We start from the raw sequence: 50,598 nt of genomic DNA on the forward strand, positions 1-50,598 counted from the left end.
CAAAACCTATGACCTTATAACAAGGTCATGTGCAAAACTCATAAACCAATCATAACGCAATAAACAAAGTCATATGACTCGACTGAGTCATATGCACGAAACCCATGACATCATAATGAGGTCATGTGCGAAACATAAATCATATGCGCAAGGCTTGCCCGTAAGGCATACTCGTAAGGCATACTCGTCAGGCGCATGTCCTATGACTCATACTTGAGCCATGTGCGAAAGCATCACAAATCCCACACATAACTAATCATACAACCCGAATAGGTTATATGTGCGAAACAATAACATACCTGTAACTCATAACTATGTGTCACGTGAAAACCCTTTCCTTGTTAAGTCACGTTCGTGACAGACTGCCTCTTGATTTGCAGGAAGCTATTCTATATCAGATTGGCAGATAATCTCTTGGTTGGTAATTCCTAATCGTTCTAGGTAGCAGGACTTTAATTATGATATGGTATTGGTAATGATTTCTGCAATTACAACACATTCCTTAACCTAGTTGTAATATTCTGCAAAGTCCATTGACTTTTTCAGTAGTGTTTTCTCAGAGTTCCAAACACTTCCAAATATTATAAGGTTGATGTAAATGTGTTAGTTCTTTGTAGAGATACTCTAACATTCTATATCATCTCTTGATACAAAAAGGTCTAATTACATACCACCCATATCAAAGATGTTCTCTCTTTGAAGCCTAGTCACTTTCTGAGTAGTGGACACATTCTACTTTGCAGACTTTGCCAAAGGCTCTCTCTTCTATAGTGTAACATGTTCACAAGGTATTAATTATACTTTATGATAAGATATGATAGTTGCCAGGTAGGCTGCTGTACCAGAGAAAGCAAGAGCTGCAAACTAAAGGAGGCTTCAAAGGTGTTCTGGGAATGCTAAAGAGTGACTATTCAATCAAGGATATTGAAATACTGTCTGTCAAAGTCTGCCTTTTCTATTGTGGAATTAGGTAGTCTTAAATACACAAATTTGTTCATGTCTAGCATGAATAAAACTAATCAAAGGTATCAAGCGATACACTTTAGTAAAGCAACTTAAGTATTAAAACGATACTTAAAACAAAACATAATATAAAACCAAGTATCAAACAATACTTAAAACAAACTAAGTATTAAAACGATACTTAAAACAAAAAACAAAATTGTTAACTAAATACCAATACCAGATACACATAGCCTGTTAACAGGATCTAGTCAGATGGACGGTGGTGACATATATGGTGTTATTCTGACACCTTCAATTGTCTAGCATTATAGTTACAGGATATAACTGAGATTAATATGTGTGATGATGTGTAGGCCCCATAAGAGTACTAGAGGGGGGTGTTGGAGACCAGAGATTCTAATTCTGAGTAGAGTTACCCTACTCAGTATACTTTCTAAGTATCAAATCCTGGTATTCCTAACAATTATATTTAGAATATAAACAAGTCTATTAACTACAATTACCCATCAGTTCTTATACTATTAAAGCTAATAATAATTTTGAATAATATTTTAGCCACTTTTAGCTTTCTATTATACTAAAGAATATTTGTCTGATGTGACTTTTCATGGGGTTATGGTATCTTTTGTATCCTGGCATAGTGCTGATTTTAGTATCAGGTTCCTCAGACATTCATTGGGCAAGGCATCTTGTGCTTTGCAGTAATAATCTACTTAACCCCAGCTTTCCAACAGTGTAATAAAAATCTACTCAGCATCAATATTGGCAGAAATATTGCCTATTATAATTACTAGACTCTGTATTACTCCTGTATCCTCACTTAATTTTTGTAACCTAGTATCTATAAAGATAAATCTGAGTACAAAATTAACGCTTATTTTGCAGTATCTTAAGCATAGATTATACTTTGTATTGACTGTATCCAGTGAATTCTGTATTTAAAAGCTAGTATTCTGGTATCAATTACTATATTCAGTAGTATTCTGTTGTACTCTGTTGTATCCTATTATATCCTGATATTAGTTGCTATGTCCACTTACATCCTGACATTAGTAGTTATGTCTACCTGTACCCTGAATTCCAGTTAGTTTTCTAGTATGCTGTATATCAGATGTATAGGATATATAGAACACAGTTGTTTATTTTTACTAATAATCATTACAGAAATAATCATACTACTAGACAAGAGTCTACTAAACAGAGGTACTATTGGTCTAGTACCTTAATCAGATATGTCGCACACAAACAGAAAGTACATAAATACTAGTAAGGATAGACAGTTACCTTACTGGATAAGGTAATCTAAGGAGTTGATTTAGGAGTTACTCTGAATTATTCAGTAGTGCATTGTAGAAGTATTACACTACTCTGTAGGATAACTCAGCCTGTGAGTACTATTATCCTATCATTGGATTAGAGGTAACCTGCCTTAAACTATGCATTACTCTGCTATGAAGATAAGGAACCCTATCTTGGATGTAACTTATTACAAAAGACTTTAGAAAAAGTAATAATACTAGATTGTTTATCACCCAAAACTATGTAGGTGTTAGGCAGAGACAACCTGATAAACTTCAGAGTTATTTGGGCCAATCAAAATTCGTTTCTGTAGACGGATAATGTCTAGGAAGGTTGAAATTTACTTGTTTCGTTTATAACTACTAAAGGTAAAGTAAAGTAGATAATGTAGAATTGAATCGTAAAGATAATATTATATTGTTAAGGTCTCTTCTCCATTGCTTAATGATGTCTAAAGCTTGAGAGATACTTCAATATTTATATTCCGCATCTGAGTGTTTGCTGACTACATCTATTTATTATACAACTATATACCTCTCTGATTATAACTTGCAACATCCAGTATTCTTAAATGGTATGAACACCTGAAGACCCTGAAAATCACCATAACCTCTTCAGCAATTACAACATAACTAACTAGCAATCATGATGTTCCCAATAGTCATTATCCAATTATTAGAGTCTTTAGACTTATAGCCTAGTTCTCAAGTTAAACTGTGGTAGCCCCAATTGTCTCTGTCATTGATGAAATGATCAGTTTCATCTGTGAGTTGCATCTGCGAAGGTAGTGATAATCACAACCTTTCTAGCTCGCCTGACTTCAAACCTTTATAACTTCTTACCCAACTGATAGAAATCTTCTGAAGGACTTCCTATTAATTCACAGAAGGCTATTCTACCGGATTGACCAATATTAACTCTGTCAGCAATCCTGGGCTGCCCTGAGTAACAGGATTTCAATCGCTGTTATGGTATTAGGAGTTATCCCGGCAATTACAACGTGTTCTTAAACCAAGTTGTAATATTCCGTGAAGTTCATTGGCTTCTAGGATAGTGTTCCTCAGAGTTCTAGACACTTCTGGTTATTGTAGGGTGGATGTGAATATATGGGTCTCTCATTGAGATCCTTTACCATTCAATACCGTCTCTTTATACGAAAAAGTCCTGTTACATATGGCTCATGCCAAAGATGTTACATCTTTGAAGACTAGTAGCTCTCTGAGTAGTTGACGGATTTACTCCATTCTACTTCTCAGACCTAGCTGAAGGTCTCTCCTCATATATCCTACGAACAGGATCTGGTCGGACAGACAGCGGCGACATATCAGGTGTTATTCTAACACCTTCAAATCTGTAGTATTATAGTCACAGTATACACCTGAAATTGATATGTATGACGACATGCAAGTCTGGTAAGGTGGCCGGAGGTGGGTGTTAGAGACCAGGGATTCCAATCCTGGGTCAGATTACCCAACTTAGAGTAATTCCTAGGTATCGGATCCTGGTATTCCTAATATTTAGCTACCAGAATCTCAAGTTGTATGAATCATTCTCGCAGAAACAGTTAACCTTCAAATAAGCTAAAGCATAGAGATATGATAGCTAACAACTCCCTTCAAGCCCTATTATAATTTCCTAGCACTATGGGCTGCAGTCTAAATAGTTGTTACAAATCTACTAAAAGTCTACAAATAGAAATGCTACTATAATACTACATATACTTATAGCATCCAGTTAACTAGAAGCTGTTGTAATACTCCTAAGTCCATATTAGTATGTAGCGACAGTTAATGATACTTCTCTTATATCTATCTTCTTATGATAGTGCTTAGGCCCCTTGGCCTACATTACTAATACTCAATTAGATAATGCCTATCGTCATAGACGTATAAGATATCGCCACTAGGTTCATGAGAAATGTAAAGAATAAAGAGTGTGAATATATTTTATTCATATAAAGTAGTAAGTAAGGAAATTAATTAGAATTCAATCTAATTTTATTTAAACTCGTACCGCCAATACAGGCATATGACAAGCCCCAGGGCCAAGCCTCCAGGTTGCCACAACCCGAATACCACTAACTATAAACTAACTACATCTCTAATCCCATACCTCAAAAACACTAAATACAAAAACATTAACAGTAAAGAAGATCCTCCTCAGTACAGCCTACCCGCCAGCCAAGTAATTCATTCAGAAATCAAAAATCCACCACTGCCACCTGAATGTAACCCAGTAATAACATCTTCCACTGTAGAAACTCACATGAGTATTCCCACTCAATGATCTCGGGACACTCCACTAACCGCCTTGACAACCCACCCCTAAATGCCAAAACAAAAAAACACCCAAACTCCAAGTATATAGACCTAAAGGAAAGCTGACTTACAGGTCAAGTGCACTCTAGCTAAGGGGGTATGAATTATTGTAGACTATACAGGGAGTATCGCAGTAGCAACACAGCCTAAACACCTCGATGTAAGATGCCAGGAAGATTGTATCCCTAAGTCGTCAATACCTGGTCAAACATACGCAGACATTATTCTCCACAATCTCCACAAATCTCTCTACCAACAGCCGACTCCATGTGAACTCTGTAGTAGCCAATTAGCAAAAGTGAATGAGCAAAGGAAATAACTACTCAGAGTCAGGAATAAGTGGCATGGGTGAGGATTGATCGTGTTTGACCCAGCACTTCTTGCTCTTCTTCCTCTTCCCACCCCTAAGTACAGGTCCGGAAACAGGAGTGGACAGGCTACTCCTATTACGACCTACTACCACAGAGGAGACACCAATAGAAGCATTACCCTGACTAGCTACAGGCTCAGCTACAATGGACTCAGGTACCTACTCCCCTAAAGGGTGTGATATCACTGCAACAGGCACCACTACTAGGTAATCCACTCATCCATACTAAGGGCAAGTACCTCTTCCAGCCTAAGGAAATCAGGAACCGGACTACCCATACTACTACCCACAACCACAGTGGCAGACAAGGGTGCGATAATAGCTGATACAACATTCCCATGAGGGAACTTCTCCACTGGTTCCTTAGAACTCTCAGGGTCAAGCCCACCTCCCACATTGAGATTACCGTACTTTCAGAAGCAACACAAGAGACTGGTGAAGAGGTGATAACCATAGAAGAGTTAGCTACTAGCATCATAATGAAACTGCAAACCATATTACATTCAGAAACCAGGACAGCTGACAAGGTAGATATTTCCTTCTCAGCGTGATGAAAGTACCAAGAAAGGACAGAGACATAGTACTGAAGGTGAGATGCTTTAGTATCCAGGGTGAAGTTCTTCTCGACAGTACAAGGCAAGACTACCAACAAACATTGAGTAGGCATAGCAGAGGGGGTGGAGCCTTACTTAGCCATTGCAACTATGAGGAGGAGACTGAAGTAAACAACAATAGAGATAAGTAAAAGAAAACTAAGTGTTCTAGCAAATGGAAAGGGAGGAATAACAATGAGGCACAAGAAAGGTCCTTGAGGTTAAAGACTTAAAGCCTACAGTAAGATAGAAATCAAGAGCTCTGATTTGTCATGAGTGAACCTTTACGTTCTGAGGCAGAGCAAAAGTAAGTAGGAGGAAATTACTAAGAACAAAGTATAAAGAGCCAATCCTCCTTGGTTGTACCAGCCTCCTTATATAGTGCTCTCCTTGCAAACCCTAACCCTGATAACTCATAACTATAAGTCATGTGAAATCCTCGTAACAAGTCATATGACTCGAATGAGTCACATGTGCAAAACCCATAACTCATAATCAAGTCATGTACAAAATATAACAAATCATAACATAAATAAGTCATATGACTCGAGTGTGTCATATGTGTGAGACCTATAACTCATAATCAAGGTATGTATGAAACATAACAAATCATGATATAAACAAGTCATATGACTCTAGTAAGTTATATGTATAAGGCCCATGACTCATAATCGAGTCAAGTGTAAAATCCTGTCACATCTACTACAGCTGTCCACATAATATATGAGGAGGAATAAGAGAACCTGGAGAATGGTGATCAGATAGCTTTTGTATAAAATAGACCCAAACTAATAGAGTAATACTACTTCGAAGTTGGAAGTAGTATATAAGGTTACCAGAAGCCTACAAGTACTATAGCTAAAGTCTGTTGTCCTAAATCTGTAAACTTACGAGAGAATTATTAAGGACTTTAATACACTAGTCAAGGTTACAATAAGACCTACCTAGGAGAGTTGACTGTAGGCAGTACCTATTGGTAGTCAACCTCCTAAAAGATCTATTGAGAAAACTATATAGCCATTATTATAAAATAAAATAGAAAAAAGCAAAACTAGATAGATGTTTAGAGACTGTAAAAGCTTGTAGAAGAACTCAGTATATATGGATAGAGTTTCATCGTTGGAGGGAGGGATTCATTTGGTATATTGTACTGATATGTCAATTTTATAAAGTGTTTTTACTCCTGCAATTGGATTAAAGATACGGTGACTAAAATACTTCAATTTCTGTAGATGTCTGAATACTGTGGAGTAGTCTAGTTTACTATAGAAGATCTTTGTCTGACCTGTAAAGGAAGGCTAGACAGCCCATGGAAGTTATATGCTTATATAGTTAAAATAGTGACAAAGAGTACTAGCTAATGATATATGACTACTACTTTAGTATATATGAGCTCTCTTCTATTCTGATAATCAACTACCTCTCAAGATTAGGACTTAATTGAGGCTTAACAATATTAAGCTTTACTATTTTATTTTTTCAACTCTGCTCTTGATTTATCCTTAAGAAAAATTTCTTTAATGTAGTTATAACCTTGGAATTTATCTTCCAACAGGAACCTCCTGTTACAGCAAGTTGTAGGAAAAAATGATGTCTATTCTAAACAGATGGGCATATAAAGTTAGTAATTACTTTTACTTGTACTGGGCTGAGAACTGGAGGATGGCCTGATTACTTGATTAACATTACTAGTAATATGTATATATACTGAATCTAGTATTGGAAAATTTTTATTTTTTCATAAATTTGCTTATACTTCTAACCTATTGAGTGTAGTACTGGTAGTCACATCTTTAATCTCTGGTTAAGTACTTTTGTGGCATATTTGTTAATAATTGAAGTATAATAATACTAAAAAAAAAAAAACATTTATCACCTTCAATCCGTCCATAGTACTACTGGTGTACTATTATAGTTCCTGCTATCATAGTTAAATACTCCATGCTAGCAGAATATTCAAAACTTAGGTACCATATCTTCATACTTCTCCCTAATATCTAACTCCTACGTACTGCTCTGCACTATAATTTATGGTCTACACTTGTTCCAGACTACAGGGCTAGAGAAAAAAATATACTATTATCAGGTCATAAAAAAAATCTCCAAAAGTAGATATAATACCTGATTTCCTTTTTAATTATTTCCAAGAGAAACTTAATACTCACAATAATGTATATATACTAGTAGAAGAGCAATATCACATCTTTTTACATCCTTGCAAATGACCTATGAAGCACTCAGGTTGGTGAAAGTATTGGCTGGTCTCAACTGTTTTTTCTTTTTTCTAATATTGCTTTATATGAAGCCCCCATCCCATACACAATTACCAGTAATAATATTATAGTACATCTTATCCAGGCAGCTTAGTACATGGTCTGGTTTTTTACGGTACCGTATGATATCTTATCAAACTGGCAAAAGACCGGCATTGCGCTTCAACTCCTCACGGAGCCTCATCCTTCCATACCCGCCGGGATTGGCCACAGCCAGTAAGGAGGATAACAGCTCCACCTGTATCATATCACACAAAAAACTACATTATCATGATAATACAAGACACAGCCATTGAAGGAGCAGCTTCAGACCGTTCTATTCTTTTATATATAGGACGGCACTTGACAGTGCGTTGTGCCCCATGTACTGTACTGTAGATTGAAGTCCCGATTGTTTTTGTTTTTGTTTTTTTTTGTCAGTAGCTCACCGGATGAGGAAAGGCGTCAGCCCGAAAACATGGAGTACTGTACCATCCGGAAACAGGTTCAGTAGTCAGGATATTACCATTGCCGCTGCAATCAAACGCATATGAAGGTACAGCGCCTAAGTTTTGGATATTTTGCTAGCAGGGGGTATCCCACTAGCAGGGGTCAGGGTAATAAATTGGGAAAGGTTGCTTAGGGCTGGTGTTCAGTGCAGCAGGATTTTCAGTTCTGTTTTTACACCCTCACTCCTGGACAAATACTCGCTCACACTTACACCTTTACTACAAATAATAAACAACAAATCAAGTATTTATATCCTTCTGTGGGCTACTATACATGTACATGCTTTTGTATCTCCAATTCTGATTGCTTTGACTCTCATGCTAATAAAGGAAAGGACAAACATCACATCTTCACTCCAGGTCTTTTGGCAATTCCTGAGGTCTTTCTGCTTTGTTCCTAGTATACTGCCCTTTGCCAAAGCCCACCGAGGACCCCTGAAATAGGAACTCCCATACAGTTTGGTGAACGAGGTATATTTTCAAATCAAGGACCCATATAAAAAGTCCGCACAAGTTTTTCACCACCTTTTTGAATCCAGCTAGATCCCCAATGTTCTTGCTTTCTTTATACTCCCATCTGATTCAGAACTCGATATTCATTTCTCGCAGTGTAAGAGGCCTCACTGCCACTACCACTACAGTCTTCATGGGAGGCCTCTTTGGAGAGTCTTTGACAGAGTCTTTTAGGGGCTCTGTGGGGTTTTCTAAAAGGTCCTCAGCGGTCTGCAGGGATGGTCTTCATGGGCTCAGCGGGAGTCTTTGGGGAGGCCTTTGGCGGAAGTCTTTGGAGGCTTTTTGGGGAGGTCTTTGGGGGGTCTCTGTGGAGGTACTCAGAGGGTCTTCAGAGGGTCTTCAAGGGCGTCTTCAGCGGGAGTCTTTGGGGAGTCTTGGAGGGGTCTTTGGCAGGGGCTTTGGCGGGAGTCTTCAGGGAGTCTTCAGCTGGGTCTTTAGTGGATGTCTTTAGGATGTCTTCAGCTGGGTCTTTTGTAGGAGTCTTTGAGGGGTCTTTAGAGGAGTCTTTGGCGGGAGTCTTGATAGAGTCTTTGGGGAGGTCTTTGACAGGAGTCTTTAGGGAGGCCCTGTGAGGGTCTTTGAGGAAGCCTTTGGAGGGGTCTTTGGGGAGTCTCTGTGGAGGCATTCAGAGGGTTTCTAGGAGGTCTTTAAAAGGGCCTTCAGCGGGAGTCTTTGGGGGCCCTCTAGGGGTCTTCGGGGGGGCGCCTTTGGGGTCTACAGTGAGAGTCTTCAGGGAGTCTTAGGGAGGTCTTCGGGGATCTCCAAGGGTCTGCTGTATCTAATACTTTGTGAATAGGCCATTTATATCGATCACAGCCTGACACCTCCTCACACCTTGCTTGCATGCTCGCAATAAGCTCCTCAAAATCATGCTCTCCTACATTTTCCCATGCTGCCTTTACTGCAGCTCTCAATTGATCATATGTCATGTTCTTGGAATAGTTATCCTGAAGATAATTCTTCATGATATACCATACCTTTTCAATTGGATTTAAGTCTAGTGAAAAGGCAGGCCAACGAATAACCTCCACTCCTGTTTCCCTTAATTCAGTTATGGTATCACCTGCTACATGTACAGGTGTGCCATCCTGTATTAGCATCAAAAGGATTCCATTTCGGCAATGCAATTTAAGATATCTATGAATAATTGGTACTATATATGCACAGTAGCTTTACGAATTGATTGGCCCCCAGTCCTTTTCCCAGAATATACCTGGACCCTGTATATTACTGTGAAAACACACCCAGAATATCCATCCCTTCTTTCTCTGATGTCTTTCCACTAGGCAAGTAGGATCCCACTCTTCTCCAGTCCTCCATGTCACTCATGTCCTTGTATGCCTTCCACTAGTTATCCAGGTTTTGTTTATCCAGATTTTGTTCATCTACAGTATCAAACCCCATTGTTGCCATGTCTAGTTAATATGCTCCTGTGCCCATTGAAGTCTAATTACTTAATTTTGTTCTGAGATTGGTGGTTTTCTCATGGCCAAACATTGCTGAAATTGTTTCTTAACTAGAGCAGCTCTCATTGCTTTCCTTCCTAATCCGAAATCTAACTCCTCTGTGAGCTATTGAAACAAAAGTCGTCTATTCCTTGCTGACATACATACATATTCAATGAGCTCTTCGATTTGTACTTGGGTAAGGGTAGGAGGACAACTGGATTGCTTGGTTGGTGTGGGTGGTGATGTACATGCATACTGAATTTGGTGTTAAGAGAATCCAGGTTTTTCTTTTATTTATTTATATTTCCATCTGATAGAATGCAGGAGTTAGCAGACATGTCTTTGATCTCGAATTAAGTGTGGCATTTTCATAAAATTGTTGAGACAGGAAAAAAAGGATAATAGCAACTGGATAAAAAGGCTCTGGATTTAGGTCAAATGAGATTCTGATACAATGAAATCACTAGAAATACCAAATCGCAAAGTTACTATAATACATTCTGCTGTGAAAACTTTTTCACTTAGCCTTCCTAACCTCTAACCAACCATGACACTAGTGCTTACTTTACTGCCAGGACCCCTGCTAGTGGAGCACCCCCTACTAGTGGAATATTCAAAACTTAGGTGCTGTACCTTCGTAAAATCAAGGGATAACAGGGTACCGGTACGAGTACAGTACATCGACCAACAGGGTTGAGAAAATACATCTTCGCTCTCCTAACTCAAATATTTCTCTTTTATGACACTATTGCTCAACCACCAAGCCAGTCGGCCAATTTAATCCACAAGGGCTCATTGATGTATTTCATACATATATTTGCATGCATATGTGCTTTAACGCATTCATATCCCTTAAAGACCGATAGGGGAAGAAGAAAAAAGAAAAGAGAGAAAGAAAAAGTAAAAGCTGGAAACCGCTTATCGTACAACGCCTTCGTAACAACCGTGGACAGCACTGCGGTCATTGCACAACATCACTATCTCAACTCACAAATAATCACTCGCAACAACTCAAGCACCTCGGCCACAAGCCACCCACTCAATCCAAAACAATCCGTTTTCAGCAGCTAGAAAGGAAGGGGAAGAAGGGAAGGGAAAGGGGGAAGAAGGGAAAGGCCTCCTCAAATTCGTTAAAACTGGAAAACAAAAAAAAACATGAAACAATGCAACGAGAAACTAGTTAGTCGTGAGCATAGGATAATCGTAAATATAAAAGGAAAAAACTAGCTTTTGAGGGAACCAATGAGGCCCCTTTTACAAATGATGTTTCCACACTCTCTCCCCCGATTCACTTTCACCTCCATTAATCCCCATCCATTCGGATACGTGTGGTTGCCCCATTCCTGTTTTTTCCAATATGGGGGCACTTTTTTAATGTGAATCCAGAGCGTTCTCTTGTTGTGAACTCGCCATCCATACGCCCACGGCTAGGCGGAGAAAAAGCCGGACGCTTACGCATGCAAAACAAATTCACAAACCACCCACAAGACAACCAACAGAGCCGATAGTAACAAATGAAACCAGGAGAGGCGCTACCGAGCCGATCGAATTACCCCCAATGCTGTTGACTGAGAAGCCCATCCTCCAAGTTACCTTCCAAAGTCCTTATCACATTGCGGTTCCTATACTGTCCTCCACGGGCCTGTTGCCGTCCCCTCCCATTACCAGGTTCGTCTGGAATGCCTCCGGGCGGAGGCGGGAAATATGCTGGGCTGGGTTGCAGACGGATAGGTTGTGTAGGATCCATCATTGAGGCAGCTCTTTGGATTTGGGGAGGGACTCCATCCACCATCGTGGCTGAGCGCTGGCGAGCCGCCCGATTGGGGTTCTGGGAATAGAGTGCTTGATGGGAAGCCTGACCATAGCCTGAAGAGACTTGCCCTCCTTGATGCTGGTGTTGGTGCTGCTGCTGCTGTTGCTGCTGTTGCATGATACCAAGTTGACTCCCATATTGGGTACTGCTCGTTGTATAAGCTGGTGGGGCTTGCTGCTGGGGCTGGTTGGGCTGCTGTGTCGAGCTGTAAGCATTATTGTAGACCGTGGGAGGTTGTGGATGTCCTGAGGAGGCTGGGAAATTGCCAAGAGAGACAGCAGAATAATTGGGTTGTGACTGAGCCACATGGGCAGCTTGCTGAGCCTGTTGAGCGCGCTGCTGGGCTTGAATCTGGGCCTGTGCCTGCATCGCTGCTTGTTGCTTTTGCATCATTGCTTGCTCTGCTCTCTGCTGTTCAGCGCCAGACATTGGGGACTTCGGTGGTGGTGATTTAAGATTCATAGGAGGTACGAAAGGTCCCGTGTACTTCTGTTGGGTAATGAAGGGGTGTAGCTTTGCTTGTTGTGGGGACCATCGTTCTACAGGATTGATATTTAGTAAACCCCGAACGAAGTCAATAAAGGCGATTCGATTGTTCATTTCTATATCAACCCATGTTAGAGCGTCCATACCACGGAAGCACTGGACGAAACACACCTCTCTCGATCTCAATTGGTTTCATATTTTTTCGAGGCATCGCATACTGGCGGATTATCTCAGGCAATGTGGTTGCCTGGAAGTATTTCTTGCTAGGTTGCTCCTTCGTCCCGTGTTCTCGGGAGTATTTCTCCATGCTCTTGAGCTGGTAAATCTTCCTCCCAAACTCATCATGTACCTTCTCAAAGAATTCGCCGGCTTGTTTTCCCATCTCGAGCATCCAGACAGGGGGCATTCCAAGCATTTCATTGATTCTCGCTACCTGATTGTACTCAGAGCTACCCGGGAAGAGTGGGAGACCCAAGAATAACTCTACGACAATACACCCAAGCGACCACATATCAATTGACGAGGAGTACCTGCATAGCGTTAACCCACATACTTCAAGGTAAAGAATTCACTTACGGTAATCCTAACAAAACTTCGGGTGATCGATAGAAACGGGATTGGATATAGGTATAAACTGTCTGTCTCTCATCACATGCGGAGCCAAAATCTATGACCTTTATGATCGGACTCTCCAGGCTAGTGCATGACACTAAGGATCAGACCCCACTTCCCAAAATAACGGCAGATAATGATGGGAGACCTACTTTTTCAACAATATATTCTCCGGTTTGAGGTCGCAATGGATGAGCCTCGCTTTATTAAGGAGACATAAAGCGTTCAACAGCTGCTGAGCGAAAACCCGAACAAGGGTTGTGCTCAAGCCTCTAAACTGGTTCTGTTTGATTAGCTCGTATAAGTTGACACTGAGCAGCTCGAAAACAAGGCAAAGATGCTGGCGGTGGATGAAGGTATCCTTTAGGCGGAGGATATGATGGTCGTCATTTTTGTCCAATTTGCTATTGAGCTAGTGTTGCCGTCCAGTCAGTATAGCGGCCTAAAGAGAAGAACTTGTTTAATTTTTCCCTTACCAAATCAAGAACAGAGACTTCCATCATACTCTGGTTAAAGTACGCGGTCCGGTTCTTCACAACTTTTACTGCGACAACCTCCTGTGTTTTAAGGTTCTGACACTTCACAACTTGACCGAACGTTCCTTGTCCAAGGACGTCCAGAATAAGATAACGATTCCTATAACAAAGGTATTAGCCCATCCTCCAGACCCATTGGAAACGGGCATCAGTTTGGCGTACTTTGTTTCTTCTGATCCAAGAATGTCGTTTACATATAATATGTAATCGCTGTCTTCATTATCGTATCCATCATTTTTCACACCCTTGCTTGGCTTGGTTAGGACTCGGCGAGGATTCCTGGAGGATTCGTATTTGAAAGTAGGATTGCATATACGGTACGTAGAAGGGAGATGGGTTGTCAGCGCTTGCAATGGCTGCATCTCGACGTTAGTCGAATTATCAAGGGCGCTGCAATACAAGTCCACATACGCTAATAAATCCACCCTCGGGGTGAGCTCTTCTGAAAGCGGGTTGGGAATTTGTCTGCGGTTTCAAGTCACTCAGTGCAGCGACCCTGGAAAATCTCGGTGGATGTTCCCGGGGAGCGGATTGGTGATGCCCAATGTGCATTTGATCGTACATAGATCCTTGCGGCATCGAAGAACCAGATGAAGAAAAATAACGCCCATTATTGGGATCAGAACCTAGCAGCAGAGGTTTAGTGAAATGGGAACAAAGCTTGGGAGATTACTGCGCAAACCTGAGGAGCCCGAGCCCGACTGTTGCAAATGATGTTGATATGACTGCATGCTCGGGGGTGCACTTGTACGGGGGGAAGCAGCAGGAGGCTGCTGTTGTTGGGCGTAGTAAGACTGAGAACTGCTAGTATAATTCAATCGTGAGGGAGATTGTCGTTGCTGATACGATGAGGAAGACGTAGACGTAGCCATTTGAGGTGGGTAGTTGACCTGAGGTAATGAATGGGTCGATGCAGAAGAACCGTAACCAGCTTGAGGATTAGAGTTTGACCCAATCCCAGTATACCTTTGAGATGCGGGTTCCTCGGGAGACACATAGGGTTGCCGAGAACTTTGAGGCTGTTGGTATTTAGCCCGACCATAGGAATCGGCGTCAGGCATCTGCACATCCATATAATCTGAGGCACTATCTAAGCGTGTAGTAGGGGCCGGCTGCGCAGGTGGAGGTCCCGCTCCCGTGCCATGATAAGCCTGGTAGGGTTGCTGCGTTGTGCCCGGCCCGGATGCTGCAGCCATGCTCGACGGAGGAGGTTGTTGAGGGGGGTTGTGATCTCGGAGGTGCTGCGGGGAAGGATTTTGCTGGAGCACGTTGTTCGCGTATCGTGGCTGTCGGTTCGCCGTAGAATCGGTCGAGTAGGAGGGCCAGGGGTCCATTGCTATCGTATTGGCAAGACCTCACAAGAAACCAAGTATGGAACTTGAGTTGAACGACTACTTACCCAATACTGTTGCGTGGAGCACGAAAACGTTGAAAGACGTTACTGAAACCAGCGACACACCGGACCTCGTCAGCAGCCACCGCAAAGATCGCACCCGGCCAAGCTGCGAGAAAATCGAGAAAATGTTCAAGCCTCCAGATTGCCCGGATATAAAGGTGAGAAAAGGCACACAGAGAGATGACAGAAGAGTGGGGAAACCCTTTTTTCTCCTCTGGCTGCAGAGTGACTCTGAGGATGGGGGGGGGGCTTTCCTGCAGCTAAGTGTGCGGTCGCCGTTGTCGTTGTCAGCAGCGGGGGAGGGAGAGTCCCTGTGTCGCAAGGTGTGGCGGTCGCAACCGCTACTTCCAGAACTGGAGGAAAGAGTGGAGTGCCGGTATCGTAATTCCCCAGCCAGAAGTAGAATAAGGGAGACGGCTCAGAAACCTTACCAAAATAAAACAAGAAGGGGGAAAAAATAAAGGTGTGGACAAACCTTGAAGGAAAAAGAAAGGCGAGCACAAGCAAATCAGAGATCTGGGTTAGGTCTCAACACCTTGCCTGCCATGCCATGTTAAGCTCAATAAAAATTCTATTCACCCAATCAAACAGAACCTTTGATATGGGAGCCGAATTGTGGGCCGGTGAATTGTCTAAGATAACTATACACTACTCGAGTATTTGAGAGAGTAAGATAGTGCCCGTCATGCCGTAGAATCGGGGAAAGGATACAGTAAACTAACTCACCCGCAATCCCTAGATTGGAGACTGACCACTGGAAGTTGCTTTCGATCAAGATATCGGTATTGCTCTGCTGGCTTTTACACCTAAAGCAAGGCACTGAGCGGTGTGTAAGCGCAGTAGGGATACTCTATAAGCGTTACCCGTCGTGCACTACAAACCGCCGGCTCGAAAGCGTCCTGAATATCAGGAAATTGGGTTCCTTGGAATAATCTAAAGGTGCAATTGAAACCCCACTTCTAACTTAAAACATCTCACTACCCGAAATAGCCATTGCACAGGGGGTGGGGGGACTGAGGATACGGCGAGTTTCTACCAAAGTTATCATCTGTCCCCTAGCTGTAGGGTGGCCGAAAGCCTTGCCTATATGCTCGTAACAACGCTTTCATAGAATTAGAGACTTTGTGCTTCAGTAGTACCAGTATCATACCCGAATTATTATGATTGGTAAGCCCCCAATATCAAGGCACAGCACGGATAGGTTAATTTACAAAACAGACATTTTATGAGTCCTAGTGCCATATCCCCAAACTATGGCAGGCTGAAACCATGTAAACCGGCGAGAGCACAGTGCTTGTACACTCGAATCATGGGATGGTTCAGAAAGGGTTTATTACTGTATGCGACACCAATATATACATTAGTTCTCATAGTGATCCACACTACCGTAAGATATTATATATCCCAATCACATATATTGAAATAGGATCTCAACTTGTGTGGGACATGAAGTGCAGCTGGTGTGGAAAATCAAACATCTATCACTATTGCATATGATACCAGTGCATCAAAAAGACAGCTTACTGCACTTATTCAGCGCAAACAATAAAAAAAATATAGGATACAATACATACTCGAGCACATGACCACTTGGGCCCATGTTTTCCAACCTCTTTGAGGATTCCCCGATGCCGAAAGTCTCCCACCAGGCCGATTGGAACAACTCGCTACAGCAAACTAGAAGGGCAGCATAAGCACCATGGGTGTCTCCTCGCTTTTAGGCTGTGCATTTCAATGCTTGCACCTGGAAAAGCACTTGATCAGGTATTATTCGATCCGGGTTATTCCGCCGAGAGTTACAATAGATACCATAGCGGCGCACCGGTGCTCATTCTAACGCTTTGCTATGAATTTGAGCTAATACTACTGCTGGTGGTATCATACTATGCATACATGCAGTTGGACACAAGTACGTGACCGACAAATACTCTCATGTACAGTATGATACAGTACCGGCAATTCTTCAACCGACCGTAATTCCGCTCATAGAGCCACAATTACAAGTACCGGTATCATACTCCCACCTCCCATTCAAAAAATATGTCTCCAACCCCCGTACTGGTACAAGTATGCCTGGATAGGGCTTAGTAGACTTAAGTACAGAAACTATAAGTGCACAGTTATCATATCTAAGCACTCGGAATAGGGTAATAAAGGCTTATTTCTATCCGTAAACCGATATGGAAAGTCTGATGTACGGTACAGTGCGATAGTTGCGGGGGGCGATACATTGATGGGGAATTCTGAAGACCAGTAGTGATTCGTAGGTTTTTCTGGCATAATCAGTACCGGTATGGTACTTGTACCGTGCTCTCGCCTTTCACTCTTGCTATTGGAGCTGCCTGTATGAGTCAACTATTACGGTACTCGAGTATAATAATAGATTATGGCGAAAGCTCTAGAAATCCACCTTCTCCATCAGCCCCGTGATATCCGGATTCAAAGGGAAAGCTCCAGGCCAGGGCCACTGGATGTGTCGAATCTTGTTAACTCAACATCGTAATTCTGGTTAGTTAGTACCGAACATATTATATTAATGTTAACCTGTCAGACCAAACCTATCCTGGGCCGACACACTGGTTCCCGTTATGATCCGATTGGGGCATTTCAAGAGTTTTTACTGTATTGGGAGGGAAGCACGTATCAACAGTAGGTCAACAATGATCAATAACCTCCGTTGCCTGTGCAAAACAACCCATTTTACCAATTTGGGGCTGACCCATGCAAGGGCGCAGGCAGGCCATCCATAAAAAGCACGGTATGGACCAACAAACCGTAAGCTCATCCAGTCCAGTGCGAGCACGAGTACTGTACTCGGGTACCGGTATGATACTCGTACTATGGTAGCCCGGCGCTCAGGCGGAGCACCCCGCCGGTTGAAGGGATCTCTTTACTCCAAGTCTGTCCAAGTTTTTCTCTCACTCAACTTCCGGTTCTGGAAAAGTTGTTAGGTGACTAATTATTGGGTTCGACATTGGATCAAGCACTCGAGTACAGTACAGCCTGTAAATTAGCCGCACCATAAAGTTCTCATACCTCAAGAACTACCGTATACCTATTAATGAGAGGATAGGAAGAGCCTTTTAGGTAACTGCTTTCAGATATGCCTCTGGGGATATTGTAGACTTTTATCGCAATTTGCTTGGCTGAATAGAGGGTTAGCCAAAGCGTTTCCAAGGGTTCGGGGTTCTTTGGAATGGTACGGTACCGGTACGATACGATATGAGAGCTCTACGGATCCGGCTGTGGACGGCAAGCAAAAAAAGGGGGGGGAACTCAGGGAAATCGATTTAATAACACTTGTACCGTAAAAGTACCGTAGTAGATGGTCGCTTGCTCGAGTATACTTGGAAATATTCCCCAAGATCCACAGATGTAGGAGATCCCATAGTGAAGAAATGCGGTGTCCGCTCAGAAAATCTGAGTCGAGTATTGTCAGCTGGGGTCGGGTGGGGGAATTGATTGAGGGGTTGCGTTCACAATACTCCAAATTTAGAAATAGTATCCAGACATCAGCCAACCCCTGGCAGAAAAATTGGCTCAAGCGGATTTCCCTTTCCCACCTCGCCAGCTCCGTTGCTCCCGCAATAGTTCAAAACAACAACCATCAAACGCTCTTCCCATTCGTCTATCGCCCATTTTCTTTTCTTCAGCCAGGCGACCTTTGTGTTTTCCAGCCCTTCGTTCTCAACCCTCGTTTATTTATTTTCCGCTCGTTTACATTAGATTTTGAAGGCATTCTGTTGTTCTTCATTCACCTACCGTTTGTCATCTTCACCGCTCCCCCAATTTTCGAAACGCAGGGGGTAAGTTGATAACTGTTCATTCAAGCCCACCTACCTCCCTTGCCACACCACCCTCGTCGCTTGCCACTCGGAATTTCTTACCACAGCCCACTCTGAATTTCTTACCACTCTCCCTCCACCCAGGCACGACAAACAAACAACCAAGACCCAAAACCCACTGCGAGAACATCTTTGATATGAGGAAAGTACACCTTTTATTCTCCCTTATTCTGTCGGTTGCTGCTTTCTCAGCAAGTGCCAATCCGACAGCAGCCGGTGCGCAGGCGGGTGCCGTTGTACGTCGGGCGGATGGTTGGTATCCTTCATCGTGAATATTTTTGCCCACATCAACAGATGTTGACCTTCTGTCTTCAATAGACCCAACCAAAACTACCAGTGGATCAAATGGTGCGCCAACTTCTGGCGAGGGCGACGCAATAGAAGGTGATGCAACACCAACAGATGAACCAAAGGATCAAAAGACCGGAGAGAGTGGGAGCGCAAAGGCATCTTCGACGAAAAGCAAGAAGATAGCATCTGATGCTCAACCTGGTGGAGTCGTAATGCAGACTCCGGCATTGACCGATGGTTATCAAATCTATAAAATTGGCCAGCCCGTTACATTCAAGTGGAACTACACCAGTATCCAGGCTTCGCCTACTGCCATCAATGTTGAAGCATATTGCACCGACGGTGCTACCTATTTCACTATTGCCGGAAATGTTTCTGCAGATACTACTGAGGTCGTTTGGGATACTGGGGATTACCAGCAAACTGCTACTGCCAAGTTGCCAGGGTCAGTGGTTTGCACTCGATTTGTGCCCGGGGAATTACTGACATGAAATGACAGTGCCACCTACACGCTCTGGATCTATGATGCTTCAAAGGATAGGACAGCAGTTCCATCGCCGGGTTACCTTTATGGCTATAGTTTACTCCAATTTGGGATGTACTCGCCTAGGGCTCCTACTCCTCTCAGCGGTAACACTCTCATTATATTTTAGTATTCTTTAGGGCGAGACTAATATGGGGTCGCGTAGAGTTCAAATGCGCCTCTTGCGATTTTAATAGTGCTGGGCTTAATGACCCCCGTACTGTTCGTGCATTACTTGGTATGGGTTTGGTGACCGCTTTGACATTTGTGTGGTTCATTGCGGGCGTGCTATAGTTATTGCAGGTTGCTCGATTTTCTCTAGCGAGTTTATGAGCCATGATTTCGGCCAATCCAAACGTTGTTTTCACTAGTACAATTCTGTTCATCGTTGTGCCGAGCGATACCAATGGGTTTGTTATCTGTTTTTTCCTTTTGGGTCTTTTTTTTTTTTTTGCATTGCATGGGCATTGGGTACCAATGAACTTCCGTCCTTTCCCGTCCACAAGTGTTACTATTCCTAATTTTTTTAGTAAATTTGTTTCTAGCGGCCCGGCGGGGGGGGTCTTGGAAAATGAAGAAGGGGGAATGTTGTCGAGAACGAGGCGTCTTTATAAACTATACTATCTCTATAATGCTTGTTTGGACGATGGAAATTTTTTGTTTCTCTGTTTACTTTTTCCTGGTGCTCTGTTCAGACCAAGGAGCGTTTAGGTGTCTTTTCTTCTTTCTTTTCTTTTTCCTTTCCTTATTGCTGCCATTTCTATTTCCCTTTTTCATACTTATCTTTTGTTAAATATATTATTGACTTGTTGGGTTTGTTTGTTTTTCTTGGTGGAATGAAATGATCATGGCATTTGCAGCCGCCCCTTTGAACCAACAGTCGGCACTGGGCAGACGATAGCCTGCTAGGCAGATGAGCGATTGAACTCGTTTGGCGGAGACAGAAACTCTGGCGTAGCCTGTGGCCGTCGCTGTACTGCGTACGGTATGATACAGTAGTATGATATGGGTTCTGCGGTGTCATATCATACCGGTATGATATCATAATAGTCTACGGTAAATTTACTGTCAGTGAGCAAACAAACCGTAACATACTGTAATCTTATCGGACAGGTTTTTTTTGAAAATCTTATCAATCTTGGACCCCGATGGATCTAATCTAAACCGGGTGTGAAAGTTCCAAGTCTTGGCAATATTTGGGGAGTCGTGTTTTCGAGCCCCTGAACGCGTCAAAGTGGTCTGAATTCGACGCGAAGTTCGAGGTGTTTCGGCTGATTATCCCCACCCACCACCTCGTCAGAGATTCATACACTTATACGATTTTGGGGAATTGTCATATCGACCACTAATTGCCAAGTGACATACATACAATACCCCAGTACCCATCGAAAATTCCAAAGAATCCTCCCGTAACATTCCTTCACCACAATTATGGAAAGATCACGTCGGGCTGGTGCAAAGAAAACCCCTCACGAGGGATTCAAAGAGCTTCGTGAGCTTAAAGCTTCCGGGAAGACGCGTTTGTCTGGGTACAAGGTCGAGGAAGAGGAGGACTTTTATGATCTAGTGGACGAGGAGGAATACAAGAAGGTTGTGCGTCAGCGTCTTGACCAAGATGATTTTGTGGTAGATGACCAGGGGGAAGGCTACGCAGACAATGGGATGGATGACTGGGATGACGATCATCGCCGGGAGGGAAGTTGGGAGGAGAGTGAAGATGAGAGGTCAAAGAAGGGGGGAAGGTCGGCGAAAGCCAGAAAGGCGGAGGAGCAGAAACGGAAGGGAGAGCAAGAGGGGAATATCCGAAAATTCTTCAATTCGAATACCGCACCCACCGCCAAACCGAAGGTTTGTTGGTTCACTCCATATCCCCCATGGTTGCGCCCCGAATTGATACTAATGCGCCGAAAAATAGCCCAAGGTGAAAGAAGAAAATCTCAACTTTTTGAACGACCTTCTAGGGGAATTCGATAACGACTCTCCGGCGGAGCCGATATCGTTGATGAGTAAAAGGCCTAGAGGCGACCCTGTGGCAAAAGTACGCCGGCTTTCACCTCCCCTGAAGGACTCAAAACCCACCAGGATGGACCAAATTAGTCAAGCCGGAGGGGAGGGCGAGAAACCGAGTTTTGCAGGCTCTTCACTTTCCAATGCCGGAAATGCTGATAATGATGACCAAGACTATGGTTCTTTTGATGAAGATGTAGATATGGGCGACGCCCCGGTAGTACCATCTTCTCCAATCGCGGATGCCGTCAAGAGGAAGCGCTCGAAAGATGAGGACGAAGATGATGAAGATCTTTCTGTTGCGCGGATTCAAGGTAGCAAATCTATCAAGGTGGAAGCTGTCAACATCATTGCTTCGAGGCCGGCACTCAAGAGTCAAACTGTGAAACAAGAGGCAGTTGTACCCAACAAACCAGTCGCAGCGATTGATCCTACAACCTGGGCATCGTTTGCCGGAGGGGACAATGTCACGAGCTCTCCTGCTTTAGATGGTTCTGACCTTGAAAAGCTGGGGCCCGAGGACGTTGAGGAAGATGGGTTCATTAAAATGTTCTGGTTAGACTATACTGAGGTTCATGGGAGCCTTTGTCTTTTTGGGAAAGTTCAAGACAAAAAGTCGGGGAAGTATGTCAGTGCATTCCTAAAAATTGATGGAATACTCAGAAATCTATACTTTTTGCCAAGGGAAACAAGATACAGTGAGTGACCTGTGTGGTTTGGTTGACTGGATGGGAACTGACAGCGCCCTAGAGAATAAATTGGACACTGGTGAGATCGTAGCAATGCAAGATGTCCATGATGAGATCGCAGAAATCATGGAACACCATGGAATCAATTTTTTTAAGGCTAAGCCATCATGGAGAAGGTATGCGTTTGAACTTCCCGGTATTCCTAAAGGAAGCGATTACTTGAAGGTTCTATATCCATATACCAGTATGTATCACCTGCCATAAAATCTAAGAACAGTATCTAATGGTGGGTACAGAGCCACCCTTTTCCCATGAGCTTACAGGGCAGACATTCTCTTGCGTTTTTGGAACAAGCACAGCTCTCTTCGAGCAATTCGTGTTATGTAGAAACATTATGGGCCCTTGTTGGTTGAAAATCGAGGGGGCCAATTTCACTGCAGTGGAGAATGTAGGGCTTCTCCCCTCGCCACTCGGGATTCAATAACTTATGCAAGCATATCACAGTCATCGTGGTGTAAATTAGAGATCCAAGTCGCCGAACCGCAACAGGTTACTACTATCGGTGATGCGGATTCATTGGAACCTCCTCCTTTGACATTGATGAGTATTGCATTACGCACACACATGAATGTCAAGGATAACAAGCAAGAAATTCTTGCTGTGAGTTGCAGGATATACGAGAATATCTCACTAAATGATGCAAATGCGCCGGAGAAGCTCTCATGTCAAATGTTTTCCGTGGTTAGACCGATTGATCCAGTGTACCCAGCTGACTTTGAAAAGCTTGTTCAAAATCACAAAGGCACTATCAGCCCCCAGAGAACTGAGAGCATGCTTTTGACCACATTCCTCTCCAAGCTTCACCAAATAGATCCCGATGTTCTGATCGGACATCAGTTAGAGGGTGTTGACTATGGGATCTTGCTGCATAGAATGAAAGAACGCATGACTACTAATTGGCACCGACTCGGACGGATGAAGCGAAGTGCATGGCCCCAGTACGGCGGCCGAATGGCAGGAAGCTTCTTTGCTGAGAGACACCTTGTCTCTGGCAGACTTATTTGTGATCTTGCCAACGATCTTGGAAAGGTCTATACCCTTTACATATAGCTTAGCTCACGACTGATTTTGCTGACCGTAATATATAGTCCCTTACGACGCAATGCCAATCCTGGAGTCTCACGGAAATGTGTGACTTGATATTGGGGGATAAACGGCAGGACCTCGATAATGCTGAAGCTTTGAGGACGTGGGCAACCACTGGTAGAGGTTTGCTCGATTACGTAAAGCATTGCGAGGCCGATACATATTTCATCGCGGCCATTGCACTCAAGATCCAGATAGTACCTCTTGCCAAACAGCTCACCAATCTTGCTGGTAATTCATGGGCCAGAACTATGAGCGGTACGAGAGCTGAACGCAATGAGTACATTTTGCTTCATGAATTTTACCGCAATAAGTATATTTGTCCTGACAAGGTGTACGGCAAGGGTAATACCACTCAGAAAGCGGACGGAGCTGGGAATGAGGGGGAAAATGAAGGTGGCGGGGTCAAGAAGAAAGAGAAGTATAAGGGTGGCTTAGTCTTTGAACCGGAGAAAGGCCTCTACGACAAATTCATTCTTGTCATGGACTTCAACTCCCTATACCCCAGTATCATCCAGGAGTTTAACATCTGTTTTACGACAGTCAAGCGGGATGATTCGGTAAGCCACCTCGGGGCGTTTTCAGGCCCGAGCCTCTAGTGGCGTCTATCCTAATATTTGGCGTAGTGTACTTCTTACTGACTTAAACCATTCTGAAGGGTGAAGAGAAAGTCCCTGATGTGCCTGAAACACAGGTGTTAGGGATATTGCCTAGACTTATCTCAACACTTGTCCAACGTAGAAGGATCGTCAAGAATCTCATGAAAGACAAGACAGCCACCGATGTTCAAAAATCACAGGTAACCTTTTATTCGAGCCTTCAGAGAAAAGTTGGGCTAACCGTTTCTGAAGTGGGACATCAAACAACAAGCTCTGAAGCTTACAGCGAACTCTATGTACGGATGTCTTGGATACCCCCGTTCCAGGTTCTACGCTCGTCCCCTAGCAATGCTTACAACCCATAAAGGACGTGAGATCTTGAGGAGCACTAAAGAACTTGCGGAGGCTATCGATCTGCAGGTCATATATGGTGACACCGACTCGGTCATGATTAATACTGGCGTGGACAACTATGCCGACGCAATCAAAATTGGGACTGATTTCAAGAGAAAAGTTAATGAGCAATACAAACTCCTTGAGATTGACATCGACAATGTGTTCCAGCGGCTACTGTTGCATGCAAAGAAGAAATACGCGGCAATAAATTATGTCGAGATTAACGGAAAATTAGCTACGAAGTTGGAGGTGAAAGGTTTGGATATGAAACGAAGGGAATATTGTCAGCTATCGAAAGACGCCTCGTCGTAAGTTGGCTCATCGTTGAGAGTATCGTCGTTCTTGGTACTGATTATTTTGCCAGGCACATATTGGCCGAAATTTTCTCGGGGGATGACACCGAGGTTGTTGTAGAGAGGATCCATGAATACCTCCGTGGCCTAGCTGAGAAGGTTCGAGAGAATGCGTTTCCCTTGATGAAATATATTATATATACCGTAAGTCTTTGCTCCTTCCCGGGGTCTCGAAAGACTGAATTAACGACCACTTAGAAACTCGGAAAAAGCCTCGACGAGTATGGTACTAGCTTGCAAACTATGCCCCAGGTCCAAGTGGCTTTGCGGAAGAATGCCCGCGGGGAGCCCGTAAAAAGTGGCGACGTTGTTTCATATGTCATTACGGGTGGTGAAGGGAGTGAAGCACCAGACAAGAATGTTTCCGACCGAGCTTACGCACCCCAAGACATCATGAAGACTGATTCCGGCTTGAAGCCTGGTTTGTTTCAACCCTTGAAAGAAACATCTTGTACATCAATTAACCTTTAGTAGATGCGGAATGGTATCTTATCAAACAGATATTTCCACCTATTGAACGTCTTTGTGGGCCCATCGAAGGAACGGATGCCATGAGGCTGGCAGAGTGCCTTGGGCTTGATACACGCAAATACCAGATTACCAATGCCCCGGATCAAGAAGACCGCACCATACATCCCTTGGAATCCACCCTTCCGGATGAGGAGAGGTTCAAGGATGCTGTTAGACTCCAACTTCAATGCCGGGCTTGTGGAGAATCATTCCAATTTGAAGGACTAATTTTGTCCTATGAGTGCTGCTCTCATGAAGGAATCGTTTGCAGAAACGCGTCTTGCAATAAAGTATTAAGCGTCCCGTCGATTGTGGCACAGGTTGAGTGCCAAATTCGCCAACTGACATCAAAATATTATGAAGCCTGGCTGGTTTGCGATGATGCCGCCTGTGGAAACAGAACACGGCAAATGAACGTCTATGGGAAACGTTGTCTTGGGCCAAACAGACTTGCAGATGAGTGTAGGGGTGTCATGGGATATGAGTACACAGATAAAATGTTGTACACCCAACTCTTATATTTCTCCAGCCTTTTCAACGTTGGGAAGGCAACAGCAAAACCGAAAGATGGTTCAGAGAAGCAAGGTTAGTTTACTCCCCTCTCTCCGTTTCACCTGCATTATGGTATGCGGTTACTGACACATTCCTATGGAGGTTTACAGAGACCATCACGGCATTAGCTCGAACGAACCAACCGAGGTTTGAAGTGATCTCGAATGTCGTCCAGAAATACCTTGATAAGTGCGGGAGACAATGGGTTTCAATGGATAGTATATTCGCTTTCAGTGTTGGGGTCTAGATTCTAGTCACCATCCACTGCCTTCTGGGATTTCCAGAGATCTACTTGCATAATACGATAGACTACTTTGACTAGCCATTTTCACCACAGATAACGACCTGGTTTGGCCTAACCTGTGTGTCCTTGATCTTATGACGGAAGGTGTGCCCGAAACATACCCCATGTATGTTAAACTTTAGTTAGATATTATAATAGATTTGCGATATGCCAATGCAGTGGGGTATTAAAGGGATTGAAGTGATTAATTTTGGTAAGATCGTGGCCCAATGGGATAACTATGAAGCTTTTTCACATAAGAGGGGCTTTTAACACATGCGGCTGTCGCCGCTGCCAAGACCCGGCAAAGGGCTAGGGCAGCGCTAACTTACTCATGGCAGAAAGAGAAGAGAAAATTTTTTGGAGACGATAGGAAATATTCCGGCAAACCTTTACAACACTCTCCCACTCTCTACTTTACACCTCCCAGCTGTGCTGAGAATCCTCTGTTGCCCACAATTCCTCTTATCCACAGTTATTCCAACAAGTATTTTGTCATAGGCAGGCGGCTGAAAATACAGAGGTTCAATTGGGGCTCCAGTTCTATCGCGACATGAGGCGTTTCTCGGTAGGTCTACACCCACGCCCCTACCATCATCTATTACCACCCCCGGTTCTTTCTTGTTTTTTCTTCTCGGTGTCTTGCACTCTACACCTGATACTAAAACTCTCCCTTTATTTTGTCCTTTGGCATATACCCCTACCTTTATATCTTCCTTTATTGCACGCTATTTTGCTTATTCACTTTCAGAAGATTATTAAACCGCTAACACTACCGCCAAACTTGTAGCTTTCACATTTGCGACTGATAATGCAGCATCAATCTCCGGGCAAGGGCTTGGCCACACACTCGTTATCAAGCACATGGCGTCCCTCTTTGAATAGGACTTCAGTGCCCGGTAGCCAGGACCGCTGGGCGTCCGCCCACGCTGCACAGGAGGAAGCATGGACACAGTACGATGGGCTCGGGCCAGTCAACCCAGTTAGAGATTTGTCGCGGGATTGGAGATCTAAAGGTGGAGCAGGACAGCAACCCATGTCACACGGATCGCAGAGGGGAAGGAGCGCAGAGATTAAAAATCCTTTCGGCAAAGGGGCAAACAAAGGCCGGAGTGGCGTTGGGTACCGGGAGACCTCCAGAGACGGTCGATCACCCCCGTCAAAACGCGGACGACAAGCGCAACCCATGCGCGGACCGAGCCTTAAGACCGAAATCGTGGATGACATTTGGTTAACCAAAAACTTTGAGCAACCACAACCTGATGATTACAAGAGTGCCCCTGAAACTCTATTTACAAACCCGAAAACGTTTCTATGGGATTACAAGGGAATTGCGGCTAAGTCCTCTTTCGCCTCGCACAAGGGCGGCATATACCGGTGCACTGTTATCGCCACCCTCCCGGATCGGACAAAGATAGAAGCTTGTGGTGATGCCAAGAATAAGGTATGATGTACCATTCTTTCGCGGTCAGGCAGGGTTCCAATTGTTGACATGAAGTAAAGAAAATAGCTGAGAAGTCGGCGTGTCGACACCTGGTTCTGAAACTCCATCAGAATGGCATGCTTCAGGGGATTGTTAATAATACAGAGAGCGCAGGGGTTCATGACAAAGAGTTGCTGAGTGATGAAGTCGATGCCAAGATGGACATCTACGATTATTGCGCAAGATTTGATGCTGTACCAACGGTCAATGTTCGGGAGACCAAGGGACCGGGCCCTCGAAAGGGGTTGTTTGAGGTCACTGTGGGATTTCCACAGCAAAATATTCTAGCCACAGCTCGTGCGTCCGAGCTCAAAAATGCCGAAATTGTTGCCTGCGTGGAGTTCAAACGACAGGCTGAAGAATTTCACTCCAAACAAGGAGGCTCTACAATCATACTGAAGGATATATCGAGTATCAATAGCCGAAACGCCCGAAAATTTTTCGAATTCTTCAAGGTGTTCGACAGGCAAGCGCGCTATGATGTTGAGCTCAAACAAACCTCTGGAAGGAGGGGCTCAGGGGGAGCATTTAGAGCCCAGATGATGCTTAATGAGGAGCCTCTTGGAGAACCTGTGGAGTTTGTCGGTAAGAAGTACGCCGAGACTGCGGCATTCCTTACGGGCGCAATTGCATTGAAGCAGATACGCCCCGAGTTATTTCCGAAATTTATAGAAGCTCTTAGGCTTGGAAACGGAGAACTCCTAAAACCATTGCTCCCTTCATGGATTAACATCGATGGGGACTGTATAAGTACCATGACGGACACGTTGCACGCTGTGAGGCGTATCGGCATGCCCCCAAGTCAAGATGAAGAGGACTGGATGGAGCAGGAGCAAGCGCGGAATTCTTCGCGTTTCGGACCTCGCAAGGCACTGGACCCGGCCTTTGTCGGGGTAAAGAGCAAGAAACTACTGGAATCATATGAAGAGTATCTGAATGATCCTAAATTGGAGACTTTGAGGAGTAAGCGTGAGGAACTGCCAATGAATCAGTATCGGGCGAAAGTTTTGGATATTGTCAACAATAATGCTGTGAGTATTATTGTAGGTGCAACTGGTAGTGGAAAAACTAGTAAGTTATCGTCCCTAATACGATTTAGATTCAATGCTTTTTACTTACTCCTTTTTAGCCCAGGTGCCTCAAATTTTGTTGGAGGAGGCGATCAAAAATGGGACGGGTGCGAACTGCAATATTATCTGCACCCAGCCTAGACGTATCGCTGCCACCTCCGTAGCTGCGCGAGTAGCTGTAGAGCGAAACGAGCCGCTTCAGAAATCTATTGGTTACCAAGTTCGATTTGATTCCAAATTACCTATTCCAGGTGGCAGTGTCACCTACTGCACTACGGGTATATTGCTGCAACAACTTCGCAACTCTGCAGATGAAGCCTTGGACGGAATCACGCATCTTGTTATCGACGAGGTCCACGAACGCGATATACTTATCGATTTTCTACTAATTATTCTTAAACGAGTCATGCATGACAGAATGAAGAGAGGGTTGCCGGAGGTGAAGGTGGTATTAATGAGTGCTACCATGGACACGGAACTTTTCGCAAGTTACTTCCAGTACAAGACCGCCGATGGCAGGCTTGTCCCATGCCCTAATCTGAGCGTGCCGGGGCGTACATTCCCAGTAAAGGAGGTCTATCTGGAAGAAATCCAGGACGCTTTGCGTAATACATATTCACCCCACCAGCTTTCCCTACTTCGCGATGAAGATACTCGCCTGTATCTTGATGTGGAGCAATCAATATCTAGAGACGTCTCCCGAGTTCCATCAAGAGTTCCGTCAAGGGCTACATCTGCTCGAGGCGAAATGGAAGAAGATGGCGCTATTGACGCCACAATTAATTGGAAACAGGAAATCAAACTTGGTTCTGACGGCCAAGCCGTAGTTTCTAGCGAGAAGGAAGACGCCCTCGTCCCTATTGGACTTATCGCACTTACCGTAGCACATATCACCCAAATCAGCGATCATGGCGCTATCTTGATCTTCTTACCTGGGCTTGAGGAGATACAAGCAGTGGATGAGGTCCTTCGAACGCAAAGGCCTTTAGGGGTCGATTTCAGGGATGAATCAAAATTTAAGCTCAGTATGCTCCACTCTTCCATTCCGAATCAGAATGAAGTATTTGAGGACGTACTAGAGGGTCGTCGGAAGGTCATTCTTTCGACCAATATTGCAGAAACCTCCGTCACTATTCCTGACGTCAGGTATGTCGTGGACAGTGGAAAGTTGCGAGAGAAACAATATGAGCAAGCACGGAGAATTACCCAGCTTGTGTGTACCTGGATCAGTAAATCAAATTCGAAGCAGCGTGCTGGCAGAGCGGGCCGTGTCCAAAACGGAAATTACTATGCCTTATTTAGCAAATCACGATCTGATTCCTTACGTGGCACTGGGCTTCCGGAAATGCTTCGATCGGACCTTCAAGAAATTTGCTTGGATATCAAGGCTCAAGGGTTTAAGGATTCGGTCGCCCAGTTTTTGTCGGAGGCTATCGAACCCCCGTCACGCAATGCGATAGAAGCCTCGTTGGCCCAGCTTCGTTTGTTAGGTGCTCTCACAGAAAATGAAGGATTAACTCCTCTCGGACGCGTCCTTGCAACTATGTGAGTTATGCTGATCGACTTATGGGAACTTGTTTCACTGACTTTGGTAGGCCCGTTGAACCTGCTCTTGGCAAGATGATCCTCCTTGCTGTCATCTTCCGTTGTTTAGATCCAATAATGATTTTGGGATCCTCATCTGGCGTTCGCGATATATTTGTCGCCCCCCCCGAGCGCAGGGCAGAGGCCAACCGTGTAAGGAATTCTTTCGTCAGAGACACTGGTAGTGATCACATGGCATTGATAAACGCCTTCCGTGAATGGCGGTCGATTCGTGATCGTGATGGGATGCACGCAGCCCACCGCTTTGCTGAAGAGAACTTCCTTCATCGGGGTGCACTGAGGACTTTGGACGCAACCACTCTCCAGATCGAAGAGCTTCTGGTTAAGGCAAACATAATACCACATGTACGCAGGTACGAGAGGAACCGATCCGAAATTGGGCATCCCTCTTCAAATCAGTACTCGGATCATGTCCCGCTCATTAAGGCGCTCACACTTGCGGGAATGTACCCCAATATTGCCGTTGCTTCCGGGGGCAAAGGATTGCGTACGCCGAACGAGAACTTTTCTATGATTCATCCAACATCTGTCCACTATACCAATAGGAGCGACTCCGGCATGCCTTTCGGGACCCTTGTAACCTTCACAACGAAAGCAAAAAGCAATGACGGTGGAACCCTTCTTTTGCGGACTGTCACTGAAGCTAGACCCCTCATGGCTATCCTTTTTGGTGGGAAGCTGGAGTCTAGTGGCACCATTGTGGAAATCGACGGTTGGCTACCTTTCCAAGTACCCCCGCCAGCCGTGAAGAAGACGAATGAGTTCAGAATGTGCCTCGATAGAGTATGTACTCCCTTAGTGTCCTCCGTAGATTCCCACTAACGAGGTTTTAGTTACTTGGCCATGCCTTCCGCAGTCTTTCTGAGAGAAACTTGCGGGGCAATAACTTTTTAGCCGATAATAGAGCTCGTGAAGCTTTCGCCGAGGGCTTAGTAGAAGTGTGTTCTATCAACTCCTATTCCTTAATCGTCTCCTAACTAAAAATATCATAGCTTCTCAAAATTGACAGTCAACAAATCACCAGGAGAGCTGTCTCCGCTGAACGAGAACGGGGATCTGCGTCTGGACACGGCCGCAACCAACCCTGGGATACAGGCAGGCAGGCATTCGGCGGCAACCGAAACCAATCCTTCGATCGAAGGAACCAGCCCCGCGGCCGCGGCAACAGTGGCATCGGATTCGCCCGAAGGGACCAACCCTTCGATCGCGGTAACAGCGGCGAGAGGTTTAGCAGCCAGAACCCCATGCCCCGTGACCGCTCCCTTGATAGAAGCAGTTTCGGCCAGGACCCAGCACCCCAGCGCGGTGGCGGCAATAGTGGATCCTCCTTCCAACGCGGCAGTGGCTTCAGAAGAGAGCTCTCAGCTGGCGGACGAAGCGACTGGGGATTCAATTCTAGTAGTGGTCGAAGATTTTAAGTGATATAAGAAGGTTCTTGTTTCTCCACCTTTTTCTTTTCTTTTCTTTTTTACCTATTTCCTTTTCATCCATCTATCCAAAATCAATTATCACCCGCAATGGTCTGGTGATTGGGGGCGCTGTTATTTTTGTCTTTTCTTTTTTTACCATGTGTTTTATAAAGGCTCCTCTTCGCTTTCTTCCTTTCTTCCTTCCCATTGGTACTCATAAAGGCTCTTTTCCTCTATTTGACTTATAGCACTTGCGATACACCCCGAGCTTTACCTACTTACACTACCTACCTCCTATTATTGTGCAATTCATAAAACCCACCCACCTACCTACCTACCCCATGCCGCATTCCATCATCCATTTGCTTGTATTTCTCTTTTCCTTTGTTTTTCCTTTCGTCCCCATAAATTGTTCCCCAGGGTTTCTTCTCTCCAAAATCTGATGTTAGCATCTGGGTATGGGGTTCTAAACAAAACAAGGATTTCCTTCATGTCCTTATGTTTTGCATTGTCCTTATTGGTTTGTTTAGATGGGTTGTGTAGTTCGGTTTGATATGGTTTGGTATATAGGGGGTTATGATAAGGTGGAAGGATGAAGGTTGCTACGGGAATTCTTTATAAAAAAGCATTTGTATGATTACTGGCCTCCGTTAATAGAGGAAAATCTCCCTTTTCGAAACCCTTTAGGCCGCGGAGGGGGCCCTACTGCCGTAGCCAGTTCTAGTACTCGAGTATGATACGAGGTATGATACAAGTATTGTGTTCCCCGGAGACAGTCTACGATAGCGCCATGAGCTCGTAAAGGCTATTTCGCAGGCTCACGAAGTGTCAAGCGATCCTTGCGAATTTTTTTTATTTTTTACCTCGTCAAGTCCATAGAGTGGAATTGTTCATAAAAATTTGGGTGCTGTTCGGGGAAAATCAGTTAGAGGCACTTTAAGTTTCAGGATGATAGCAACCAATCTCATTTTGCAAAAATATATCTCAACAACAAAACAGAGTAGAAAAATCAGGAATGCAGGATAAACAATAAGTATCTTTACCCACACCATTCTATGTAGAATAAGAAAATTTTACAAGAATAATATGTTAAGACTTGGCTTGGACATGAGGATTTTACAAAAAAAAAAAAGTTTATATCATACGGAAACAAATGAAAATTATGCAAAAATTTACACAAGTTTTAACCTTTGTCAACTGCTTTTCTCTTAAGAATCCTTATCTTGATCTCTGTTGCGCCCGGTTATTCTTATCAAGTCTATACAACATTAAATTTATAAAATATATCTAAGTTATCATCAACAAATTCGTCAATAACAGGCTGTGTTCTTCGAGGTATTTAACAAGTTGCTGGTGGGTACAACAACATTCAAGGTGAGCTATATTTCTATACAAATTTTTTTCTCTTAAATTAAAAAAATACATTTCAAGAGGACCATATGCTACCGTACTCTATCACTTACGGATCGTTAAGAATTATATTTGCACGGCTTAATTTGTGGTAAACCGGGAAGTTTACTGGTTTTGGCTGAAATGCACCCAAATACAGGAATATATCCATGCCAAGCACCCTGGAATGGTCAAACAAATAGGATTCAATGATAACATTATTGGGATCAGCCAGCGAATCATAACTCATCGGCTCTCATCCATGGTCCCTTATAAGGAGGACAAATCTCCACCTATACTGTGCTAGTACGGCAAAATTAATCTTATGAGCAGGAAGGAAGGGAGGAAGGGGAAAAGGAAATTTCCTCAACAATTTCCTTCCTCCCTTGCAGCTTGCTGTTCTTCCAGTTAAATTCTTGGGAACCCTGGCTTGGTTCTGCCGATACTACCCGTTAGAGCTAGGTAGTCTGAGATAATTTGGTGGGAGGTCTAGGGCTCCCTCCTTCAACGATCACATTATGGGTCTTGATCCTGATTTGACTAGTCCGTCCGTGTATCGAGGTAGCTCTTGTTCGCTCTCATTTGGCCTACTTTGCTAGCCTAGAACTTGGGAAGTATCATGAAGTTACAGCATTCCTAGTAAGGTCGGTATGTGTGGTACGGCGGATATCTCATCTCCACTCGATGCAGTTATTAAGGGGTGCGATCACGCTTTATACTCGGGTATCATAGCATCGAATTTTCACTCATTAATTCATCCGCTTCTGCTTCTGCTACTACTGCTACTGCTGAGTACTACTGGTGGACCTCCCTCCGCCGCCGCCATCAACACACTTCCCATCTACACGAGTGCCTTATGTAGTGCTTCAACCGGACCCCAAACGGACCTCGATACAGTCCATCCAAAAGACCAATCCTCGTCGCCGAGAAATCACACATCAATATAAGCACATTTTTGGCACAACCGCAGCAAGTGAAAAATGCTAGGTTGTAATTTGACATATGTGCTATGCATCATGAATATCATCACATCGCATGACATATTGACAAAAATGACCGAACAAAACAGAACAACTATTATCTCAGATATTATCATCAAACACCCCAATTCATTCATTCAACCCGACCTAACTGTAGACGGCACATATGACGGGACAGGGGGGTAAATCAAACAAAACGCAGCGCCTGGCCCGGCATCTCCTGCCCCCCAGATTGCTGTAAAGTAAAGAAAAAGGAAACCCGTAGCATTATAAACAAAAAGGGAAGGGAAGGAAAAAGAAGTGGTATACATCACCAATTGACATCGCGGAGGAAGAGTCGCCGCGTTTGAAAAAAGAACAAATCGAACGTCAAATGGTTCACAAGGAAGTATGCATAACGCCTCTATCATTTCACCAGCTTTCGGGAGATATCCTGACGCGATTAAAAAGGTAGTATACCAGAATAGATTGGAGTGAATGGATTAGAGCTCGCCGTGCCGAGCATCAGCAACCGGATTGTACCCTGGGGGTCCGAAGTTGCCCTTCCGGAGTTCCTGGAAAGCAATGTCGAACCGGGCTCCCATTAACCATGCAGCGAAGATCTTGAATCCCAATCAGCACATTTTAGGGAAATAGGGTACCCGCGTATAGGCTTACCATTACTCCAGAAATTACACTCAAGGTCGCAACAATGGCACAGATCAAGAACATCATCTCCTTCTTCGCTGCCGCCGCTTGCTCTGGCGTCTCGCCCGTAGCTCGCATCTGCGCACGCTGTGCAACAACCCTGGGCTCAACCGCAGTTGGGAAGATGGTCTCAATGAATTGCTCAACCTATATCCACAATAAGCAACAGCAACCAGACCTCACCAAAAGAGCAAAACAAACCTTGCCAATAGTGACGCTGATATTAAGGAAGTTGGGATCTTTGGGGGTGTTCTTCTTGTGAATGATCTTCATATATTTCCGGAAGATATCACAAGTAGATCGCAGATTTCCGGCCTCAATCATGAGCTCGCAGGCCTCACCCTTAGGGATTTTCACGTTCTTGTGGAAGACATCCTTATTCCGGAACACCAAGGCCAAGGTAGCAATTGCCATCACCTGAGGGATAGCGGTAAAATTGAACACGCTCTGATCTTTGATTCCAGCAAGATAAAATAAACACTCATCAACATGTTGAAGGGAATTCAAACACATCTCAGAGATACAATTCAATGCCGCCTCCTCGTTCTCCGGTAAGTGCAATTCCTCATATTTTTCAATATGCTTCGTCCAGATCTCCTTGGGCCAGAATCGTCGCTTATCGTCGAGATCCTCCCTGTAATCACGAATAATGTTGGTCTTTTGAAGAAAAAGACCCATCGAGTTGATTAGATGAGGTCGTTCGAGGAGAGCCGGGTTGGCTTTCCCGGTGTCAACGAAAAGGCGTGTCAACCCGTCGCCAACTAGACCGGCAACGTAATGACAGTACAGGTCGTAATCAGCGATTGTGTTGACTCCGTTAACATTATGCTCGGCATTGTTAGCGTAGTCGGCCATCCCGTTCCCCATCTTCTTGGTAATGTCCTTAATAATCGCCCGATGGCTCTCGGACAATAGGGCAAACTCCGTAATCACATTGCTGAACTCCACAAGGAGCTGCTTATCCTTCTCCTTGGGCCCATTACCGTCAAAAGTCCACCCCTCTTTGTCGAGAACTTTGTCAAAAGAGCGCAAAAGGGGCTCCTTAATTTCTAGTGGAATGGTCATGTCATCCTCGATGGTGTCGAGACCACGAAGGATAAGGTAGAAGAGTGTCACCGAGACGCAAAGCTCAGGGCACAGCTCTTGAATAACAGCACTGAAAGACCGCGATGTGAGATCCAAGAACTCAAAACATCTTCGCAGGGTGAGAGACTCGTTCTCAATCTTCCGCTGGTGGAGTGGGTTGTGCCAGACTTTCCTAGAAAATTTTGGGAAGAAAAGTTTAGCTTACGTATGCCCAGTGGGGGAGAAGCCAAAACAGGATCCAAGAAAGTACGGGGGGTGAGATTGGGTAGGAGTAGAAGGTTTACCATTGAATTATCGCCCTCAATTGATTAGGATGAGCAAGCAGGTAGAGAATATCGGATGTCTTCATAATTGTGCAATACGGAGGTGAAGGAATATAGGATCAGGGCAGGATGAGAAAGGAGGGAGGGTAGCTGGATGGCGGCCGGAAGGAGTAAGAGAAAGGGAATTTAAGGGGAAATTTGAGAACGTGACACGGCAAAACAGGCCAGGCACGGTGGGAAGAGGAGAAGTGAAAAGTTAGCCCCGGGGTGAGAAAGGTCAATCTGGGGGAAGAGCCAAGGCCAAGGGGAAGTGTCAGACTGGACCTGTTGCAACAAGGAGTTGGGGTTGTCAAGCGACCATCGAGTGAGATTATGGAACTTCAAGCCCACCCACCAGGAAGCCAAACCAATTCACTAGACTAGACTATACGAGATGCAAGATATACTCGAGTACAGGTAACTTATGATATTATAGATAATAATAACATGAGCCTGGCTTTTTTCTTCTTCAAAACCTACACATAGGTCTTTTTTTTTTCGCCGAGATGAGAAAAACGCATTTCAATTTTGATAGGCGGCAGTGCGGAGGGAAGAAAAAAAACAAGGAGCTTAAAATTACTGTAATTAGGTTACTACGCGGACAATTGAGATAGAATAAAATTTTATGTGACTCCAGGTTCCTTCAGGATCTGGGATAGTAGTTAATAAGTAACTTTTTCCTAAGTGATACAAATTCAAAGATGTACTCGGGTACAGGGGTACGGTACTGTTGGCGGAGGCCTGTTTGGCACCAATGGCTCTATACGTGGAACAGAATAAGAGGATGGCCAGAATCAGACTGCTTACGGCGATACCAGAAAATAACATAGCAACTGCCATGCTCCTGACGAGCTTTCTGATGAAGAGCGATTTGAGGTTGGTCACCAACAGGAGATGGGCATTTGACACAAATAGAGGTGGCATGAGACCCAAAGTTTGGATGTCAACAGCCTCAACCACTCAACAAGTATGTTTGCTGATGGATGAGTTTGCAGCTAAGGCTGCAACACTATTTCTGGGAAACAGGATACCACTTAAACCATCAAAACTTGTCCAGGTCATTTCACAAGATGTGGAGCTCTGTGTCAAGGCCAAGGACAAGGTATAAAAGGACATATGGACGGAGTGGGTGGAGGACACATACCCTGGCTACTACAAGTTTAGGCCCCCTGTTAGAGACTGTTGGAGTTTTATGACACTTTCCAAGTTCCATGCTGGAAGGATACACCAGATGAGGGCACACAAGAGTTACTTAAATGCACATATGGATTGGTCAAACCAGGACAGGGATCCACTCTGCAGCAGATGCCACGAGGAATCCAAGACCCTGGAGCATATAGTTAGATGTCCTAAGCTAGTAGAAGCGAGGCAAGGTCATCTATCAGAGGTATTCAACATGGCCCTAGAGTCGGGAATATGGAAGAAAGGGAAATGAGCATAGGCTTTGTTGAAGTGTTTTGTGACTTATATGTTGGAAAGTAGGATAAATTTCCCTGTACGGATGGGGGTTTTTCCTTTTACTAGAAATGCAGGTTAAGTATCATGATTTACTAAATTGTTTGGTAATGAGTAAGAGGGAGTGCATTGATAAAATTTTATTGCTAAATTGTTATGTAAAGGTGTAGGGGAGTTTTCTTTTATTATATAAGTTTTTAGGTCATAACTCAGGGTTGATACCATGGATTTTCCTGTACTTAGGTGCAAATAAACCATAGATTTAACAAAAAAAGAAAAGAAAACTCAGGTACAGGGGTATTTCAGGCCTAGTAATACAAGTTCTTACTCCGCTAGGTAGAACTCACCCCTCCTGGCCATATCATCCATATTATTGCATCTAAGTCAGATAGAATAGAACAGCAATAAATAATGTATCCAACTCCTGTGTTACTCATTCACCCAATTCCTCTAATTCTATTATGAAATCAAATATCACTTCAAAAATTATAAAACAAAAAAAATACTTGTAAGTAAAATTGTTATAAAGCCAGATACTGAGAAACATTATGAGATAAATAGAACTAGATTATTATGCTCCATAAACAGGCTGAATGGAATTGGTATGAAATTTGCCAGAAGTAGAATATCAGTTGAAGAACCTACTAGAAGATATATTAGTAAAAAAATCACCTTATATCAAGAATGTAAGCTTATGGTAAAAGGTATCAGAAAAGTATCTAGATATCAGAAGTACTGGGATCTGATACTCAGGAACCACTCTAAGTAGGATAATCCTACTTGGAATTGGAATCTCTGGTCTCCAATACCCCACTCTGGCCTTCTTATATGTGTTAGGTGGAGACAACCTGTATAGAATCAGAGTTGTCTAAGTCAACCAAGATTTGTTTCTGTAGACAGAGATTGTCTAGGATGGCTCGAACTATACTTGTTTTGTTTATGACTATTAAGAGTAAGGGAAAGTAAAATAGAATCGTAAAAACAATATTATATTGTTAAAGTCTCTTCTCCATTGCTTGATAATGTCTAAAAGCTTGTGAGGTACTTTGATATTTATATTCCATGTCTGAGTGTTTGCGGACTACATCTATCTATTATACAAACTATGTACCTCTCTGCTTATAATTCACGATGTCGGGTATTCTTCAAATATGCGAACAGTTGGAGACCCTGAAAACCACCACATCCTCTTTAGTAATTTCTGTATTACTAACTAGGAACTATACTGTTCCCAACAGTTATTATCTGATCTTTAGAGTTATTAAACTTATGGCCTACTTTTTAAGTTGAACTAAGTTGGCCCCAATTGTCTCCCTTATCGATAAAAGGATCAGTTTCATCTGCAGGTTATATCTGTAGTGGAAGTTACAATTTCAACCTTCCTAGGTTGCCTAACCTTTAACCTCCATAACTTTGGAACCAACTAATAGATGTTTTCTGGATAACTTCCAAATAATTTGAAGGAAGCCAGTTTACTGGATTGGCAGATAATTCCTCGGTCGGCAACTCTGTACAGTTGTATATATAACCTTCTTAGGTTGCCGACTTTGAAGCTTAATATCTTCTGATCTAGCTGCCAGATTTCTATCCAGTGATTTTTCTCATATAGAGAAGAAGTACTTCTATAGGATACAATCTTAACGCTTTAGTCAGAGGTCCTCGACTATCATACAGGGAGCCTTACACTTGCAAGTAGTATTGGTAGAAAATAACACAATACCAGAAATAACTTGGATGACAACAGGAGTTGAACAGGTGATCTTCAGAAAGATATCATGTGATATTTCCATTGGGCTACGCAACTGAGATATGTATATATGATGATGTGTAGGTCCCATAAGGGGGCTGAAGAGGGGTGTTGGAGACCTGAGATTCCACTTCTGGGTGGGATTACCCTACTTAGAGTAGTTGCTAGGTATCTGATCCTGGTATTCCTAAAAATAGTGCCCCCACATTATTATACATATCTGTCTTAGTTGTATCCTGTGACTATGATGTTACAGAATTTAAGGTTTCAGAATAATACCGTATATGTTACTATCATCTGACTGACTAGATCCTGTTCATAGGATATATGAGATACCTTTAGCTAGGTCTGGGAAGTAGAATGGAATAGATCTGTCAACTACTCAGAGGGCTGATAGACTTCAAAGATAGGACATCTTTAGTATAGGCCATAAGTAATGGGATGTTATACAAAGACATAATATTGAATATTAGAGAATCTTTACAAAGAACCAATACATTCACATCTACCCTACAATAATTAAGAAGTATTAAGAACTCTTAGGTAACAATACTAAAAAGGCCAATGGACTTCAAGGGTGTTACAACTAGGTTACGGGATGTAAGGTAGTTACAAAAATTATTCCCAATACTGGACAACAGCTAAAGCCCCATTACCTAAATCAACTAGGAGTTGTGGACTGAGGGAATATTTGCCAATCTGGTAAAATGGTATTTTGCGAATTAAGATGAAGTCATTTGGAGGATATATATTGGTTGGATCAGAAGTTATGGAGGTTTATAGTCGGCGATCTAAGAAGGTTGTATTTATGACTACTCTTGCAGACACGATCCACAGATGAAACTGATCATTTCATTAATAAAGAAGCCAATTGGGGCCAACACAGTTCAACTTAAGAACTAGGCCATAAGTCCAATAACTTCAAAGATCAGAGAAAAATACTATTGGAAACAGTATATTTTCCAATTGTTAAATTAGTAATTACTGAAGAGAGTGTGATGGTTTTTAGGGTCTTCTAGTGCTTGCACTTGAGGAGAATACCTGACAGTGCAAGTTATAGTGAAGAAGGTACATAATTTATATAAAAGATAAACATTGTACATGAACACTCAGATGCAGAATATAGATATCGCAGTGCCTTCTTGGCTTTTAGATATCATCAAGCAATGGAGAAAAAATCTTAACAATATAATATTGTTTTTACAATTCTATTTTACTTTACCTTACTTCTAAGAGTTATAAATGAAACGAGTAACTCTTTGAACCTTCTTAGACATAGCTCCATCTCCAAAATAGATCATGCTTGTCTAGGCAAGTCTGAGTCTATGCAGATTGTCTCTGCCTAATACTAGAGTACTTCTAGTATATCCTTTCACCTAAGTAGGAAATCTTTGTACAGTGATATATAAATTTAAAATAAACAATTTGCACTAAACAGCTTGGTAAATACATAATTATATATACTTTTCAGGATTCAAAGTAGTAAAGTCATTTTGCATGAGTTTTACAAATATCATTTTCAAATAATGACTATTGTAAAACTTATCCAATTGTGCGTAAATTTTAACTCATGATAGAAATGTCTTAGGCCCTGTTCGGCCGGTAAGAAAGATAGCATTTTTTTCACTTTTATGCTATTTTTCTGCTCTTTTATTAAAAAATAAATAGAGGCCTATTGAGTACACCTATAAAATTGACCTTTTCTTTAATAGAGTGGCATTTTATTTATGGTATTTTTTTGTAAAATAGGTAGGAGATTAGGGTATAAGGGAAATATGAAAACTAAGTTAATGAAATGACTAATACAACCTTTATAAGAGTGATAATAATTCAAGTGAATATCTCAATAATGTTTTTTGAAATATTCTGATTATTTGAAGAGCAATTTACAAATCAATATTGACACCTATGTACGATAAATTTGACTAATAATCTGATACAATCCAACTGCGACAAATTTCAGCATTTCAATCTTGAAGAAGTTTGAAGTAAAAATTTGGTTCAGGGAAAGGTTCAGTATATATAATTTAAGAGAATTATACCAAGCTACAAGTGTGTATACAGTGAGGACATTTTATAAAAGCAGTTATTTTGACAATACAGGGTGCCAGACTTTAGGTTTAAAAAATTTATACTTATTATTTAGGGTGTATTTTGCTTACATATATCAGCTGGAAAAAAAAAGAAAAACAATTGCTAAACACTATTTTTTCTGAAAAAAAACTATTTTTTAAAAATGGCTTTAAAACTATTTTCAGGAAAAACACCATTTTTTTTATAACTGTGTCCTGAACAGGCCCTTAATTTTTATTATTTAAATAACAAATTTTAGCTAATTTTTAATATCATATTGCCTCTTTGAGATGCTCACAGAAGGTACCCCAAATAGTATACAAGATTTATAGAAAGACATAGATATATCCTTGCTTATATCAGCTACAATAAATACCTGCGTCCTGTATATCCTATGCGTCAGATGCTCCAGACGCTCTTAATATAAACTCCCAATCCAGATGAATTTGTACAGACACATTGTGTCTAGGTGCAGTCCATATTTCTGGATACATAGGACATACCTTGTAACCGGTACGGGTACTCGGTTATTGGTTTTATTTTATGTTTTGTTTTAAGTATCGCTTTGATACTTGGTTTTGATTTATATTTTGTGTTAAGTATTGCTTGATACTTAATTAGTTTTACCAAAGTGTATTGATTGATACCTTTGATTAGTTTTGTTCATACTAGACATGAACAGATTTGTGTATTTAAAAACCGCCTGATTTCACAAAGGAAAAGGCAGTGTTCGACAGACGTTCGACAGACAGTATTTCAATATACTTGGTTGAATGGTTACTTCTGTATTCCTCAGTACACACTCGAAGCCTCCTTTAGTTCTCAGCTCTCGCCTCCTCTCTAGAAGAGCAAGCCACCTGCTAATTATCGTATCTATTACCAATAACGTGATTAGCACCTTGCAAACACGTTACATACCCCAAAACACACCATTAGCCGCCTTTTTCTTAAGTATGAGCTATTCACACTCTACTGCTCTGGATGTATCAAGACTCCTTGTAACGTGTTCACAAGGTGCTAGTCACATTATCGGTAATAGAGACGATAGTTGGTAGGTGGCCTGCTCTTCCAGAGAGGAGGCGAGAGCTGAGAACTAAAGGAGGCTTTGAGGGTGTACTGAGGAACAAAAAAGTAACCGTTCAACCAAGTATATTGAAATACTGTCTGTCTAAGTCTGCCTTTTCCATCGTGGAATCAGGTGGTCTTTAAATACACAAATCTTTGTTCACGTCTGGCATGAACGAAGCTAATCAAAGATATCAAGCGATACTCTTTGGTAAAACAAACCAAGTATTCAAAGATACTTAAAACAAAATATAAAACAAAACCAAGTATTAAACGATACATAAAACAAACCAAGTATCAAAGTGATACTTAAAACAAAGCAGAAAACAAAACCAAGTATCAAATGATACTTAAAACAAACCAAGTATCAAATGATACTTAAAACAAACTAAGTATCAAACGATACTTAAAACAAATCAAGTATTAAGGCGATACTTCAAACGAAACATAAAACAAAACCAATAACTGAGTACCCATACCGGTTACATTTCTCAAAACAAAACAACTGTTTAAACAAAAAAAATCCTAATAATCATCAAAAGCGGAGTCTGAGAAACTAAAGGCTTTAGTTTCTGCTATCAGCTCTTTACTATAGGTGTCACACCAGGGACAAGAGGAAATCCTAAGAAAACATTGAGACTCAAAGAAATGCAAATCACAGTAGTCACGAATACCAGATTCATGCTGTATATCTACTCAAGCATTATCACAATCAGGACAGTAGTCTACCTAGAAGATAGTGAAGAAGTCTTCATGTTAGATAACATTACGGTTCAACAACAGTCTAACAATCTGTTGTCGCAGCCTCACATTAAGTTCCACATAGTTTGACATCGTTATAATATTCGGATGGAGGATAGTGATCAGATAAGGTTGTTGAGAGCCTGTCCCATAGCCTGATTTTCCTCATCACTCCTTTCAAATTCCGACTCAAAGTATGGAGCCCAAAACCCATTCCTAGCTTTGAGTCCCATCTGCTATCACTCAGTTTCTGGCATCGTTGGTGTCCAGCACATTGTGATGTAATTGATCGTTAGAGGGAGGGATTCATTTGGCATGTTGTCTTTCCACCATTCGTTCACCATATCTATAGTGTACTTTAGTCCTTCTAGTAGTTCCCCACTATTTTCACCTGTTGGGTATCCTTTCTATTTGACTAGGTACTGATCATTTCCATGCCAAAGATGGTGGTCTCAGATTTCCTCAACTTCCCATTCATCCTTTTTATCAATGACCATAGGTGTAAGTTGAGAGTGAATTCTTCTAGGAAACTTGGAGTCGTCATTTGGATAGAATCGCTTAACAGCAGAGGCGTGGAAGACTGCAGTATTGCAGCGATATGTGCGTCCATCCATGTAGACTGTGTAGTTTTTTGTATGCTCATCAAAGGATAAGACCTTAAAAGGTCCTCACAATTGGGGTTGTAGTTTCTTGCTGCGTCCAACATTGGTAATAAACATGTTTCCATATACCATGAGTATATCACCTGGTGGAATAGTAATATGTTTGCATTGTCGTTTCTGAGCAGTAGTAATGCTCTGGAATTGGGCAACTTTAACAGCTTGGAAGGCATCATTTCGAATTGCTTGATGGCAGTTTAGGTGGTCATCAGAGGCAGTGACTGAGGAATTCTTGAATAGAGTTGTAGGTAGGAGAGGGTATTGGTGGCCAAAGACTGCCATGTATGGAGACATTTCCAAGGTGTCTGAATATCTAGCATTAATATATGTGGCGAGCTCAATGAGGGCTGGTTTTCAGTTGGTCTGTCGTTCATTGATCATGTTCCTAATTCCAGTCTTGACTTCATGGATCATTCGTTCTGCTTAGCTATTAGTTTCGTGATGTCCCGGAGAAGCTATAATATGGTTAATTCCGAGGGAGGTCAAGGTTTGCTTCCAGATTCTGGTAGTGAAATGTGGATCAGCAACACTGACAATAGATAATGGGTATCTATGGGGGGTAAATAGGTATTGTTGGAGGTTATTCCAGGTGTCTTTGAAGGAATTGGTAATTTTCATTGGTATGAGCCATGTGTATCCAGAAAACCAATCCACAGCTACCAAGAGAGTGTCATACCAGGCGGACTTCTTGAATGGGCCTGTGAAATCGATGGCATAGGATTCGAATATTTCGCAAGGCAGCTGGAGGGTGTGTGCTTTTCCTTCAGGGAGTTGTGTTCGTTCCTTATTTGTCTGGCAGAGTTCACATTGTTTAACAAAATCGCGGAAGTCCTGTTGCATTTCAGGCGAGTAAACATATTCTGAGGCAAATTGAAGGTTGCAGTCCGCACTATGGTATCCTTTGTTGTGGATTTCGGTAATGACATATTCCCTAATAGTCATTCTATTGAACATATGGCCTTTCAGGATGTATAGGCAATGTTCACTATAATGGGTGCTGGTATAGACGATTCCATTGGATATGTTATAGGAGGCGAGGTCTCCATGCCTGGAGCTATCCATAGCTTTGAAGTAGATCGGGTTATGGTGATATCCTGCTATCATTTGGCTTCCAAAAGAGGAGGTCAACTCCTCTGTAGTTGATCTAATATCCCATTCATCCTCAATGAGAGATCCTGTTGTTGGTTCGATAGGGGCTTCCTCTTCTTCAAAGGTTTCATAGAGCTGTCGGTGATACTCAAGAATCGTGAGAAGCATGACAGAAACAATGGTTTCATTGTTGTATACTCGTAAGGATCCACCATACAGTAGTGGTGAATCGGTTATGGGTGGAGAGGATGGCGGTAGAGACTGTGGAGGGTATATCTAAGATATTGTATCCACGTAGGCTGCTGCTTGTTCGAGTTCTTCAAGACCTTGGTGTCATTTTAGGGTAGGATTAAGAGTAAGGGGAGGTTGGATCGATCTATCATTAACTTCATCCATCACCTCTTCTGCTCTTTCTGCAGTGTTGAAACTGATGTTTTTGGAATTGTCAGCAGACATATAGTATGGTCGCTGGTATTTATTGCCGAATTTAATTTCAGTTTGGTGAAAGGGGCAGGTATTGAGATAACAGTGGGACCAGTGGAGTCTGCTTTGTTCAAGTTCGTGAGGAGGTGTGCTGCAGAGGGTGTAATCCTCTTTTCACTCGTCATTAATATTCTTTCCTCGTTCTGTTCTGGCAGCTCTGTACATGGTGTAAGAGAAAGGATTGGAGGAAGAGGCAGTACTGGTGGTAGCCATCGATGATTCTTGTTCATAGGAGGTGTTGTCAGAGCTATCTTCACTTTGTCTTGTATGGTCATAAATAAGAGGAGGGTTTATGAGTTCTTAGTTCTCATATAGGCGGGAGAGAGTATCAGCTAAATAGTTCGTTCTTCCAGGGGTATAGATGATTTTTGCATCATATTTGCAGATTTCTCCTATCCATCATATTCTTCTCCTTCCAGGAACCTTTTCCAATTTAAGGTTAGTGAGAGGTTAGTGGTCAGTAACAATGGTGAAGGTATTGCCTATCAGAATGTGGTTGAAAGTGGCTAGAGCATCAATCACAGTAAGGGCTTCCTTGTCTGTAGTTCCATAATTTATCTGTGAATTGGTAAACTTCCTGCTGTGTAATGCTGCTGGTTTTGCCATTTCATTAGAAGCTCCTTATCCAACCTATACTATAACTCCAATACCCGATCCGTCTGTAATCAGCCATATCAGGTCTGGTTTACTGTAATCGATAGGTCATATAACATTGGCATTCTTAATTGATTCCTTGATGTTGGTAAAGGCTTGGTCCTGAGTGTGGGTCTAGACAAATTCCGCATTACCAGTAAGGTCTATAAGCAGTACTATCACAGTGGCATGATGTGGTAGGAACTGGGAGATATAGTTGACTAGTTCTAAGAATTGCATGAGTTTCTTTTGATTCTGGGGTGTTTTCTATTCTGTTAAACAGGATATTTTTCCGGAGGCTGCATGTATTCCTTCGTTATCTATCACATGTCCCAGGATATCGAGCTTATCGGCAAACAAGATTGATTTGTTTCTGCTAGTGTAGAACTTAGCTTCCCTCAGTCTGGTACAGACCAAACCTATATGGTAGGCATGTTCTGTTTTGGAGTTTGAGAAATGAGGATATTGTCAATGTAAACCCATACAAAATAGTGGAGGTATTCGCTTAGAAGGTTTTCCAAAATTCGCTTGAAGGTGGCAGGTGCATTCATATCACCTTGTAGCATAACTCAGCTAATGAAACTTCCAAAGGGTGTTTTGAAACTATTATAGTGTTCGCTTTCTGGATCTAATCTTGTCTGGAAGTAGGCATCGCTTAGGTTAATCTTACTTCGGAATCTAGCCTGTCCAACTGCATTGAAGATCTAGGTTTGGTTTGGGATAGCGGAACTGTCCATAACTGTGTTTTCATTGTGTAGTTTGAGGTCAACTAGAGGGCAAATTCTTTTGTCATCTGCTTTGGGTTGAACGAACATAGGTGCGGCACCTGGTACTTCTGCTCGGTAGATGACCCCTCTTCTTTGTTGTTGGTTTATCCAGTCACATAGCGGGTTTTTGTATGCATCAGGGATAGAGTAGGTAGGTTAGTTCTTAAGATTAGAGGGGTCACGAAGGCAGATGTGGTGGTTTACTTCCCTCATAGGTAGTAGTTCTTCGGGAATCTGATCAGGAAAAACATCAGTGTACTCATCCAATAGGCATTGGGCAGTTGCTTTACAGACTACAGCTGGGTACTCTCTGATTGTTGGTTTGCACGAGACTCTGACCTTCTGATCTGGGAAGTCAATGGTTGATTCTCCACACCTGATTATAGCTTTGTGGGAGTTCAGGAATGGCATCCCAATTAGGGCATCGTATTTAGCTTGATTTCCAACTGGCATCTTTTGGGGGGGTAGGAGGGCAGAACCAAGCTGGATAGTTGCATTGCAGGTTTTATGTCTTGTGGATTCTGAACCTTTTACTGCCATATTGACCGGGATGGGCTGGTTAAGGTCTCTAGTTGGGAGTCCATGGACAGAGACAAAGGTATGGCTGATCATGTCTCTACCAATTATACCAGTGTCGAAAAGGAGGCGAGCTTTCTTGCCATTGATCAGAATAGTACCTTCTAGGATGATGTGTACTTTAAATGTCGCAGGAGGTCAGACACTGTTGCATTCCACATCAATATATCCAATATGGATTTCCTCATACTCACTGGATTGGGCATCATTACTATCAGTCTCAATATTGTGGGCCAATGCCTCTTGCTTAATCGCTTTTCCTTTCTCTTTCTTCATAGGGTAGTTCTTCACCATGTGTCCTGTTTTTTCACATTCAAAGCATTCTCCTTTCTGTCATCTCAATTCTTTGGAGGATTTGGTTTTCTTCTTAAAAACCCATAGGGTACCTTCTTCAGAGTTGTTGGAGGGCTTGTGTTGTGGTTGCCTATTACTGCTAGAGGATGTCTGTGTCTTGTATGCCTTGGTTTCATTGAGGATGGCGTCCTTTTATTCTGCCCTTGCAATTATTATTGCAATATCATGGTCATATTCCTTGTGTGGTTCTACCTCTCGCCATAGGGTAGGATGTATGGCATCATAGAATCGACTCTTAAGAATGAAGTTAGAGATACTTCCTTTCTTCATTCGGTCCTTGTACATCATCAAATCTGTAGCTATATCTGTGATTCTCGTAACATGTATTCCATTGACTTGGAGGAGCTGGTTGAATTTGTTGTATAAAAGGTCATTAGTGATAGAGGATTGGAATCGGCCTTCCAGGTAATTGAGAACAGTGGATCTTCTTAATCTTACATTTCTGCCTTATTCCTTATAGCATTGGTGGTATGCATTGGTTGCCTTTCCTTCACAGAATGATCTAATGAAAAGTTCCGTTGTAGGGTCTTCCACTTCTTTGCCTTGTAGGAGAAGGTAGTCTGTGCGTTCAGTCACCCATCGATCAAAAGCTTCTGATTTAAGGTTCTTTCCTTCTCCTGTAAACTTTGCTGGGAGATGGAGTTTAAACTTAGGGGGTTCAAATGCTGCAGGTACTTCCTCTTCTTCAGGCTGAGCCCGAGATTTTCCTCCTCCTGAAGGCCCTCCTCCTGTACTAGTCATATCTGATCCGTTACTAGATTCGGGGTCGATTAGAGGTTCAAAGGAAGGCTTCCTTGCTGGAGTAGAAGGGAATTCTCCTGGAGGTTGTGTGTCTTCCATGTTTGCAGGTTCTCCCAGCTCCTTAGCAGAGTGCTGAGTTTGTGTCTTTCTTGTAAGGTCTTGCCGTGGGATCTGCTTCCCATTTCTAGTCATCAATCACTCTATGTTGGTTTTGAGATGAAGACAAATGTGCTGTGATTCTGCTACTTCTCTCCGCTAGTGTTCTGAGATGGATATCGATAGGTTGATCAGGCGTAAATCCGGAGACAGGTTCTTAACCACTTGCTGAGGTTAAAAAATGTAATAGGTTCGCAAGGTGCTAGTCACATTATCGGTAATAGATATGATAGTTGGCAGGTGGCCTGCTCTTCCAGAGAGGAGGTGTGAGCTGAGAACGAAAGAAGGCTTTGAGGGTGTACTGAGGAACAAAGAAGTCACTCTTTAACCAAGTATATTGAAATACTGTCTGTCAAAGTCTGCCTTTTCCATCATGGAATCAGGTGGTCTTTAAATACACAAATCTTTGTTCATGTCTGGCATGAATGAAGCTAATCAAAGATATCAAGCAATACTCTTTGGTAAAACAAACCAAGTATCAAAACGATACTCAAAACAAACCAAGTATCAAGGCGATACTTAAAACAAAACATAAAACAAAACCAATAACTTAGTACCCATACTAGTTACACTCTTGGTGCCACTCTCCTAACGTGTTTTGATTGTTAACACTTTGCTAGGGTGACTTTTTAACGTTTCTCACTAGTGCTATTACCACCTCGTGACTAACAGTTTTGTTTGGGCAATGATTTAATGATGTTTGGTAAACACAAAAAAAGCTGAAGCAGCATCAGATGACAGTAGACATTGGGTACCAGTTACTAAGACATTGAGCGTGTATGGAAGGCGGTCTGGTATTATCAGTAACTTGCCAGTATGGTGTCTTTTAGGCTGGATGCCTTCCATACACATCTGACGACATGGTAACCAGTGCCCAATGTCTGCTGTCTTCTGATGCTGCTTCGGCTTTTTTCCGTCCGCTGCATGTCTTTGTATAGTCCTCCAGGATTCTTTGTATCCTCTACAGTCTGTTTTCAGATATAGTTTATTGCCGGGATACCCACAACTTCCTTAGCAGCTTACTATCATTTACCAGATCGCTCCAGTCAGCGCTTCCTAATTACTTTGGTTTCTGGCTTCAGTTAAAGTTGGGACTGCTACAGCTCTCAACTCGTACTGAATTTCACCTGCTGGCTCTGATCTAGACTTATTTTACCTTGTTTTAGACTATTTTAACTAGCATGATACAAATACATTTTATTATATGCTATAGATGTGTGATCATATACTACTACTACGGAATTCAACTTCGCTCTCTTCCTCTATATCACTTTCATCAACCTGTGGAAGGGGATCCGCTGGCGTGCTGACCTGACTCGGGCCATTTATATCTGCTAGCCAATCTGGTACTTCCACTTGTTATGACTCTTGCGGACTTTATTCTCTCTGGGTATGTGTATTGCTTGTACTAGTTGGTATTGTTTCCACCTGCTCTGGATTAATTCCAAACTCCTGGCTTAATGTATCAAGATCGTCTGCATATCCAACAGTGCTCTTCACACATGTTTGTCAATCTCTCACAATTCTCTCCTCCAATATGCTTGTGATCTGCCTGATAATTCTAGTTTAAAGTTTACTAGCGTGTTGGCTTAAGTTTACAATTGGTGCTCTAGCAGACTTGTCTTCCCATTAGCTGAATTATCACCTGTTTTCAGTGGATATTTTTAATCTTTACCTCCGAAACTTAACTGTGTGAAATTTACATTGTCCAATAAAGATTTCTGTGGGACACCCCTGCAAAGT

At 42.7% G+C, this 50,598-nt stretch overlaps 5 protein-coding genes; 3 read left to right on the forward strand and 2 right to left on the reverse strand.

The window, feature by feature from the left end:
* Positions 1–11,040: 11,040 nt before the first annotated feature.
* On the reverse strand, positions 11,041–15,349 carry GSTUM_00004439001 (uncharacterized protein). XM_002835877.2 has 9 exons: positions 14,398–15,349; positions 14,127–14,341; positions 13,878–14,071; positions 13,656–13,815; positions 13,332–13,591; positions 13,144–13,263; positions 12,739–13,097; positions 12,228–12,683; positions 11,041–12,110 (listed from the first exon to the last, which is right to left on the reverse strand). The coding sequence occupies exons 1-9, from the start codon at positions 15,047–15,049 to the stop codon at positions 11,818–11,820; spliced, it is 2,709 nt and encodes a 902-aa protein (XP_002835923.1). The 5' UTR covers positions 15,050–15,349; the 3' UTR covers positions 11,041–11,817.
* Positions 15,350–18,509: 3,160 nt separating this feature from the next.
* Positions 18,510–20,649, forward strand: GSTUM_00004440001 (uncharacterized protein; the record flags this gene model as incomplete). XM_002835878.2 has 5 exons in its annotated part: positions 18,510–18,874; positions 18,943–19,208; positions 19,275–19,692; positions 19,747–19,877; positions 19,937–20,649. The coding sequence occupies 5 exons, from the start codon at positions 18,510–18,512 to the stop codon at positions 20,062–20,064; spliced, it is 1,308 nt and encodes a 435-aa protein (XP_002835924.1). The 3' UTR covers positions 20,065–20,649.
* A 552-nt stretch (positions 20,650–21,201) lies between these two features.
* On the forward strand, positions 21,202–26,269 carry GSTUM_00004441001 (uncharacterized protein; the record flags this gene model as incomplete). The annotated part of the gene is made up of 13 exons (XM_002835879.1): positions 21,202–21,618; positions 21,686–22,475; positions 22,528–22,710; positions 22,763–22,914; positions 22,971–23,555; positions 23,615–24,172; positions 24,271–24,411; positions 24,464–24,856; positions 24,896–24,915; positions 24,972–25,104; positions 25,159–25,381; positions 25,432–26,055; positions 26,133–26,269. 13 exons carry the CDS (start codon positions 21,202–21,204, stop codon positions 26,267–26,269), a joined length of 4,356 nt encoding a protein of 1,451 aa, XP_002835925.1.
* Positions 26,270–26,968: 699 nt separating this feature from the next.
* GSTUM_00004442001 (uncharacterized protein) lies at positions 26,969–32,545 on the forward strand. XM_002835880.2 has 8 exons: positions 26,969–27,749; positions 27,809–28,859; positions 28,918–29,463; positions 29,704–29,711; positions 29,880–30,403; positions 30,454–31,246; positions 31,297–31,401; positions 31,456–32,545. The coding sequence occupies exons 1-8, from the start codon at positions 27,492–27,494 to the stop codon at positions 31,879–31,881; spliced, it is 3,711 nt and encodes a 1,236-aa protein (XP_002835926.1). The 5' UTR covers positions 26,969–27,491; the 3' UTR covers positions 31,882–32,545.
* Positions 32,546–34,723: 2,178 nt separating this feature from the next.
* GSTUM_00004443001 (uncharacterized protein) lies at positions 34,724–36,363 on the reverse strand (the record flags this gene model as incomplete). Its single annotated transcript, XM_002835881.1, has 4 exons — positions 34,724–34,843; positions 34,899–35,075; positions 35,130–36,186; positions 36,299–36,363. The coding sequence occupies 4 exons, from the start codon at positions 36,361–36,363 to the stop codon at positions 34,724–34,726; spliced, it is 1,419 nt and encodes a 472-aa protein (XP_002835927.1).
* Between the last annotated feature and the right edge of the window lie 14,235 nt (positions 36,364–50,598).

Source organism: Tuber melanosporum, assembly GCF_000151645.1.
Source record: "Tuber melanosporum whole genome shotgun sequence assembly, scaffold_12, strain Mel28".
NCBI lineage: Eukaryota > Fungi > Ascomycota > Pezizomycetes > Pezizales > Tuberaceae > Tuber > Tuber melanosporum.

What these genes read in the sequence shown, in the direction of transcription:
- GSTUM_00004439001 (XM_002835877.2), bottom strand. Translation starts at nt 15,049, where the DNA reads ATGGACCCCTGGCCCTCCTACTCGACCGATTCTACGGCGAACCGACAG. An exon ending in CTTGGATCAGAAGAAACAAA is followed by an intron (nt 13,816 to 13,877) that starts GTACGCCAAACT and finishes CCTTTGTTATAG; the next exon opens with GAATCGTTATCTTATTCTGG. An exon ending in ACCAGCTTATACAACGAGCA is followed by an intron (nt 12,111 to 12,227) that starts GTACCCAATATG and finishes CTTCCCATCAAG; the next exon opens with CACTCTATTCCCAGAACCCC.
- GSTUM_00004442001 (XM_002835880.2), top strand. Translation starts at nt 27,492, where the DNA reads ATGCGCGGACCGAGCCTTAAGACCGAAATCGTGGATGACATTTGGTTA. An exon ending in GTGGTGATGCCAAGAATAAG is followed by an intron (nt 27,750 to 27,808) that starts GTATGATGTACC and finishes CATGAAGTAAAG; the next exon opens with AAAATAGCTGAGAAGTCGGC. An exon ending in AACTGGTAGTGGAAAAACTA is followed by an intron (nt 28,860 to 28,917) that starts GTAAGTTATCGT and finishes ACTCCTTTTTAG; the next exon opens with CCCAGGTGCCTCAAATTTTG.